Below are 72,089 nucleotides of genomic sequence, written 5' to 3' on the forward strand. Positions count from 1 at the left end.
AAAGTTAGTTATTAAGTGCACATGGAGGCCTAAGAATAAAATTGAGAACTAAAGAAATGACCAAGGCTGTTAGTTTTTATATATTTTAGAAAAAGAGATAATAAATTCATCAGGCATTGACAGAACAAAGAAAATTTAACTTTGGGAGCTTGGGGTAGTAAACTAGTAAAAACTAACGAGAATTTTTTATATAGCCTTCTCTGCTCTCAATTCCCCACCTCTGGTGATGAGGATATCTCTTTACCTTCTGCTACGTGGGAGGTACCTTTCACATGGAGATTTACTTCTGCTTTCAGCGGGATTGAGAAGGGTCTGAGCGTCCTTCTAGCACAGGCTGTCTCTTATGTAACTTTTACTTAAAAGGATGGGTATGCCAAAGTGGCACATTTTGGGGCAGCCTGCTCTTGACCCCTATGACAGCAAAACTACAGCAACAGCAACGTGAATAGCCATACCTCCAGGAACTTTAATAGAATCATCACATGCCAACCATGAGGTCTAAGATCTTACCACACTTCATTCCCTTAACTCTCACAACAAACCTCTGAGGGGGTGAGGGGTAGTATGAACCCCACTTCATGATTAAGTGGAGTTGGGAAGAATTTATCTATATTGAGGACTCAGAAGAGGCAATGGCACAGAACAGGCTGCCTCAGAATTTGCCACGAAAAAAAAAAAAGCATTTGCCCACTGAGTGCTTTGTTTTTACTTAGATTGTATATGTGAGACCAATACACGTTAAGTATTTGCAAAAGACAATAGTCTAGACCATGCAGTGTTGTTGATTTGAGGAGGCCTTGAGGAGTGCTGGTGGGGGTCAGGGTGTCTACAGCCCTGTCTACAGGCTGCCTGGGACAGGGGCTCCGGGAGGCCAACAAGACCCTGAGGCCGGGGGATCAGGTTTGAATCAAAGGGAAGAGAACCTTCCTCAGTCAAAGGTAGGATTGTAAGAAAAGTCAAGAAATTTGAAGGACACAGTTTTTATTGTGATACTATTTCCCCAGCATCTCACACCCTCCTTGTTGGCTACTCCCTCTGTGAAGCATTGGGAAACTCATCTTTGATGTTTTAAGTGATGGAGAAATATAAGTTTCCCTTGGGAAGTCTGTATCCAGCCCCCTCCCCCAGGGAAGGAGACTCTGGTAGAGAGAGCTCAAAGGGGTTCTCCAGGAGCCAACTCTTGAGGGCTCAGTAAATCAGGAAGGGACACTGGGTCCCCTAGCCCACTTAACCCTTGAGATAAACCATTCCTTCCTTTGCTTACATGCCAGGTGGCCGGACAACAAATAACAAAAGGACAGCAAATCCAGTAAGATCACAGGGACAGTCATTGAAAAGCAAAAGTTCTGTAAAAATAAGAGGCTGTCAAAACCTGCCTTATTGATACAAAATTTGGGTATTCATCCTTTCTGATGGCTGTGTAATATTCCATTACATATATGGACCATATCTTCTTTATCCATTCATCTGTTGAAGGGCATCTTGGCTCTTTCCACAGTTTGGCAACTGTGGCCATTGCTGCTATGGACACTGGGGTGCAGGTGGCCCTTCTTTTCACTACATCTGTACTTTTTGGGTAAATATCCAGAAGGAAGAGATGTAAAACACTAGACACAGTATGAATACCAAAGGTTATAGAGGGGAAAAGTCCATGTTTCTGGCTTCTTCTTTTTATCCCTCCCTTCTTCTTCCCCCTTCATGTTTCCAGATCAGGAGAAATAAGATCCTACCCATGTGCTTCCAGTGAACAGCAGAATACTGCCTACTGCATGCAGAATACTTTCAGTATCTGGCTTCTCTCTGGGTGGGAGGATCCCAGACCTGGAGGACTGCAGAGTGCCAGGTTCTATGTCCCCAGTGAACCCATACCTAGTGGACGCTGCTGGACAAGGGCACAGATGACTTATGTGGACACAGCCCAGACAGGCCTGGAGGAATGCAATCTCTGTCCTCAGGGAGCTCAAGGAGGACAGGACACAGGACCCTCGAGGCACAGCAACCATTACACATAAGCCACCAGAGCTGGCTCTGAGCCTCAGACGGGGAAGGGCAGGAACAGAAAGACAGCTGGCAGGATGGAGGACTGCCCCAGAAGGCATTCCCGGAGAAGGGATAGTGGAGCAGACTGAAAAGGGGAGAAGGGACTCGATCCACTCTTTCGTTCATTTGTCCACCTCTCCAACAAACTTCTGTAGCACCTACAAGACTCCAGACATTGCTGAGGACCTGAGGACATGGGGAAAAAGAAAACTGGAAATCCTCACAATCCAGTGGAGGGAGGTAGCACACCTATAAGTGATGGAGCCCTGAAATAAGGGCCACATTCATATTTGGACAAGTCGGTGTGTGAGCAGAGAGGGGCTTCAGGCCTTGAACCTGTGTGAGCCTTGGGGGCTGCCAGGCAGATGGCAGGGCTAAGGTACATGGGACAGAGGGGCAGCCAGAAATGGAAAGAGAAGTCAAACAAGCATCAGCCCATCTTTACACCTGGCTTAGGAGCTGGATGCTCAGGGAAGGGGAAGATGAGGAGAGAGGAAGGGGGGCCTACTTGAGGGCTGGGAATATCTAGCTCCGGGGTCTCAGACCTGCTTGGAGGATAGTGGGGTGCTAGCAGTAGAGGATCATCCTAACCTGAGAAAGGAGGGACAGGATGGGACTGACAGGGAGGGGACACCCAAGTGTTGAGTCAGGACGGAGGGTGAGGACAGGGAAAGCCCTGCAGCCAGGCAGGCACAGGGAATAGTCTCAGAGGGAGCAGGAGTTCCCTCAGTGTTTGAAATGAGGCCAAGCCTTAATGATGTTGTACAAAGCTCGCCCAGGAGACAGGGTGTTGACAATATCACTGTGCCCCACCAGCAGGTAGTTGGGAATTAAATATCCCTTGTCCACTGCGCACTGGATCAGGTTCTGGGCTGCCTCCAAGGCTGCGGCATTGGGTGGCTTTTCTGCAAAACACATTTACCCCATCAATCATTAGGATCTCAAGTTTACTTGCTTAGAACAAGGACAAGCGGGCGCCTGGGTGGCTCAGTGGATTAAGCCGCTGCCTTCGGCTCAGGTCATGATCTCAGGGTTCTGGGATCGAGTCCCGCATCGGGCTCTCTGCTCTGCAGGGAGCCTGCTTCCTCCTCTCTCTCTGCCTGCCTCTCTGCCTACTTGTGATCTCTCTGTCTGTCAAATAAATAAATAAAATCTTAAAAAAAAAAAAAAAAGAACAAGGACAAGCACCTAGATTCCAGCTCCCTCTGTTCCCACCCCTACCACCACCATCACAGTCAACAAATTCACATAAATTGTTGCAGCCCAGCCAAGCACAAAGAGAAAACAAGGTTATTGTGTTCTCTGTTTCCTCCTTGCAAAGCTCCTTCCAGAAAGTTCAAAACTGCTCTAGAAGCAAGTTGCAGTACAATGCAGCACTCTAGGTACCACGAAGCAGACATGGCATGGTAGGACTCTCCAATGCTCTCCTATAGCCATAGTGGTGCTCCCCAACTTTGTCTCCATGGTTACCAGGGAAAAGGATACTTTTGCCATCTGAGCCATAAAAGCACCAAGGATTGCAAAAGTTTGTACTCTCTTGCTCCATGCTTGCCTTGGGGAGGGCTATAAAGAGGTATAGAGTGAAGTACTGGGGCAGGTGGATTTGGAGAGAAGTTCTGCCTGGCAGGGACTCCTGATGACCTGTATCCTGTATTGAGAGTTCATTTTAAAAACCAAAATGTTCTAAACATGCTACCAGGTAACAGTGTTGCCTTTCTCCCCATGCTTCCCAGATATTGTATATGATACTTCCTTCCCCAGAACCCTCTCTGCCTTATGCTTACTCTTTACCTACAAAGTTGCCTATGAAGGCAATTTCTAGGGCAATATCGTTGTATCCATAGATGTGAGAGCCTTGGATATGCCAGCCAACTCCTTCATATACGTCACCATCCTGGCCCACCAGGAAGCTAGGACTGGGCCAAGGAAAATAGAGAAAGTCACTCAAGGAAGGTGAATTGGTTTAATTCACTTCTTGAATCATTAATTCATTCTTTCTTCCTATTTATCAGGTATAGAGTAAACATCTTTTATGTGCCAATGTGCACAGAGACAAAAAAAAAAAAAACAAAACAAAGGAGGATCATCCTAACAAGACAAAAAAAAAACAAAACAAAATCCCACATCGCTGAACCAAAGAAGTGAAGACAGACAATGAGGAGCAGTGATAACAGCAACTTTAATCCACTCCAACATAGTCGCTGTCCCCACAGCTCCACTGCGTCTGACCGTCAAGGTGACCAGTGACTGCCTTGACATTAGTACAAAAACAACTTGTTTTTGTTGTAGTTATGCTGTCCCCGTTGGCCACTTTCTTCTTGAAATGTTCTCTCCTATTTTCTTCTACTCTGCTGCTCCCCCCAGGGCCCTCTACCTCCCTTTCCTCAAACATGGTGTTCCTCAGGAGTTTGGCCTTTCCCTTGTCTCTTGTCACTGAGCATATTCTCCTGGGCCAGGAGATTGGCCCAGTCCCATGGTCATAATTACTATCTATAAAAACCAGCCTGTACAAAGGAACCCTTCTTCTGCTGGTTTCCTCAGCCAGAAAAGTTCACATCACCTGAATGCCTCCCTCTCCCAGCCCTGTCCAACTGTTAGATATGATACATGGCTGTATTTCCAACCTTGATTCTTCCACTTCTCTCTATGCTGACTACTACCACTCTGCTCTAATTCACCATCATCTGCTCTCTGGATTACTACAATAGCTCCCTGCCCAGAGTTTCACTTCCTCCTAACCCTTTCCTGCAACAGCGCCACAAGTGCTTTTGTTAAAATACAAGTCCTGGGCACCTGGGTGGCTCAGTTGGTTAAGTGACTGCCTTCAGCTCAGGTCATGATCCTGGAGTCCCGGGATTGAGTCCCGCATCAGGCTCCCAGCTCCACGGGGAGTCTGCTTCTCTCTCTGACCTATTCCCCACTCATGCTCTCTTTCACTGTCTCTCTCTCAAGTAAATAAATAAAATATTTAAAAATAAAATAAAATACAAGTCCTATCATGAGGCATGACTTCCACTTGTCTTTCAAATAGAGTCAGTCTGACAGGACCAATTCTAAGGTCCTCTGATGGACCTCTGAGGGACCCTGTCAGCTTCTCCAGCCTTACCTCTCACCAGTACCCTCACTAAAATCTCTTTCTAGGTATGAATTAAGCTCCTCTTAGTTCCTCAAAGATGCACCCTCTCTGGACCCCAGGACTTTGCAAATACTGCTCCCCTTACCTGGAGCACTCTTCATTCTTCTTTGCCTCATTAACCCCTAATCCTTAGCAACTTCAGAGCCTGGATACCACTTCCTCCAGAAGTCCTTTCTGGTACCTCTCACTCTACTAAATCTTGTTAGAGACTCATCCTCTGCATATCCTGTTCCTTATTTGTCACAGTGTCTAACACACAGGATTGTCATCACTGATCACTGTCTTCTCTCTACTACTCCACCAGGGAAGGTATCATATTTTTCCGCCAAGCACCGGGAACATAGTGGATACCCAATAAATATTAGTTAAAATGTTAGAAAACTGATCAAGAAGGTGCTTTGTCCTAACTGCAGCCCATTTAGAGTTAATGATAGCACACCATGAGGCTGGGGTAGAAGGGAGTGCCATAAAATCAAGGAATGAAGATAGAGTCCCTGAAGACTAAATGAAAAAGGAAAACATTTTCCAGTTGGAATTTCCAAACTTAAGGACAACTCTCTCTTGTCTGTACTAAATAATCATAGCAAGGCAAAGGAAAAAGTGAGGGAAAGCTTGTAAGATGTGGCAACAGTTTCTTCCTGTTTGTAAAGGTTGCTTTTAATTTTTTTATTATGTTTTTTTATTCTAATTTCAGTGTATTAACATATAGTGTTATATTAGTTCCAGGTGTACAATATAGTGATTCAACAATTTTATGCATTACTCAATGCTCATCATAAGTATACTCTTTAATCTACATCACCTATTTTTATCCATCCACCAACCTCCATTCTGGTAACCATCATTTTTTTTCTCTATAGCTAAGAGTCTATTTTTTGGTTTGTCTCTCTCTCTCTCTTTTCTTTTTCCTTTGTTTGTGTGTTTTGTTTCTTAAATTCTGCTCACAATGGATTAAAGACCTAAATGTGAGAAGTTGAAACCATCAAAATCCTAGAAGACAGTAGAGGCAATAATTTCTCTGACATCAGCCTAGGCAAGGGAAATAAAAGCAAAAATAAACTATTGGGACTACATCAAAATAAAAAGCTTCTGCACAGTGGAAGAAACAATCAACAAAACTAAAAGACAACATGCTGAATAGAAGATATCTGCAAATGACATATCAAATAAAGGGTTAGTATCCAAAATATATTAAAAATTTATCCAATTCAACACCAGAAAACCACAAATAATCCAATTAAAAATGGATAGGAGATATGAACAGACATTTTCTGAAGAAGACTTTCAGATGGCAAAGGCTGCTTTTTAAAATGGGAGTTAAAAGGAGAGAGGCAGCCAGCGCAGAACAACACATATATATGCAAAAGCAATCCACCCGAGACTGTGGTTTTGTTGTAATTAAGTCACAGATGAGTAAGTGAAATTTATTGTATGCTAAACCTAGATTCCATCTACAAAAATTCCAAGGTACCTTTCAAGTGGCTTCCATGTTTTTCTTATTATAGACCTGGCATTGAAGGAACCAAAAAAGAATATTTTGATTTCACTCTGTTTTTCCAAATAGTTAAGGTATTTTGTCCCTATTGCAGAGATGCGGCAAAAGAGGCCCAAGAAGGTGAAAAGATCATGTATCTATCAAATGGAGTAAATAATACCAGAGGTATTGCAGGATTCTAACTTCAGAGGGCGCAAGTTTGGGGTTGGGCCAGGCCAAGGTAGGGGGTGAGCAGGGCCTGTGTCCCTGAATGGTTGGAAAGGATTGCATAAAAAGTCATAATCCTTTGATAACCTTCCATAAGGATCTCATGGCCTTGCTTTACCATTATTATTGCTAATGTCTTTTCAGAGTCTTCAGCCACTCATGGAGGGTATGCCCAGGAAAGCTAACTAACCCTTGGCTATGCTCTGACTGATGGCCCAGAATCTTGCACAAATAAAATATGTTTTATGTGAAGCACCTGTCACCAAGGAAGGGCTCAGTAAATATCAATTCCTTCCCCAGCCTTCCTTCCTACAGCCCTGACAAGAAGGACCCACTTACTGATATCCAATGTCACAGAAGTGCTGCGTGTCCAAGTGGAAGGACTGTATATCGCGGATGCGAATATGGCAGTCCTTGGTTGTATCAGCCGTGTGGATAATACAGGTTGTATCAGTCGTGTGGACGATGAAGAATTTGGCTAGGAGGTTCATTTCAGGGCAATGCGACTCTCTGGCTTCCCAAACTGACCGCGAGACAATGTTGGGACAAGCTGTGGTAAGGTAAAAAAATCAAGGACATGGAAATACACCAGGGTCCGCCCATGGACAAACTCACAACTTCAGCCTGGGTTACTCCTCAGTCTCTCCAACCTCTGGCACTCATCAGCACACCGTGATATGAGTTTAGCTATAGAATTCCTGGGAAGTCCAGATAGGGACTGACTAATTCACATAACTGGAGCCAAGAGGCAGGCAAAAATCTACAGTTTCTGTTAACAATTGTGAAACTCATTATATGAACAGAAGGGAAAGGGTTATTGATTATACAGAGAAGCATAGCCATTTTATTCAAAAGATAAAGTATGCCTACCTGCTTGATTATGTATTGCAAATGTATGCAGGTGTATGTACCTATGTAATAGGACAGTATGCAGAAATCAGCTGTCTCTCTGACCTGATCATGAGTATATGGAAATAATTCAAAATATATAAAGTACTCTACAAATGCTAAAAATATCATTATTGAAGATAACATCCATTTGAAAGCCAGAAACACTTTATTTAGAGACTTTCAGTTTTTAAAAACGCTTAAAAAATATATCTTTGAGTCCAAGGAGAGGTCCACTATAGCAGAGGTCTAGGTTAATTGTGCTGGTTTTAAGTCATTGCTTGTTCACATGATTCTCATTACCCAAATTCCTGAAATATTCACTCTGATGCCAGTGTCACCTATGAACTCAAGTTTTTCTGACTGCTGTAATCATGTTGCAGGATGGCTGGGATTTGCACTTAGAAAACTCTGTGTGTGTGTGTGTATGTGTGTGTGTGTGTGTGTGTGTGTGTATGGTATATACAAATATGTATAAATGTTTACCCCTCCTTGTTCCTACATTTTCTTTCACTCCATACCCTTTATGCAATTTGACATCATTATATATTATACTTGAGTTATTTTCTGTCTTTCTTCACTGAAATGTGCAGATTTGTATATTTGTTCACAGCTATGTTCTCAGTCCCTACAATAGTGCCTCATGCACCCATGAAATCAGCCTGACAGCAGAATTATACACGTCTGGATCTCTATGGGGGCAGAAGATGCCAGTGGGCAGGTAAAGCAGAGTGGGAACCTCGGACTGATATTGGAAGATAAACAAAAGGAGGAGGGAGCCACCAGAGGCGACTGATTGGAAAGTAATACCCCAATACGAGAGTGCCCTGTGACTGGGGACCAGCATTAACTTGGAGTCTGGTTGAAAGCACTCAAAAAGAGCCAAAGATTGCTTGGGGAAATTGTGGGAATTGGGGCAGTTAGGGAAAGGGGCTTAAGTCCCAACCCAGGACAGCCTCCCCTGGTGCTGAGCCAGAGAGAGTACCAGGTCTTGGTCCCTGAGCCGCCAGCGTGCCTGAGAACATGTGGGGTCCGGCTCCTGTGAGGGGCAGGGAGCCTTGCCAGATGGCAGAACCTGAGACGCGCGCACCCCACACCTTCCCCCGGGAGAGGTGCGTGCCAGCCTGGCGCTCTTAGACCAGGTGCGCGCCACCCGATGCTCTCAGACTGGAAAGACCAGGCACTCCCAGCCTGGGCCAGTGGGAAAATCTCAGTGTGTAATCGCTGCTTGGAACCTCTCTGACGGTCTGGAGCTGCCCATACAGCTGCCTTCACCATGGTTTAGGGTACAAGAAGGAGATCCTGCATCCCCAGGGACTGAGACTCAGAACCTGCTCTGCCAGCAGCTCTGCAACACCCATGGGTAGCAATCTGAGGCTTCTCTCTGAGAGGGAGGCCAGGTGCAGTTTGCTTTCCTCTAAACCTCCAAAAACCATCAAAAACTGTCAAGGCTAGAAAGAGAAAAAAAAAAAAAAAACATTAAAACCTCCAGAGAACAAAACCCTGAAAAACCTGTTTGCTCAGAACCCACGCCCTTGAGGGGGTGGGAGGACTTAACTCAGAAAACATCATTGACTGAAAACCCACGTGGCAGGCTCCTCCCCCAGAAAACCAACCAGGAAGGAAGGAAAAAAAAAGACAACAAGAGAACAACCACCACTACTTCATAGATACAACTTTTATTTTATTTTTTTTTAATTTTTTTTATTTGTTTATTTACAGCATAACAGTGTTCATTGTTTTGGCATCACACCCAGTGCTCCATGCTACGTGCCCTCCCTATTACCCACCACCTGGTTCCTCAACCTCCCACACCCCCACCCCTTCAAAACCCTCTGGTTGTTTTTCAGAGTACATAGTCTCTCATGGTTCATCTCCCCTTCCAATTTCCCTCAACTCCCTCTCCTCTCCATCTCCCCATGTCCTCCATGTTATTTGTTATGTTCCACAAATAAGTGAGACCATATGATACTTGACTCTCTCTGCTTGACTTATTTCGCTCAGCATAATCTCTTCCAGTCCCGTCCATGTTGCTACAAAAGTTGGGTATTCATCCTTTCTGATGGAGGCATAATACTCCATCGTGTATATGGACCACATCTTCCTTATGCATTCGTCGGTTGAAGGGCATCTTGGTTCTTTCCACAGTTTGGCGACCGTGGTCATTGCTGCTGTAAACATGGGGGTAGAGATGGCCCTTCTTTTCACTACATCTGTATCTTTGGGGTAAATACCCAGCAGTGCAATTGCAGGGTCATAGGGAAGCTCTATTTTTAATTTCTTGAGGAATCTCCACACTGTTCTCCAGAGTGGCTGCAACAACTTGCATTCCCACCAACAGTGTAAGAGAGTTCCCCTTTCTCCACATCCTCTCCAACACAGGTTGTTTCCTGTCTTGCTAATTTTGGCCATTCTAACTGGTGTCAGGTGGTATCTCAATGTGGTTTTAATTTGAATCTCCCTGATGGCTAGTGATGATGAACATTTTTTCATGTGTCTGATAGCCATTTGTATGTCTTCACAACTTTTATTTTTAACTTGTTCCCACTATTCTGGTTCATTTTCTTTTATATAGATAATTTTTAACCTATTTACCATCACACTAAGATGTCCAGTACATCAAATTCCATAATAACCTTATAACCTGAACATTTTGATACATATAGTCATGTTTTTCTTTTGCTTTTCTATTTTTTAAATATTTTTAAAATTTTAGTTTAGTTTAGTTTATTCTTTTTTATATTTTTATTTTCTAATATTCATATAGAGTTAAACTTCAAGGTAACCCCTTTCCCCGATGAATGCTACCCCTATAGGTAAACCAATTTTTAATCCCTCTTTATCTTAGGAAAGTTGAGTCCTTTAACAAAGGTATCAAGATACATCCAGGAAGAATCAAAATAACCTTCCCCACCCACAGTGAGAATTTATAACCACTCTCCCAACTTTTTCTTCCACCAGTGTTTCTGTGTATTTGTGTTTGTCCTGATAGTATATAAATCTTATACTTGGGGCTCTTTTTGACAAGGTTCTTCCTTTTTTTGCTTATATATATATTTTTTTTTTTCTCTTGCCATATACTTTTATCAGTCTTTTTGTTAGTTTTTGTTTGTATACTTAATAAATCTTACCTTGGAGCCCATTTGGGCTGAGCCTTCGCTTTTATCTTCCCTTCTTTCCCTGTCGCTCTCTCTCTCTTTTTCTTTTTCTTTTCTTTTTTCTCTCATTTGGGTGGAGAATGCTGATTGCTCAGAACCATTCCAGGGTGCACCTTGACTGCACCACAGTCAATACATCCAGCTGCATCCGTTCAGTCATCTCTCACCAAAATGACTAGGAAGAGGAATGCCCAACAGAAGAAAAATACAGAGGATGGGCCTTCTGCAACAGAGCTAATGGCTATTGACATAGATAACATGTCAGAAAAGGAATTCAGGTTAACAATTATCCAGGCAATAGTTAGGTTGGAGAAAGCCATGGATGACCAAATGGAATTGATTAGGGCAGAACTGAAAGCCACCAGGGATGATGTTCACAAAGTTCTCAATGAGTTCCAATCTAATCTAAATTCTCTAAAAGCTAGGGTAACTGAGACAGTGAGACAGAAGATAGAATTAGTGATCTAGAGGACAAACAGATAGAGAGGAAGGGTGAGGAGGAATCCTGGAACAAACAGCTTAGAAGCCACAAAAACAAGTCAGGGAAATAAATGATGCCATGAAATGTTCTAACATCAGAATTATTGGAATCCCTGAAGGGGAGGAAAAAGAAAGAAGTCTAGAAGATATAGTGGACAAGTTCTAGATGAAAATTTTATCAATCTCGCGAATGGAACCAGTGTTCATGTACTAGAGGCAGAACAGTCTCCCGCCAAGATTATAGATTCTAAAAAAACATCAAGGCACCTGATAGTAAAATTGAAAAATCATAATTGTAGATACAATCTCTTGGAACCCACTAGGACAAAGAGGCTCCTTACCTACAGAGGAAAGCCCACCAGAATAATGTCAGACCTGTCCACAGAGACTGGCAAGCCAGAAAGGGTTGGCAAGATATATTCAGGGTACTAAATGAGAAGAACATGCAGCCAAGAAAACTTTATCCAGCAAGACTGACATTCAAAATGGATGGAGAGATAAAGAGTATCCAAGACCAGCAAGGCTTAAAAGACTATGCAACCACCAAGCCAACATTGCAAGAAATTTTAAGGGTGGTTCTATAAAAGAGAAAAAACCCCTAAAAATATCATTGAACAGAAATATAGAGACAATCTACAGAAAGAAAGACTTCAAAAGTTTCACGATGTCAATAAAAATTTAACTATCAATAATCATTCTCCATGTGAATGGCCTAAATGCGCCCATAAAATGACACAGGGTTGCAGGTTGGATAAAACGACAGGACCCATCCATATGTTGTCTACAAGAGACGCATTTTGAACCTAAGGATACATCCAGACTGAAAGTGAAGGGATGGAGAAGCATTTTTCATGCCAATGAGCCTCAAAAGAAGGCCGGATAGCAATTCTCACATCAGATAAATGAGATTTTAAACTAAAGATCATAGTCAGAGATACAGAAGGACACTTCATAATTCTTAAAGGTACTATCCACCAAGATGATCTAACAATTGTAAATATCTATGCCCCCAATATGGGAGCAGCCAATTACATAAGAAAATGAATAATCAAGATAAAGAGTCATATTGATATGAATACATTAATAGTAGGAGATCTTAATACGCTTCTCTCAGAAATAGACAGATCATCCAAGCAGAAAATCAATGAAGAAACAAGAGCATTGAATGAAACACTGGACCAGATGGACCTCATAGGTATATACAGAACATTCCACCCTAAACCAACAGAATACTCATTCTTCTCAAGTGCACATGGAACCTTCTCCAGAATAGACCACATACTGGGTCACAAATCAAGACTCAACTGACACCAAAAGACTGACATTATTCCCTGCATATTCTCATATCACAATGCTTTGAAACTGGAGCTCAATCACAAGGAAAAGTTCAGAAGGAACTCAAACACCTGGAGGCTAAAGACCACCTTGCTTAAGAATGCTTGGATCAGGGGCGCCTGGGTGGCTCAGTGGGTTAAGCTGCTGCCTTCGCTCAGGTCATGATCTCAGGGTCCTGGGATCGAGTCCCACATCGGGCTCTCTGCTCAGCGGCGAGCCTGCTTCTCTCTCTCTCTGCCTGCCTCTCTGTCTACTTGTGATCTCTCTCTGTCAAATAAATTAAAAAAAAAAAAAAGAATGCTTGGATCAACCAAAAGATCAAAGAAGAACTTAAACAATTCATGGAAACCAATGAAAATGAAGACACTTCAGTCCAAAACCTATGGGAAACAGCAAAGGCAGTACTATGGGGGAAATACATAGCCACCCAAGCCTCCCTCAAAAAAATTGAAAAATCCAGAATACACCAGCTGGTCTCTAAACCTTAAAGAGCTGGAGGACCAACAATAAATCAAACCAAATCCACACACAAGAAGGGAAATAATCAAGATTTGAGCAGAGATCAATGAGGTAGAAACCAGAGATACAGTAGAACATATCAATGAAACTAGAAGCTGGTTTTTTGAAAGAATCAATCAGATCGATAAACCATTGGCCACACTAATCCAAAAGAAAAGAGAGAAAGCCCAAATTAATAAAATTATGATTGAAAAGGGAGAGATCACAACGAACACCAAGGAAATAGAAACAATCATCAGAAGTTATTATCAACAGCTATATGCCAAAAAGCTAAACAACCTAGATGAAATGGATGCATTCCCGGAAAACTATAAACTCCCAAAATTGAACCAGGAAGAAATTGACAACCTGAATAGTCTGATATCTAGTAACGAGATTGAAGCAGAAATCAAAAACCTCCCAAAAAACAAGAGCCCAGGAGTTGACGGATTCCCGGAGGAATTCAAACTTTCCAGAAGAAATAACACCTATTCCCCTGAAGCTGTTTCAAAAAATTGAAGCAGAAGGAAAATTTCCAGACTCTTTTTATGAAGCCAGTATTACCCTGATCCCCAAACCAGGCAAAGACCCTACCAAAAAAGAGAATTTCAGACCAATATCACTGATGAATATGGATGCAAAGATTCTCAACAAGATCCTAGCAAACAGGATCCAACAGTACATTAAAAAGATTATCCAGCATGACCAGGTAGGATTTATCCCTGGGTTACAAGGATAGTTCAACATTTGCAAATCAATCAATGTGATAGAACAAATCAATAAGACAAGAGAGAAAAACCTCATGGTCCTCTCAATTGATGCAGAAAAAGCATTTGACAAAATCCAGCATCCGTTCCTGATTAAAATGCTTCAAAGTATAGGGATAGAGGGAACATTCCTGAACTTCATAAAATCTATCTATGAAAGACCCACAGCAAATATCATCCTCAATGGGAAAACGCTTGCAGCCTTCCCGTTGAGATCAGGAACACGACAAGGATGCCCACTCTCACCACTCTTGTTCAACATAGTATTAGAAGTCCTAGCAATGGCAATCAGACAACAAAGAGAAATGAAATGTATCCAAATTGGCAAGGAAGAAGTCAAACTCTCTCTCTTCGCAGATGACATGATTCTTTATATGGAAAACCCCAAAGACTCCACCCCCAAACTACTAGAACTCATACAGCAATTCAGTAACGTGGCAGGATACAAAGTCAATGTACAGAAATCAGTGGCTTCCTTATACACTAACAATGAAAATACAGAAAGGCAAATTAGAGAATTGATTCCATTTACTATAGCAGCAAGAACCATAATATACCTGGGAATAAACGTAACCAAAGAGGTAAAGGACCTGTACTCGAGGAACTACAGAACACTCATGAAAGAAATTGAAGAAGACACAAAAAGATGGAAGACCGTTCCATGCTCTTGGATTGGAAGAATAAACGTTGTTAAAATGTCTATACTGCCTAGAGCAATCTATACTTTTAATGCCATTCCGATCAAAATTCCACTGGTATTTTTCAAAGAGCTGGAGCAAATAATCCTAAAATTTGTATGGAATCAGAAGAGACCCCAAGTTGCTAAGGAAATGTTGAAAAACAAAAACAAAACTGGTGGCATCACGTTACCCAATTTCAAGCTTTACTACCAAGCTGTGATCACCAAGACAGAATGGTACTGGCATAAAAACAGACACATAGACCAGTGGAACAGAGTGGAGAGCCCAGATATGGACCCTCAACTCTATGGTCAAGTAATCTTCGACAGAACTCGAAGAAATATACAGTGGAAAAAAGGCAGTCTCTTCAATAAATGGTCCTGGGAAAACTGGACAGCTATATGTAGAAGAATGAAACTCAACCATTCTCTTACACCATACACAAAGATAAACTCGAAATGGATAAAAGACCTCAACATGAGCTAGGAATCCATCAGAATCCTAAGGAGAACATAGGCAGTAATCTCTTTGATATCAGCCACAGCAACTTCTTTCAAGATATGTCTCCAAAGGTGACATTTTCACAAAAGTGAAAATAAACTTTTGGGATTTCATCAAGATCAAAAGCTTCTGCACAGCAAAGGAAACAGTCATCAAAACAAAAAGGCAACCCACGGAATGGGAGAAGATATTTGCAAATGACAGTACAGACAAAAGGTTGATATCCAGGATCTATAAAGAGCTCCTCAAACTCAATATACACAAAACAGATAATCATATCAAAAAAAAATGGGCAGAGGATATGAACAGACACTTCTCCAATAAGACATACAAATGGCTATCAGACACATGAAAAAATGTTCATCATCATTAGCCATCAGGGAGATTCAAATTAAAACCACATTGAAATATCACCTTACACCAGAGAGAATGGCCAAAATTAGCAAGACAGGAAACAACCTGTGTTGGAGAGGATGTGGAGAAAGGGGAACCCTCTTCCACTGTTGGTGGGAATGCAAGTTAGTGCAGCCACTTTGGAGAACAGTGTGGGGATTCCTCAAGTAATTAAAAATAGAGCTTCCCTATGACCCTGCAATTGCACTGCTGGGTATTTACCCAAAAGATACAGATGTAGTGAAAAGAAGAGCTATCTGTACCCCAATGTTTGTTGCAGCAATGGCCACGGTCACCAAGCTGTAGAAAGAACCAAGATGCCCTTCCATGGACGAATGGATAAGGAAGATGTGTTCCATATACATGATGGAGTATTATGCCTCCATCAGAAAGGATGAATGCCCAACTTTTGTAGCAACATGGACAGGACTGGAGGAGATTATGCTGAGTGAAATAAGTCAAGTAGAGAGAGTCAAATATCATATGGTTTCACTTATTTGTGGAATATAACCAAGAACATGGAGAACACGGGGAGATGGAGAGGAGAAAGGAGTTTAGGGAAAGTGGAAGGGGAGATGAACCATGAGAGACTATGGACTCTGAAAAACAACCTGAGGGTTTTGAAGGGGCAGAGGGTGGGAGGTTGGGGGAACCAGGTGGTGGGTAATAGGGAGGGCACGTATTGCATGCGCACTGGGTGTGGTGCAAAAACAATGAATACTGTTACGCTGAAAATAAATAAATAAATAAATAAATAAATAAATAAATAAATAAATAAATATTTTTAAAAAATAGAAAGTCCCTGGGATTTTCTGAGATACTGGGAATGTTTCACTTGTTGACAAGCGTGATTTGTTGTATTTGTAATATAGTATCTAGAAATATAAGGATAACTTTTTCTTCTAGAGAAAATTTAGGGGTATTGATATAATAGAAAGCCACTGGGATTTTCTGGGATACTGGGAATGTTTTATTTATTGACATGGATGATTTGTTGTGTTTGTAATACAGTACCTTCATATTTTATTCTCTCTTACATCCTATATCTCACAATAAATATATTAAACTAATAGAAAAAATGGGCAGAAGATATGAACAGACACTTCTCCAATGAAGACATAAAAATGGCTATCAGACACATGAAAAAATGTTCATCATCACTAGCCATCAGGGAGATTCAAATTAAAACCACATCGAGATACCACCTGACACCAGTTAGAATGGCCAAAATTAGCAAGACAGGAAACAACCTGTGTTGGAGAGGATGTGGAGAAAGGGGAACCCTCTTCCACTGTTGGTGGGAATGCAAGTTGGTGCATTCGCTTTGGAGAACAGTGTGGATTTTCCTGAAGAAATTAAGAATAGAGCTTCCCTATGACCCCTGCTATTGAACTACTGGGTATTTACTCCAAAGATACAGATGTAGTGAAAAGAAGGGCCATCTGTACCCCAATATTTATAGCAGCAATGGCCACTGTCATCAAACTGTGGAAAGAACCAAGATGCCCTTCAACGGATGAATGGATAAGGAAGATGTGGTCCATACACACTATGGAGTATTGTGCCTCTATCAGAAAAGATGAATACCCAACTTTTGTATCAACATGGATGGGACTGGAAGAGATTATGCTGAGTGAAATAAGTCAAACAGAGAGAATCAATTATCATATGGTTTCACTTCTTTGTGGAGCATAACAAATAACATGGAGGACATGGGTAAGTGGAGAGGAGAAGGGAGTTGAGGGAAATTGGAAGAGGAGGTGAACCATGAGAGACTATGGACTCTGGAAAACAACCTGAGAGTCTAGAAGGGGCGGGGGGTGGGAGGTTGGGGAATAAGGTGGTGGGTATTAGTGAGGGCCCGTGTTGCATGGAGCACTGGGTGTGGTGCAAAAACAGTGAACACTGTTATGGTGAAAAGAAATTAAAAAAAAAAAAAAGAAAAGAAAAAATAGTGCCTCATATTTAACAAGTCTTTATTGCATGAGGGAAAATGTGTGCACATATATATTTATGGTCCTGTGGCTATATCATTCTAATGGGAAGAAAAGGAGGCCAGGAAGGTGTCCTGTAGAATTTTTCAGATCTCAGCATCAAGTGTTCTTGATCCAAGAAGCCAATGAACACAAATTTCCCCAATGTGGTTGAGTGGCAGCTGGGAGGAAGATGAGGTAAGATTGAAGGTCTTACATTTTCTGGACATCACTGGTTGCTGAGGAGCCAGGCAACCATCTTCTTTCAGGAAGAGTGGCTGAATATATCTGGGTGATAAATGACCCTTTTGGATGGCATAGGAGATCAGGTCCTTTGCAGCTGATAAGGCAGCAGGGCTGGGACTGCTCCCTGAAAGAGGATTACATGGAACATAGAACTGTCAGCAAGATACACCAATCTGGCCCACACATGAAGGGAGGATAAGATGCCCACTTGACCCATAACCAATAAATGGGAAGAGAGGAAATTAGTCTGGTAGCTGAACTGGGGGCCTAAGAGACAAGGCACTACTTGGACAAAGATCTTGGAATCCAAATTGAGGACCTCTCCTCACTAGGACTTTACTCATTCCATCTCTAGGCGAAAGAGCTAGGCAGCAGTGAAAGTTGCATGCCAAGGAGGTGCCCACCTAATCAAGTCAGGTATGCCCTAGCATTTGGGAAAAGGTGCCAAAATTTACTTTATCCCACAATCGGGCATGTGGGTAGTGCTTTTTACACCCTTTAACTCATCATATTCACTGACAACCTCCCAGACAAATGTATTCCTAGCCCCAGTTGTCAGGAATCCTTATCTGCCAAGTAAGGATCCCAGCAGGTGCCATTTATTTATCTCCTATCTCTTAATTCCATTCCTTTATGAGCTCTCCTCTGTTTTTCAGGGTGCTAGAAATCTGCAAACTACATTTCCTAGGCTTCTGTTTCCAGCTCTAGTTGGGTTCTACCAGTGGGAGATGCCACAGCAAGAGAGAAGCCATGCTTTTCTACTTCTGCCATCCACAGCCTCAGCGTCACACAACTTCAGACTCCAGAAGTGATGGTAAGAACTGGAAGTATCTCACAGGAGTGCACACCAGAGAGGAGCAAGAGGACAAAACAAAAGCTATGTTATAAAATCCAAGGAACAAAAGAACTCAAGAGTATAGTGAAGACCAGTATGGTATAAGCTGGAAAGGCAAGGGTACTGAGCCAGGGGAGCAGAGAAAGAGGAAAGTGGAAAACTTTCTGGCAGAGGGTATGACGGGACAAACATTACCTATCTTATTGCCAAAGAAGGCAATTCCCAGGGAGATGTTGTTGTAGCCCTGGGTGTGCACACCTTGGATATTCCAGCCAACACCTTCATATGCTCTGCCGTCATCCCCAATCAGGAAGCTGCCAGGCAAGGAAACATGACAATGACCAATTGCTGTACCAGGAGACTTCTCAACAATCCTCAGAAAGAGAATGCTTCCAGAGGCCCATCAATAAGTACTATGCTTTTTTTTTTTTTTTTAAGATTGATTGATTATTTCTAACAGAGAGAACAGGAACAGGGGAGTGTCAGAGAGAGAGGGAGAGGACAAACAGATTCCCTACTGAGCAGGAAGCCTAACATGGGCTCAATCCCAGGACCCTGAGATGATGACCTGAGTGGAGGTCAGACACTTAACCAACTGAACCACCCATGTGCCCCAAGTACTATGCTTTAATGACCTAACAATGGGACACAGATAATTCGGTTAGATTTCCAAGAGATGTGGAAATACACTTTATTTTTTTATTTTTTTAATTAATTTATTTTTTCAGCATAACAGTACTCATTGTTTTTGCACAACACCCAGTGCTCCATGCAACACGTGCCCTCTCTATTACCCACCACCTGGTTCCCCCAACCTCCCACCCCCACCCCTTCAAAACCGCCAGGTTGTTTCTCAGAGTCCATAGTCTCTCATGGTTCTCCTCCCCTTCCAATTTCCCCCAACTTCCTTCTCCTCTCCATCTCCCAATGTCCTCCATGTCATTTGTTATGCTCCACAAATAAGTGAAACCATATGATACTTGACTCTCTCTGCTTGACTTATTTCACTCAGCACAATCACCTCCAGTCCTGTCCATGTTGCTACAAAAGTTGGGTATTCATCCTTTTTTGTTTTTTAATAAATATATAATGTATTTTTATCCCCAGGGGTACAGGTCTGTGAATCGCCAGGTTTACACACTTCACAGCACTCATGATAGCACATACCCTCCTCAATGTCCATAACCCCCTCCCCCTCTCCCAACCTCCCCCTCTCCCCACCTCCCCCCAGCAACCCCCAGTTTGTTTTGTGAGATTAAGAGTCCTTTATGGTTTGTCTCCCTCCCAATCCCATCTTGTTTCATTTATTCTTCTCCTACCCCCTTAACCTCCCATGTTGCATCTCCACGTCCTCATATCAGGGAGATCATATGACAGTTGTCTTTCTCCGATTGACTTATTTCACTAAGCATGATACCCTCTAGTTCCATCCACGTCGTTGCAAATAGCAAGATTTCATTTCTTTTGATGACTGCATAGTATTCCATTGTGTATATATACCACTCCTTCTTTATCCATTCATCTGTTGATGGACATCTAGGTTCTTTCCATAGTTTGGCTATTGTAGACATTGCTGCTATAAACATTCGGGTACACGTGCCCCTTCGGATCACTATGTTTGTATCTTTAGGGTAAATACCCAGTAGTGCAATTGCTGGGTCATAGGGCAGTTCTATTTTCAACATTTTGAGGAACCTCCATGCTGTTTTCCAGAATGGTTGCACCAGCTTGCATTCCCACCAACAGTGGAGGAGGGTTCCCCTTTCTCTGCATCCTCCCCAGCGTCTGTCATTTCCTGACCTGTTAATTTTAGCCATTCTGACTGGTGTGAGGTGATATCTCATTGTGGTTTTGATTTGTATTTCCCTGATGCCGAGTGACGTGGAGCATTTTTTCATGTGTCTGTTGGCCATCTGGATGTCTTCTTTGCAGAAATGTCTGTTCATGTCCTCTGCCCATTTCTTGATTGGATTGTTTGTTCTTTGGGTGTTGAGTTTGCTAAGTTCCTTATAGATTTTGGATACTAGCCCTTTATCTGATATGTCGTTTGCAAATATCTTCTCCCATTCTGTCAGTTGTCTTTTGGTTTTGTTAACTGTTTCCTTTGCTGTGCAAAAGCTTTTGATCTTGATGAAATCCCAATAGTTCATGTTTGCCCTTGCTTCCCTTGCCTTTGCCGTTGTTCCTAGGAAGATGTTGCTGCGGCTGAGGTCAAAGAGGTTGCTGCCTGTGTTCTCCTCAAGGATTTTGATGGATTCCTTTCTCACATTGAGGTCCTTCATCCATTTTGAGTCCATTTTCATGTGTGGTGTAAGGAAGTGGTCCAATTTCATTTTTCTGCATGTGGCTGTCCAATTTCCCCAGCACCATTTATTGAAGAGGCTGTCTTTTTTCCATTGGACATTCTTTCCTGCTTTGTCAAAGATTAGTTGACCATAGAGTTGAGGGTCTATTTCTGGGCTCTCTATTCTGTTCCATTGATCTATGTGTCTGTTTTTATGCCAGTATCATGCTTCTTGATGACGACAGCTTTGTAATAGAGCTTGAAGTCCAGAATTGTGATGCCACCAATGTTGGCTTTCTTTTTCAATATTCCTTTGGCTATTCGAGGTCTTTTCTGGTTCCATATAAATTTTAGGATTATTTGGGGCACCTGGGTGGCTCAGTGGTTTAAGCCCCTGCCTTCGGCTCAGGTCATGATCCCAGGGTCCTGGGATCAAGTCCCGCATCGGGCTCTCTGCTTGGCGGGGAGCCTGCTTCCTCCTCTCTCTCTCTCTCTCTGCTTGCCTCTCTGCCTACTTGTGATCTCTCTCTGTCAAATAAATAAATAAAATCTTTAAAAAAAATTTAGGATTATTTGTTCCATTTCTTTGAAAAAAAAATGGATGGTATTTTGATAGAGATTGCATTAAATGTATAGATTGCTTTAGGTAGAATAGACATGTTCACAATATTTATTCTTCCAATCCAGGAGCATGGAACATTTTTCCATTTCTTTGTGTCTTCCTCAATTTCTTTCATGAGTACTTTATAGTTTTCTGCATATAGATTCTTAGCCTCTTTGGTTAGGTTTATTCCTAAGGTGCAATTGTAAATGGGATTGACTCCTTAATTTCTCTTTCTTCTGTCTTGTTGTTGGTGTACAGAAATGCAACTGATTTCTGTGCATTGATTTTATATCCTGACACTTGACTGAATTCCTGTACAAATTCTAGCAGTTTTGGAGTGGAGTCTTTTGGGTTTTCCACATATAGTATCATATCATCTGTGAAGAGTGATAGTTTGACTTCTTCTTTGCTGATTTGGATACCTTTAATTTCTTTTTGTTGTCTGATTGCTGAGGCTAGGACTTCTAGTACTATGTTGAATAGCAGTGGTGATAATGGACATCCCTGCCATGTTCCTGACCTTAGCGGAAAAGCTTTCAGTTTTTCTCCATTGAGAATGATATTTGCGGTGGGTTTTTCATAGATGGCTTTGATAATATTCAGGTATGTGCCCTCTATCCCTACACTTTGAAGAGTTTTGATCAGGAAAGGATGCTGTACTTTGTCAAATGCTTTTTCGGCATCTATTGAGAGTATCATATGGTTCTTGTTCTTTCTTTTATTAATGTGTTCTATCACATTGATTGATTTGCGGATGTTGAACCAACCCTGCAGCCCTAGAATAAATCCCACTTGGTCGTGGTGAATAATCCTTTTAATGTACTGTTGAATCCTATTGGCTAGTATTTTGGTGAGAATTTTTGCATCTGTGTTCATCAAGGATATTGGTCTGTAGTTCTCTTTTTTGGTGGGATCCTTGTCTGGTTTGGGGATCAAGGTGATGCTGGTCTCATAAAATGAGTTTGGAAGTTTTCCTTCCATTTCTATTTTTTGGAAGAGTTTCAGGAGAATAGGAATTAGTTCTTCTTTAAATGTTTGGTAGAATTCCCCTGGGAAGCCTTCTGGCCCTGGGCTTTTGTTTGTCTGGAGATTTTTGATGACTGTTTCAATCTCCTTACTGGTTATGGGCCTGTTCAGGTTTTCTATTTCTTCCTGGTTGAACCAACCCTGCAGCCCTGGAATAAATCCCACTTGGTCTTGGTGAATAATCCTTTTAATGTACTGTTGAATCCTATTGGCTAGTATTTTGGTGAGAATTTTTGCATCTGTGTTCATCAAGGATATTGGTCTGTAGTTCTCTTTTTTGGTGGGATCCTTGTCTGGTTTTGGGATCAAGGTGATTCTGGCCTCATAAAATGAGTTTGGAAGTTTTCCTTCCATTTTTATTTTTTTTGGAAGAGTTTCAGGAGAATAGGAATTAGTTCTTCTTTAAATGTTTGGTAGAATTCCCCTGGGAAGCCATCTGGCCCTGGACTTTTGTTTGTTTGGAGATTTTTGATGACTGTTTCAATCTCCTTACTGGTTATGATCCTGTTCAGGTTTTCTATTTCTTCCTGGTTCAGTTGTGGTAGTTTATAAGTCTCTAGGAATGCATCCATTTCTTCCAGATTGTCCAATTTGTTGGCGTAGAGTTGCTCATAGTATGTTCTTATAATTGTCTGTATTTCTTTGGTGTTAGTTGTGATCTCTCCTCTTTCATTCATGATTTTATTGATTTGGGTCCTTTTTCTTTTCTTTTTGATGAGTCTGGCCAGGGGTTTATCAATCTTATTGATTCTTTCAAAGAACCAGCTCCTAGTTTCATTGATTTGTTCTATTGTTTTTTTTTGTTTGTTTCTATTTCATTGATTTCTGCTCTGATCTTTATGATTTCTCTTCTCCTGCTGGGTTTAGGGTTTCTTTCTTGCCCTTTCTCCACCTCCTTTAAGTGTAGGGTTAGGTTGTGTACTTGAGACCTTTCTTGTTTCTTGAGAAAGGCTTGTACCGCTATATATTTTCCTCTCAGGACTGCCTTTGCTGTGTCCCACAGATTTTGGAAATACACTTTAAATTATGATGTGACTTAACTTACATGTGTTTCCCAGAACCTCACTCTAAAAATACTCAGTCGCTTCGAAGTGGAATTCAAATGTATGACTCTCAAGCACCTGAGGACGTTAGTTCAACATTTATTTTTGGGGGGCAATGAGAATTCACCCATCCCATTTGAAAATTTTAAGAACAAACACATGAATATTTAAAATAAACAAATGGAATTCAGGAATCCCTTTGTATTGGCATTTCTCCTTACGAGTTCCTGTAAGCTCTTCTTTACCGCAGAAATCTGTTAGAATATTTCTTTTTTTCAATTTCTTTGAAAAACAATATATCTATTCTTTTGTCCTACCTCCACCTGCCTTTCTGTCTCTCTACAATTTTCTTGTCCTCCACTTTCCCTCCACACTCTTCAGAAATGATCTTTTCACAAATCTTACCACATTCTGCTTTTAATAAACTGTGTGCTTCTACAGCAAACACGGCACAGAAAGAACAATTTCCTGAGGTTGCTTGAAGACCTTGAATGGAGGCAGGTCTACCTTCCACATTGCACTGATGTGGCCTGGGGGTCAGGTGGAACCTCAGTATACCCACCATGTACTTGGCTTTGCTGCCTGGACTTTCAGCACGTGTGTGTGTGTGTGTGTGTGTGTGTGTGTGTGTGTGTGTGTGTGTGTTTATCCTCATTCTTAAGGGAGAAAGAAGGGGTTCCTCAGAGTGAACACTCCACAAATATCCTAAGGGTCTTCATGCCTCACACTTGTTTTAACACAGGCTTCTTCCCACTCATCTCCAGCACCATTTTTCCTGTGAAATCAAGCCTTAGTGTGGGGTGGCCCTTCAGGGAACCCACTGGTAGAATACCCCTCACTGTCTGTGTGTGGATATGGAATGGGTTCTGGAGCAGCAGGTAATCTGGGAACAGCTCTGGATCCTCACTCCCTAACCATGTGACTGAGCAAATTCTCTGCCTTCCTCAGACCATGGCATCCTGACCTGTGACACAGAGGTTGGTACTATTTCTCCTAGTCATTCCTCAGAGTGGGTGGGGGCTACCTGGCTAATACTCATAAAGATCTTTGTAACCTATAATGTTCTGCAGGCTTTAGGGGTAATTGTAGTTATTATATGACTTGCTTGTTCCATTTCCCCAGTGTCCACAACCGTCTCTGAATAAATGGCTCAGAGCTGTTCCTCCTAAACACCTCTGAGAATTCTGTATTTTGTATATTTGTTTGAACATTTTTTATTCATTATAAAGGCAACATAAGTGACAAGAGGGGAAAATTAAACAAGGGTAAGTGTATGGCCCCCTCAGAGACAGACTTGAATGAAGCTCCAAGATATACCCTCCCATTCTCTTACTTGTAGGCCACATTGCACCAGCCTTTGGTATAGACAGAATGGGACTGAAGGCCCTGAAGTTTCTGGCTGCAAACATCCTTCTCCTGGCACTCCATCCCTATGAGCTGGTCCATGATAACATAGGCCACAGGGGGGTTCAGCTGGGCCCTGCAGGCCAGTGACCTCACCCCCCACTCCATGTGGGAGATAATGGTGAGATCTTCTGCAAGGGGAACAACAGGATGGCACAAAACAGGCCCTATTATTTCTTCAGCAGGCCTGGAGAGGCCCCTGGAGGTCTTCACCAGCCATCGTCTCTCCTTCCCATATTCATAGTCCATTCTGGCTAAAAATGGTCTCTATGCAGACTATATCAGCCTCAGAAGTGAAGCTGTCTTGTTTTTCAAACACTCCTTCCTTGTATATCTTAGAGGACAAACCTCTCCCAGCCCCTCTCTGGCCTGTTTCCAGAATACAGTCCCTGTGATGCTCTATGCCAGACATGGGACTCTGAGCTGCCTTCACTTGAAACACCCCAGAGTGGATGACTTGGAATGCACTGTCCTCACTGGGATTTGCTCCAGGTCTCTGACTTTTTATCTGGGCCACCCCTCAAGAATGAACTCTCTGAGGAAAGCTCTGCCCCCTCCTTGCACTAGAGCCCACAGGAAGTTCCCTGATCATTGGATATGTGTCTGTCTTCCATGTGAAAATACACTGTGGGCAGGGCTGAGAGCCCTACACAGGATCCCAGGGCCTCACTCCCTTATTATCTTTATCTTGGGAATTCCAAAGAGCTCTCTGAAGGACAGGGTCTCTCCACCCTCTTACTGATAGCTGGGTACTAGGGGCCTTGTTCTTGCTCCCTGGGTTTTCCCTCCTTCCTGGAACCCACTTTTGCCCGAGGACTCAGGATAATTCATGGGAATCAATGGCAGGTAACATTTATGGGATTCTACCCACCCCCACCAACCCAGCCCAGCCATAATGAAGTCCTAAGAAACACTCTGGCCATCTGAGGAGCCCCAGTCAAACTACCTCACCATTATGACCCTTGTGAATGAGCTAAGATATACCAACAAACAGGTCCAGAAACCCCTCTGATAATCTTCTGGCTTGGGTTTCATTCCAGGAGAACAGTGGTGAACCCCCAGCAAAGGAGCATTGTACTTGGTTTTGGTCCATGGAGAACACCTAAACCAGTGAAAATAACCCCACCCTTAAGTCCACAACCTCTCAGCACCCCAAGTCCCTTGACATCTTCTAGAAAACAACACAAAGGAGTGTTGTTTCTGGCCTTATCCTACCTCTGTATCTCACACCTGCCCCCAAAAAGCTTTCATGCTCCTCCAAAGCCCCTCCATTCCAGGGACACTGTCATCTCCCCTGCCCCCTTATCTGAGCAGCTTTAACTTTCCTGGCTCACCTGCATACCTATGTCCAGATCAGAGAGTCACATACCAAGATGGTCACCATTATTTTGGGCTAACATGTATACATGTATCAAGCATGTATTGATCCAGATGAGGTTCTTGAAATACAGAGATTTGCAAATTGTTGTTGACTGCCCTTACAAACTATTCAGTACCAGAGGACATGGGAGCAAAACTCAAGAACTAACATCATCACCAACATCACTTCCCATAGGCCAGCTCTGTAGTTTGCAAAGCACTTTCAAGAGCATTCAAGAAACTGAGGCTCAGAGAGGTTAAGTTACTTGTCTAAGATAATATGGGTTTAAGCCATGGATTTGGATTCCAACCTAGGTTGTCTGACCCAAGATATGTTCAGTGCCACTGCACTCTGGCCTCCCCAAAGCTGTCGGATGACAGCCACAATGGGGCCCAGCCTGTATCTTTGTCTAAAGTCAAGGTCATTAAGGTTCTCCACCATGTTTCTAAGATGCTGTCCTTCTGTTAAATCATCAGGAGCAAATTCATAACCATGATGCTGAGGCCAAGTTATGTTGTGCAGGCAGAGAACACTGCTGAGGACTGGAGCTATTCTCAGCAGGGGAAGGGACAGCTGAGCTGGGCCTTGATGGGGAATAAGGATTGGCCAGAAGGAGCAATCTATGATCAAGGAAGAGGATGTCTTACATATAACACCAGAAGCACTTCTGACCCAATGAAAGAAAACTCACCCCAGACCCTGAGACCCAGAGAGCAGAAGACAAGAAGCCACAGCAGCACCCTCATGTCAATTCAGGACACCAACAGGGATAGCGTGGATCTTGCTCCTGCAAGAGAGGCTGACAGTTAAGCCAACTGTGATCATTCGTCAAATGGGCCCCCCTCCCCCACTGCACTGTACGCCTGCCTGCCTCCCTCCAAACTGACAGCCAACACCTGGTTAGGTCTCTCTGGGTCCCCAACACAAGGCCTGACCTTTTAGCAGGTGCTCAATAAAGTTGAGGGTGCTAACAGCTCTTGCCCAGAGTTACCCAGGCAATAGGGGGCAGACCATGATTCATACCCAAGTCTGTCTGACTCTACAGCCTCTCCCTGGAACTTCCCAGTTTATTTGCCTGAGTTTCTGATGCTGGAGAAACTTAATGTTGGCCCAAAAGGTTAAACCCCAAGATCTCTGCCATCCTTTCTGACTGCAGGAATCTTGTTGATTCTCTCATACAGAAATAAATTGCTTGCTTGTGCTCAATCAAAATGAAATACCCGCTCCCCAAGATGTCAACCAAAAATGTCAACTTTCTCCCAGTTATCCTACTGAGAAGTGATAGAGGGAGGTTTCAGATAAAATGAACTATATCATTGTTCTCCAGAGTTTTTATACTATAATTGGTAGTCCCCAGATGGAAAATGTTTAAAGACTTTATTTATTTGAGAAAGAGAATGAAAAAGAGAGAAAGTGCAATGAGCAGGGCATAGGGGTGGGGGGACAAAAGAAGAGGAAGAAACAGACCTCGCGCTGAGTAGGGAGCCTGATATGGGGCTTAATCCCAGGACCCTGAGATCATGACTTGAGCCTAACATAGATACTTAACTGGCTAAGCTACCAAGGCACCCCCAGATGAAAAATGTTTAGAACCATGGTTTAAGACCTGAGCATATAGAAACTTCCTGGATGGGACTGGAGGAGATTATGCTGAGTGAAATAAGTCAAGCAGAGAGAGTCAATTATCGTATGGTTTTACTTGTAGAGCATAAGGAATAACAGGGAGGACATTAGGAGAAGGAAAGGATAAGTGAGTTGGGGGAAATCAGAGGGGCAGACAAAGCAGGAGAGACTATGGACTCTGAGAAACAAACAGTGTTTTGGAGGGGAGGGGGTGGGGAATTAGGTGAGCCTGGTGGTGGTTTTTAAGGAAGGCATGTATTGCATGGAGCACTGGATGTGGTGCATAAACAATGAATCCTGGAACACTGAAAAAATAGAATAAAATAAAATAAAACAAAGTAAAATATTAAAAAAAAAAAGAAAAGAAACTTCCTGGATCAGAACAAAAAAAATCTCTTAGTGTATTACATCCAGTTCCACTCCTTTGGGAAAACTGTTGCTGAAAACAAAATGAGCCCATTAAAGATGAGATCAGGCACCTGATAAACATGTGGGAAAGTCCTCAGCCTTCCTCACTGGCCATATGAGAAGCAAGGATTAACTTGCCCAACATAGAAACCCTGTAGGCTGCCCTCTCAGAAATTGAGGGATTTTGCAAAGCTACTTAGAAAGCAAGAATCAATTCTGGCAAACAGGAGGTTTGGATCCTGGTCACTTGCTCCTGGTGATACTGTCCCAAGCTTGTTGTATCATACAGCTGAAATCACAAGGCTTGAGCCTAGCCCTCACCATACCAGGGCAGGGACTGGTGGCACCCCCCAACCCCCACCTCCAATCACAAACACTGTTGGTGGGATTGCTTGGTACCAATGTTCATCTGCCTTGGCTTACATTGCTATGCATTCTATATCCTTAAAATAAAGATGAAATACAAGAACAGGGGACAAGTAAGACCTAATCAATAGGTATTCAGAGCTAGACAGAAAAGAAACAAATTGTGTGGTGGTAACCTCAAGACCCACGCCTTGACAAGAATGATCCAGGCATGGTAGAACCAAACTCATTTAGTAGAATTTAGAATAGAGAAGGTTTTCTTATTTGAAGAAAGAGTTCAAGAGGGGAGATCATGGAAACTTTCTCCATCATGTGAACATTTTAACCAGAGAGAGTCCAGTCCCTTCCAAGGGAAAGGGCTTCTCAACAAGAAACACAATCACACCCACACTCAGAAATATCTGTGGGCCCCTTGCTGTCCCAGCCCCACAGGTCAGGGTGCAGGTGGCTCTCCCATCATTGGCTGGGCATTTCTCCCTTCAGACTCCACTTCAGCCTCTGGCCCTGCCCTCCTTCTCCAGCTGCCACCTCTCAAGCCTTCAGTCTTCCTCTCACCAAGGGAGAACTTGGGCTCTGGCTTTCCAGACAGAAGGGGATCCCTACTAGAAAGTGGAGAGGGGGCAGAGTTCTGAGGCTTCCACAGGCTCCATCCAGAGCACCCAGAGGAACTGAAGGAGACCAGACTCAAGGTGAGAGCAAGGCCTCGCCCTGTGAATAAGGCTAGCCACCCCCTCCCTGGGAAATGGCATGATTGCCCAAGTCTCCCTGAGCTGCTTTGTCATTGCCAGTCTTTGAGAAGCTTGGCCAACCCAACATCTGGGAACTTCCTGGCCTTGGAGGCAAATATGCTCCAGGAATGTCAAGGCTGTGGATGGACATCTCTCATCAATACTCCACCACCTCATTCCACCTGTAACACCTGGGTCACCAGTGATGTTGGAAAGAACATTACAGTTCAAAGCTGACAGCCAAGAAAGAATTCTTGGGATATCTTTGGTGCAAAAAGTGGTTTTATTAAAGCACAGGAACAGGACCTGTGGGCAGAAAGAGTTGCCCTGAGGTCATGAGGAGTGGCCTATTATATACTTTCAAGTTGGAAGAGGGTTTGGGATAGCATAAATCTCTAAGGAATTTTGGAAACAAAGTTTCCAGGACCTTGATGGGGCCAGCTATTGTTGGGAAAAAGTCATTTATTACCATCTAATAAAACCTTAGTTATGAGACCCTTCAGATATATTGTTGGGCCATATGCTTGGGGGATGATTACCAAGACATATCTTGGGATGTTTAGAGATAAAGGAAATTTCTAAAGGAACTTTATATGTTAAAGTAGATTTATAGGATCCTGGAGGGCAGGGGGTGGTTCCAGCTAGGATTACCTTTTGCCCTTAGCAATGTGTGACCATCAAGTCAGTTGAGTCTAGAGGAATGTCACTCTGCCTGTTTCAAGGACTTGTCAATGGGCCATAGGTAGTATGGAAATTTAATAACTTTTCTTTCACCTTTGTTTCCCACATCAACTAGCAAGGGTAGGATGGGGAAAAGTAAAAGGAAAGGAAAATAGAAAGGAAAAGTACATTCCTTTCTGAGGTGGCACACAATATGCCATCATCATTAGACCTAATTTGACCCTGTGACCAGCTAGCCCATGCATCTACCACTCTACTTCAGCATCAAACTGTCTGAAACAAACACCATAAGAAGTCTTTTACATACCAAAGTTCTCCACTCTCTTCACTCACCTTGGACAGTGACCTCAGTCTTCAGCTCTGGACTCACAATCCCTGTACCTTCTCTGAGGAGGTCTTTATGTAAGGTTTTCCAGACATGCTCTGTCAAGTGTACCTGGGTTGCAGTCCCTGAAATGGGAGAACTCAGACCAGAGATCATGAAAAGACCACTGCACTCTTGAGATACCACTTGAATACCCACTGTGTTCTATAGACTGATGCTCCCCATTAAAAAAACAAAATTCAACTGAGTAAATATGAAGGTCTAACTGGCTTTGCTAAATGTTTCATGAAGCAGGCAACATCCCATCTAGCAAGAAGAAGGGAACTCTAAGGATTTATGCAAAATGAAAGGTAGTTGTTACATTTTGTAGCAATATAAAAAAATATTAGAAACATCAAAAGAGATTCCAGCTTCTTCATGATTGCCAGGATTTAAGTTTTTTTTTTTAATATTTATTTTTATTTGTTTATTTACAGCATAACAGTGTTCATTGTTTTGGCATCACACCCAGTGCTCCATGCAGTACGTGCCCTCCCTATTACCCACCACCTGGTTCCTCAACCTCCCACCCCCCCACCCCCCTGCCGCCCCTTCATAACCCTCTGGTTGTTTTTCAGAGTCCATAGTCTCTCATGGTTCATCTCCCCTTCCAGTTTCCCTCAACTCCCTCTCCTCTCCATCTCCCCATGTCCTCCATGTAGGATTTAAGTTTTAATTAAATTAAGGTTTAATTAAATTAAAGGTTTAATTAATTAAAGAGAAAATCACCACAGAATTCTCTAGGAAAAAATGTGTCTTTTGAGGAGAACTTTTAAGTGTTCTATACATATTTGCAACATTATTATATTCTGGCTATATTATACCTTCAAATCAAAACCATCTTATTGGGGCACCTGGCTGGCTGAGTCAATAGAGGATGTTACTCTTGATCTTGGAGTTGTGAGCTTGAGCCTTATATTGGGGTTAGAGTTTATTTAAAAAAAAAAAAGAAGAAAGAAAGAGAAAGAAAAGAAAAGTAAAGGAGAAGATGGTGGCATAGTAGGCAGACCTCGAGCTTGCCTCGACCCTTGAACACAACTAGATCAAAATCAAATTGTTTTGAACAACTAGAAAATAGATCTGAGGATTAAGAAAAAAATCTGCACAGTTGGAGGGAGAGAACATGGTAGATGTGAGGTTCCTAGATGTGAACTGGGGGAGAGAAAAGCCACAGTGCTGCAAAGAGGAGGGAGCCCTTTTTACAGAGAGAAGTCAGAGAGAGAGGGAGAGTTGAAAGGAGAACAGCACACAGATGCTTGGCATAAGATGCCAAGGTGTGGGGATCCCCTGGGTCACATTGGGAAAGAACATTCCCCTTTCTGGAGTATATTTGGAAGAGGGTATATTGCCTTTCCAAAGAGAAAGGACCCTCTTCATTCAATAACAAGGGGTGTTCAGAGGGCAGATAACCTGGTTAGATTTTTGCTGTGTCTTACCTTATACACCAGGTCCCTGGGAAGCGATGTGACTGCTTTTCTGAGACAGAACATTGCCAGGTACAGTACTGTGAGGTTCTCCTCTGGTGGAGGGGAGTAGGTCTATGCCTTGCTGGGTCCTTTAGGATTTGGAGTCATGAATCCCAGCCACCAGGCAGATATAAAACAAACACAGAACTGTGACACCAGGCCTGCTAATGGCCTGGGCACAGACAGGTTGAGGGTGGAGATCTTATGGAGGCTTGGGACATCATAAGGAAGATTGTTTGCTTTTCTGTGATGGTCTCCTCAACAGAAGTGACCATAAATTCCCCCTCCCTGGGGTTGAGAAGGTGGGGTAATGTCATTTTCCACCTCCCCCACCTCCTCGACCCTCTGACCCACACAGCTCCCAACTCCAACCCCCCCGCCCAATAGTATAGCCAGACTTCAGAAAGAAACATAGCACTTCCAGTGAAGGGTGGAATCACTTACACCAAACCCCGCCCCACTATGTCCCACAGGGGTGTCTTTTCTAAGGCAGGTCTGGCTCTGAGCCAGTGCCCCAGGCCTCCTCCTCAGAAGACCAAGCAGGAACCCTCATGTACCAAGTCTACTGATGATAAAATACTCCAAAGCAACAGTTTCAGTTCTGGTGGAAATAGGACCATTTTTTTATTACTATATTTTTTCTTTTTTCTTTGGAATCTGGCTTACAGTTTTTTTGTTCATTTGTTGATTATTTTCTTTTCTCATTTTTTGGCTCAAGCTTCTTCTCTCTTTTTTTCTTTTCTCCTTCTTTATTTTTGTTTGGAATGAGGCTTATAGTTATTCCTTCTCTGTTTTTTTGTTCCCTTTCCTATTCTCTTTTTTTGGATCAAGGTTTTTTCCTCTTTCTTTCTTTCTTTCTTTCTTTCTTTCTTTCTTTCTTTTTTCCTATCATGCTTATCTTAATAAACAAACCAAACCACACAAATTGCACCTAGTTAAAGGTCCAAACACTTCTCACGACAAGCAAGGGGGAATTCTACAGAGGTCTGACCTCTGGGAAAGCCCAGCCAAAATACAACAGCATACACCAGAAGCACTTCCCGAAGTGCCAGGCCCTGGACAGTGTATGACCCCTTCTCAATAAAGTATTACTCTCAAAAACTCTCAGAAAAAAAAAGTATTACTCTCCAAAAAACAAACAAACAAACAAACAAAAAAAACAAGCTTTCATAATATGCAAAAGACAGAAACCTAACATAATGACAGGGTAGAGATATTCTCACCAAAAAATGATCAAGAAGAATTCATAGGGATTTACATTATATCTGAATAAAAAATTAGAACCACAGGGATGACTGGGTGGCTCAGTCAGTTAAGCATCTGCCTTCAGCTCAGGTCATGATTCCAGGGTCCTGCATTGAACTCCTTACTTAGCAGGGAGTCTGCCTCTCTCTCTGACAAATAAATAAATAAAATCTTGAAAAAAAAAGAAGAAGAAATTAGAGCAACAGTCATAAGAATAGGGACTGGGCCTGAAAGAAGCATAGAAGACACCAGAGAAATCCTGGCTACAGAGATAAAATTAGTCAAACTAAAAACTAGTCAAGTCAAAATTTTAAAAAAAAGTTATAACTGAGATGCAAAACAGACTGAATGTAATTGCTATGAGAATGGAAGAAGCAGAGGATTGAATAGATTATATAGAAGATAAAATTATGTAAAATAATGAAGCTGGAAAAAAGAGGGGAAGAAAACTATTAGATAATGAATACGGGCTTAGGGAACTCAGAGATTCCACAAAGCACAATTATGCCTGTATCACAGGAGTCCCAGAAGAAGAAGAGTGAGAAAGAAGAGCAGAAGGTTTATTTGAACAAATTATAGCTGAAGAAATTCCCTAATGTGTGGAAGGAAAGAGGCATTCAAGTCCAAGGGACACAGAGACTGTCCCTCAAAGTCAACAAAAACAGGTGAACACCTCCAGATATTATACTGAAACTTACAAAATACAAAGATAAATGAGAGAATTCTGAAAGCAGCTAGGGACAAACATTCTTAACCTACAAGAGTAGACATATAAGGTTAGTAGCAGACCTGTCCAAAGAAACTAGTCAGGTCACAAATGACTGGCATCATATATTCAAAGTGCTGAATGGGAAAATTTTGAAGCCAAAATACTTTAACCAACAAGTCTGGCATTCAGAAGAGAAGGAGAGATAAGGAGTTTCTAAGACAAGCAAAAGCTAGAGGAATTTGTGAATGGTAAACCACCTCTGTAAGAAATATTAAAGGGGACCTTTGAGCAAGAAAAAGAGACCAAAATCAAGACTAGAAAGGAACAGAGACAGTCTATAGGAACAGTGACTTTACAGGTAATGCAATGGCACTAAATTCTAAATCTCTCAACAATAACTCTGAATGTAAATAGACTAAATACTCCAATGAAAAGACAGAGTATCAGAATAGCAGATTGAAAAAATACAATTAAAAGAGTCAGACATAGAATAAAAAATGACATTGCTTATTTATATTAAACTAAGTTGAAAAATTCTAACAAATCAATAAGAAAAAGACAGACAACGCAACAATGGAATGAGCAAAAGTGAAGAAGAAACAAATCACAAAAGAACATATCTAGATATCTAATAAATATATAAAAATACCCTTTACTTATCATCAGAAAAATGTAAATTAAAATTACAATGAGAAGGAAGAGTTAAGATGGCAGAGGAGCAGGGAACCCTAATTTTTTTCTGGTCCCTGGAATACAGCTAGATAGTTATCAAATCATTCTGGACACCAGCAAACTCAATGGGAGATCTGAGGAAAGAATTGCTGAAATCCTACAAATAGAAAAGTGACCACTTTTTGGAAGTAGGAGATGTGGAGACATGAATCCAGGATGATATGTCAGAAGATAAATGCAGAGGGCAGGGAGTTGCTTAAGGAGACTACAGCAAAGTATTATAAATAGTGGAGTGAAAAATCAGAACACTTAGAAGTCTTCTACAGTGGGGGACTTCTCTGGATTACAGGTGTTCAGGTGGCAAATGGAGTACAATCCCGGTGGAATAGCTCACCTTCAGGATCCCCAGGGTTGAAAGAAGAATGGGGGTGCCTGAGTATGGCAGGGTTTCCAGGCATCCGAGCAGTGAAGCTGGCTGAAAACAGCAAGTCTAGGCACTGGCTTTCTGCTTGTTATTGCCATAAACCTTGAACCACAAAACAGCCACGCAACCAGTCTCTGGGGAGGAGCCTAGCAAAAGGCAGAAGCAAAGCGAGACACCCTGTCCTTTCCCCAAAAGGAACGGTGTGAGTCCATGCCACAGAAGTCTGTACAGTTTGGAGACACAAAAGTGTGTCACATGCCTGACATAAAAACTCTTGGTCACAGGCTGGGGGAAGACAGAGTTCAGTCAGAAACCGGGGAGACAAGATTGATTGACAGCTTTTCTGTGAGAAGTCACTGAAGATTGGGGTGTGTGTTCATGTGTATGTGTGAACTTTCAGCTCCAGAGCTAGAGATAGGGGAGCCGCTATTTTCAACCCCCCCCACATTGGTGCTGAAAGTCTTCAGAGAGCAAAACAACACCACATAGTGCACTCTGGAGACATGTACACTGAACCTGAGCCCCTGGCAAAGGAGGTGCAATTCCACCAAGGCAAGGACACCTGAGAATCAGTGTAATAGGCCCCTCCCCCAGACGACCAGCAGGAATAATTCACTAGCACCAAGTTTACCAATCTTTTTTTTTAATACCTTAGTGTCTTAGTTATATTCTTGTCAGTTAATTTCTTGCATTTTAAAATTCTTTTTTAGTTGTTAGGTTTATATATACATTATATAATAATATATATTTTTTATTTTTGGTTTCCATTCATTGTATTTTATTTCATTTTGTGTGTGTGTGTGTATATATATATATATATATATATATATATATATATATATACATACATATACACACACACATACATACACATATATATATGTTTTCTTTCTTTCCTATTTTGGGATCTAGTTTCTTTTAACAAACAAACCCAAATACACTCAGGATCTAGTTTGTTGCTTTGTTCTGTCTTACCTCTTCTTTGGTTTGTTATTATTTTATTTTGTTTCTGTTTTCTTCTGGTTTGTTTTGCTTGCATTTTCCTGGTGTTGTTGTTGTTATTTTTGTCTCTTCTCTCTTTCTTCTATTCTTTTCTGGACATAACGATGAGATGGAGAAACTCACCCCAAAAGAAAGAACAGGAGGAAGTACTCACTGCCAGGGATTTAATCAATATTGATATAAGTAAGGAGTCAGAACTAGAATTTAAAACAATGATTATAAAGATACTAGCTAGGCTTGAAAAAAAACCATAGAAGACACTAGAGGATCCTTTAGAAGCAAAAGAGCTAAAATCTAATCAGGCTGAAGTTAAAAACTCTATTACTGAGATGATGTAAAAAATGGAGTCTCTAACTGCTGGGATAAATGAGGCAGAAGACAAAGTCAGGGATATAGAAAACAAAATGATGGAGAAAAAGGAATCTGAGAAAAAGAGAGAAACAACTACCGGAAGATTAAGGGAGAATTTGAGAAATCAGTGATACCATAAAGCAAAATAATATTCAACTAATAGATGAGGGGGTCCCAGATGATGAAAGGGGAGGGCAGAAGGTTTATTTGAACAAACTATAGCTGAGAACTTCCCTACTCTGTAAAGGAAACAGACATTCAAGTCCAGGAGGTACAAAGAACCCCTGCCCAACAACCATAAAAATAGACCAACACCTCAACATATTAGAGTGAAGTTTGCAAGTTTCAGAGATAAAGAGAAAATCCTGAAAGTGGCTCAGGATAAGGGGTCTTTAACCTATAGGGGTAGACACAAAAGGTTGGCAGCAGACCTATCTACAGAGACCAAAGACTGGCATAATATATTTAATGTGTTAAATGGGAAAATATTCAGCCAAGAGTACTTTATCCAGCAGGCTGTCATTCAGAATAGAAGGAAAGAGGAAGAGCTTCCAGGACAAACAAAAATTAAAGGAATTTGTGAACACTAAACCAGCCCCTGCAAGAAATATTAAAGGGGCTCTTTTGAGTGAAGAGAGAGCCCCAAAGTAACAAAGACCAGAAAAGAACAGAGGCAATTTACAGAAACAACAACTTTACAGGTAAAACAATGGCATTATATTTAAATGTAAATGGACTAATTGTTCTAATCAAAAGACACAGGGTATCAGACTGGATTCAAACAAACAAACAAACAAACAAGATCCACTGATGCATTGTCTACTAGAGATTCATTTAGACTGAAAGACACTGAAAGACACTTCCAGCTTGAAAGCGAGGGGGTGGAGAACCATTTATCATGATAATGGGCATCAAAAGAAAGCTGGAGTAGTAATCCTTATATTAGACCAAGTACATTTTTAAACTAAAGACTAATAAGAGATGAAGAAGGACATTATATCATAATAAAAGGGCTTATCCAACAAGAATATCTAACTACTCTAAATATTTATGCCCCTAACTTGGGAGCAGCAAACTATTTAAACCAATAATAACAAAATTAAAGGAACACATTGATAATAGTAAATGATTATAGTGGACTTTAACAGCCCACTCATAGTAATGGACAGATCATTTAAGCAGAAGATCAACAAGGAAACAAGAGCTTTGAATGACACACTGGTCCAGATAGACTTCATAGATAAACTCAGAACATTTCATCCTAAAGCAAGAGAATACACATTCTTCTTGAGTATACATGGAACATTCTCCGGAAAAGTTTACATACTGGGTCAAAATCAGGTTTCAAATGGTTCAAAAAGATTGACATTATACCATGCATATTTCAGACCACAACGCTTTAAAACTTGAATGTAATCACAAGAGACAACTTAGAAGGAGCACAAATAGATAGAGGTTAAAGAGCATCCTACTAAAAAATGGATGGGCCAACCAGGAAAATAAAAAAAAAAAAAGAATTAAACAAACACATGAGAACAAATGATAATGAAAACATGAAAATTCAGAACCTTTGTGATGCAGGAAAGTTGGTCCTAAAAGGGAAGTATATAGCAATCTAGGCCTTTCTCAAGAAATAAGAAAAATCTCAAATACACAACCTAACCTTACACCTAAAGGAGCTGGAAATAAAGTCTCAATCTAGCAGGAGAAGAGAAAAAATAAAGATTAGAGCACAAATGAGGATGCCAGGGTAGCTCAGTTGGTTAAGTATCAGGTCATGATCTGGGGGTTCTTGGATGGAGCACCACATCAGGCTCCCTGCTCAGGGAGGGAGTCTGCTTCTCTCTCTCTCTCCCTCTGACCCTCCTCCCACTCATGTTCTCTCACTTTCTCCCTCCCTCTCTCAAATGAATAAATTAAAAAAAAATTTAAAAAGAGCAGAAATTAATGATATAGAAGTAAAAAAAAACAGTACAATAGATCAATGAAACAAAGAGTTGGATCTTTGAAAAAAATGAATAGGGTTGATAAACCTTTAGACAGACTTATCAAAAAGACAAGATAAAATACTCAAATTAAAAAAATCATGAATGAAAACAGAGAAATCACAACCAACACTGAAGAAATACGAACTATTATAACAGAATATTATGAGCAATTATATAGCAAAAAATTAAGCAATCTGGAAAATAGATATGTGTTCCTAGAAACACATAAACTACCAAAACTGAAACAGGAAGAAATAGAAAACCTGAACAGACCCACAACCAGCAAGGAAAATGAACTGTAATCCAAAATCTCCCATCAAACAAGAGTCCAGGGCCAAATGGCCTTCCAGCAGAATTCTACCAAACATTTAAAGAAGAACTAATACTTATTCTACTGAAGCTGTTCCAAAAACTAGAAAAGGAAGGAAAACTTTGAAACTCATTCTATGAAGCCAGTGTTAGCCAAGGGAATGTTGAGAAAGAAAACCAAAGTGGGAGGCATCACTATTCCAGACTTCAAGCTATATTACAAAGCTGCAATCATCAGACAGTATGGTACTGGCACAAAAACAGACACAGAGATCAATGGAATAGAAGAGAGAGCCCAGAAAGGGACCCTCAACTGCATAGTCAACTAATCTTTGACAAAGTGGGAAAGATTATCCAATAGAAAAAGACAGCCTCATCAACGCATGGTGTTGGGAAAATTGGACAGCCACATGTAGAAGAATGAAACTGGGCCACTTTCTTACACCATACACAGAAATAAACTCAAAATGGTTGAAAGACCTAACTGTGAGGCAGGAATCCACCAAAATCCTAGAGGAGAACACAGGCAGCAACCTCTTTGTCCTTGGCCACAGCAACTTCTTGCTAGACACATCTACAAAGGCAAGGGAAACAAAAGCAAAAGTGAACTATTGGGACTTCATCAAGATAAAACCTTCTGCACAGCAGAAGGAACAGTTGATAAAACTGAAAGGCAACCTTTGTAATAGGAGAAGATGTTTGCAAATGTCTTATCAAATAAAGGGCTAGTATCCAAAATCTATAAAGAACTTACCAAACTCAACACCCAAAAACCTGAAAAATCCAGTCAAGAAATGGGCAGAAGACACGAACAGACATTTCTCCAAAGAAGACATACAAATGGCCAACAGACACATGAAGAAAAGCTCAACATCACTTGGCATCAGGGAAATACAAATCAAAGTCACACGGAGATGTCACCTCAAACGAGCCAGAATGGCTAAGATGAACAATTCAGGAAATGACAGATGTTGGTGAGGACGTGCAGAGAGGGGAATCCTCTTAGCTTGTTGGTGGGAATGCAAACTGGTGCAGCCACTCTGGAAAACAGCATGGAGCTTCCTCAGGAAGTTAAAAATAGAGCTCCTTTACACCCAGGAATTGCACTACTAGGTATTTTTCAAAAGGATACAAATGTAGTGATTAAAATGGCACACCTATGAATGGATAAGAAATGTGGTATATACAATGGGATGTTACTCAGCCATCAAAAACCATGAAATCTTGCCATTTGCAGTGACGTGGATGGAACTGGAGGGTATTATGCTAAGTGAGATAAGTCAGTCAGAGAAAGAAAAATGCCATATGATTTCACTCATATGCCGAATTTATGAAACAAAGTAGATGAACATAGGTGAAGGGAACGGAAAATAACACAAGATGGAAGCAGAGAGGGAAACAAACCATGAAAGACTCTTAACTCCTGAAACAAACTGAGGGTTGATTGAGGGGAGGTGGGTGAGCAGGATGGGACAAATAGTGATAGGCATCAAGGAGGGCATGTAATGGAATGAGAACTGATCATTATATGCAATAGGTGAATCTCTAAATTCTACCTCTGAAACTAATAATGCACTATATCTTAATTAAATTGAATTTAAACAAAAAATTAAAAATTATAATGACATATTGTACACAAGTTGCACTTATTAGTTTGAATTGTAGAGAACATCTACTTTCATGGTAATAGAGAATTACTATAAAAACTTATGTGAAATGAAATAAGTCAAATATTTAGCAAGAGGCAGAACATTACTTGCCCTTCTCTAAAGTTATGGGATATGCGGTGTCTGGGTGGCTCAGTAGGTTAAGTATCTGTCTTCGGCTCAGGTCATGATCCCAGGGTCCTGTCTGCAAGGAGCCTGCTTTTCCCTCTGCCTCTCTCCCTCTCATTCTCTCTCTGTCTCTTATGAATAAATAAATAAAATCTTTAAAAAAAAATAAGAAAGTTATAGAATAGGGGCACCTTTGTGGCTCAGTTGGTTGAGCAACTGCCTTCGGCTCAGATCATGATCTCGGGATTTCGGAATCGAGTCCCGCATTAGCCTCCCAGCTCCATGGGGAGTCTGTTTCTCCCTCTGACCTTCCCCCTTCTCATGCTCTGTCTCACTGTCCCTCTCTCAAATTAATAAGTAAAAATTAAAAAAAAATAATAAGGGATACATTTCCTCTCATTTTGAGAAAAATTGTTTAGATAATCTAAGAATTGACAAATGGCCTGGTTCTTACAAGTTGAATAAACATAACACTAATGTCCTTTGTTTCCAAAATATAATTTTTTAAGATTTTATTTATTTGAGAGAGATAGTGAGAAAGAGAGAGAGAGAGAGCACAAGTAAGGGAGAGAGAAGCAGACTCCCCACTTAGCTGGGAGCCCAATGGGGGGCTTGATTCCAGGATCCCAAGATCACAACCTGAGCCAAAGGCAGACTCTTAACTTACTGAGACATCCATGTGCACCCCAAAACATGTTTTATATTAAAAACACAGTTTTCCATGGAAAATAGTCTAAGAAAAATGTAAATATTCCAAACAGAATTAAGAACAGTAGAACACTTGAATGGTTAAGTAACTATGACAAATTTTGAATCTTCTCAACAAACAAAATATCCAGCTGTCAATTCTACAGTTATTCCAGATAATAGATTTTTCTACTTGTATAGGAGCTATTACAAAGTAAAAAATGAAGAGCTCATACACTGATGCATTTTGAAAAGCCAGGTTTTCCTTGACACTAAGGCCATAGATGAACAGTAAAACTCTCCTATGTATATGGATTAAAAATTCTAAACACAGTTATTAGTAACCTTAATCCAGAAATGCATAAACACAGTATGCAATAACTCAACATTTACCCCGGAAATACGACTGACTTCTGTACATTGATTTTATATCCTGCCACTTTGCTGAGTCCCTGTATGATTTCTAGCAATTGTGGGATGGAGTCTTTTGGGTTTTCCACATAAAGTATCATGTCATCTGTGAAGAGTGAGAGTTTGACTTGGTAACATTGTAAAACTTGAAAGCAATTTAATATCATCAGCAATACAATGCATAAGTATACAGTACTGTAGTCACATGTAGAATACTACACATCAGTGGAAATTAATGAAAAATAGTTTTATGCTTCAAAATTGGTGAATCTCATGAATTTAATGTTAAGTGAAATAAACATCATAGAAGATACCTCAAAGCATGAATCCATTTATATAAACATAAAAATGTGCTTAAAATTAAATATTACATAATTTAATCTTAGATACCTATATCATAAAAGTTAAGGCAATAATTTTCACAAATTCAGGATGAGGTGGAATTGGAGGTTGTGACTAGGAGGAAGCACCCAATCCATTTCTAAACTACTGGTAATTATCTACTTCTTTAAGATACATGTTGGATACATGTTAAGTGTTGAGGCATTCGTTTTATTAATTTTAGACTATAACTATGTAATATGTACTCTGACTATATGAGATATTTCACAATCTTTAAAAAGATAACAAAATGGGTATGTATATTCAATATACATATAAATATAATGCAAGATAAAGACCGCCACAGGATTAAGGTGATTTGCTAGTAATGTAATTACCTGTCAGAACAAAAAACAATAATTTAACAGTTTTCTAGAGGAAGAAAGTAGAACCAAAAGACTTGACATTACTAAGTTACCAAAAAAAAAAAAAAAAAAAAAGGGAAAAGAAAAGCAACACATCAAGAGATGACCAAATGGTAGAGTTAGCAGACTTTCAAACAGTTACCAAGATGGTAATGAATTGATAGGAAAAATTGTCAGAATAAGTATCAGATGTGGAATCTCAGTAGTAAAATGGACACCGTACATTAGAAACTAATGGACAACATATAAATAAAAAGTACAATATTTGAAATGAAAATTTTACTGGATCAGCTTCACAGAATCCTGAGTTCAGCAGAAGAATCAGGGAACTTGAATAAAAGTAAATAGAAATTATTCAAACTGAAGTAGGAGAGTAAAACAGAATGAACAAAAAAGAACTGTATTTAAGACATGTGGAGAAATATCAAATTAGTTAACAAATATGTAGAGTTCCAGAAATGAAAAGAAGAGGAAAGGAAAGAAAAGGAAGAAAAGAAAAGAAGCAAAGGAAAGGAAAGAAAAGAGAAGAGGCACAAAAGAAAGGAAGAATAAATCTTCGAAGAGATAATATTAAACAATATTTTTAAAATCAAACCACAAATAAAAGAAACTCAGAGAATGCCAATCGGGGGAGATAAAAAAAAAGAGACCCTACCTTGGCTTATTTTAATTAAACTAGTGAAAACCAAAAATGAGGAGAAAAAATTTGAGAAATGAGTCAAAAAGTAAAGAAACACATTACCTCAGGGGAAAAATCATAGACAAAGAATCTCAGACTGTATTAAAAAATCATGACCCTAATATGTTATTTACAAAAGATCCATTTTATTATTCATTCATTCATTCATTCATTCATTCATTTATTTTAAGAAAGAGAACACAAGGGAGAGAGACAGTGATGGAGAAAGAGAATCTTAAGCATGCTCCACACCCAATGCAGAACTAGACATGGGTCTTGATCTTGTGACACTGAGATCAGGCTCTGAGCCTGAAATCAAAAGTTGGATGCTTAACCAACTGAGCCACCTCAGTTCCCCAAAGATACAATTTAAATATGAAGATGAAGAGAAGTTAAAATTAATAATATGACAAAAGATCTTCCATGCAAAGATATTCCATTACAAAACTAGAGTGACTGAATTGCTATCATATAAGAGATTATGATAGGTAAAAGGAAACACTTCATAGTGCTTCATCTGGAAGATATAAAAATTCTAAATGCATTTGTACCTAATAATAATCACAACTGATGGCATTAACACCCATCTCTCAGTAACTGAGAGAACTAGTAGACAAAAATCAGTCAAAATTTAAGAACATTGAACAAATACTATTAACTAATAATGAAATTGACTTAAATATCCAAGAACTACAAATTATTTTTTTAAAAATGCTTTAGGGATGCCTGGGTGGCTCGGTCTGTTAAGAGTTTGCCTTCAACTCAGGTCATGATCCCAGGATCCTGGGATCGAGCCCTGCATCAGGCTCCCTGCTCAGCAGAGAATCTGCTTCTCTCCTCTCCCTCTGCTTGTGCTCTCTTTCTCTCTCTCCCTGTTACTCACATAAATAAATAAATACTCCAAAAAATAAAAATAAAATAAAATTCAAAAATGTTTTAAATGCACATGAAACTTTCTTCAAGATAGATTTTATATTGGAGATATAGGATAGTTCTATACAGTTCAAATAATTGAAATCAAACAGAATATGTTTTCTGACCATAATGAAATTTAATTAGAAATTAGTAACATTAAGGAGCACCTGGTGGTTCAGTTGTTAAGCATCTGCCTTTGGCTCAGCTCATTATCCCACGGTCCTGGGATCGAGCCCCATGTTGGACTCCCTGCTCAGTGGGAAGTCTGTTTCTTCCCTGCTTGTGTTCCCTCTCTTACTGTGTCTCTCTCTCTGTCAAATAAATAAATAAAATCTTAAAAAGTAAATTAGTAACATTAAGATATCTAGAAAGGAAACAAACTGAGGGTTTCTGGGGAGTGGGGAGGAGGGATAGGGTAACTGGGTTATGGACATTGGGGAGAGTATGTGCTATGGTGAGTGCTATGAATTGTGTAATATTGATGATTCACAGACCTGTACCCCTGAAGCAAATAATACACTATATGTTAATTTAAAAAAAGAAAAGATATATCTAGAAAGTCCCCAAGATTTAGAAATTAGGTAATGTGCTCTTAATAACTCGTGGGGTAAGGAAAAGACATCAAAAAAGGTATTAAAATATTTTGTAATGAGTGATAATGAAAAAACAGCTTATTAAGATTTGGTTTGTGGAAAACTAGTTATAGATCACTGACTCTGAGCATTTTAAGGCTATAACAAAAGGAAACAAAACTATTTTTACTAACAGTAGAAAATACAAACTATGATATATTTATACACTGGATAAACCAAAAGACAATGAAAAATAAAAGCTACTGCTCAAAATAATGTAGGAAATGTTGGAGCCAACAGCCAAGAAAGAATTGAGACATCTTTGATGCAAAAAAGGTGGTTATATTAAAGCACAGGGACAGGACCTGTAGGTAGAAAGAGCTGCACTGGGGTTGTGATGGGTAACTGATTATATAGTTTAAAGTTGGGCAGGCGATTAGGGATAACATAAGTCTCTAAGGAATTTCCAGCACTTTGAGGGGGCTAGCTATTGTTAGGAAAAGGTCATTCACTACTATCTAATAAAACCCTAGTCATGAGACCCTTCAGATGTATATCAGTGAGCCATATGCTTGGAGGATGACTGTTAACATGTATTTTAGGGGGTAGAGATAAAGGAAGTTCCTAAAGTGATTTTATATGTTAAAGAAGACTTACAGGATCATGTAGGGGTTGGGATAATGTTAAGCGAAGATTTCCTTTTCCCTTAGCAAAATACTAAGTTAGAGGCAGCTGAGTTCTGAGAGGAAGGTAATTTTGCCTGTTTCAAGGACTTGTCAGTGGGCTGTAGGTAGTAAAGAAATTTAATTTTTCTTTTGTCTTTGTTTCCCACATCAAAAACAAGCACATGAATGAATATCCCAAACATAATACTGAGCAAAAAAAGATACATACCACAGGATTATATTTACATAACCTTCAAAATTAAGCAAAATTCATCTACAGTAATAGAAGTCAGAATAATAATACATTTAATGTAGTTAATGACTGGAAGGGGGATAAGGAAGGCTTCTGAGGTATAGTTATTGGAGTGAGTTCACTTGGCAAAAGATAATCGTCATTTATATTTTGTGTATTTGTATGAAGATGTTCCTCAACTTATAGCTGGGTTGAAACAGTCCCTGTGCACCTGGAAAACTCCCTGCTGCCTGCTGACCCTACCTTTTTCTTCCAGATCAAAGCACCAGCTAAGGAGCAAGTTGTGACTGTTCCAACCCAGTCTACATCAAGTCAGACCCCAGTGCAGAACTTTCCCTGGCATTCCCTTCATTATAACACTGAAAGTCATGTCCAGGTGTGGAGATGTAATATGTTAACTTGATGATGACTCATGAAGAAGCACAACCTTTAGGTGCACCGGTGCTAATAAATCCTCTCTTCTGCATGTTTAGATGGCACACTTTTCCCACCTAAGTTTCTTTAATAAACTCTCCCTGACCTATTCCCAGTGAGTCAGCCTGAGGATTCTTTCCTTTGTGCTTCTCTCTTGTGCTTTAGCATCAGCCCCAATAAAGCCTTGCCTGTGCTTTTAAATTTGGAATACAGCCTCCTTTCTACCATTACTGGAACCAAGGACTCAAGTCCAGTAACAAGATTATGTCCTAATAAATGCATTGTAAATTGAAAATATCTTAAATGGAAATACGTTTACTACACCGTAACCTACCAAACACCATGGCTTAGCCTGACCTACCTTAAATATGCTTAGAACACTTACATTTGTCTACAATTGGGCAAAATAATCTAACACAAAGCCCATTTTATAATAAAGGTTTGCATATCTCATGCAATTTATTGAATACTGGACTGAAAGTGAGAAACTGAATGGTTGTTTGGGTACAGAATGGTTCTAAGTGTGTTCCAGTCAGTCATGGCTGACTGGAAGCTGCCCAGCATCATAAAAAAGTATTGTTCCACATATTGCTAGTCCAGGAAAAGATCAAAATTCAAAATTTGAAGTAAAGTTTCTACTAAATGAGTGTTGCTTTCTCACCATTATAAAATATTTTTGTTTTTTTTAATTGATTTTTTTAATTTAAATTCAATTTAGTTAACATATAGTGTATTATTAATTTCAGGGGTATAATTTAGTGATTCATCATCAGTCACATATAACACTCAGTGCTCATTACATCAAGTGTCCTCCTTAATGTCCATCACCCAATTACCCCATCTCCCCTTCCCTGAAGCAGAGTTGAGTCTTTTATGACTTGTCTCCCTCTCTGTTTTTATTTTATTTTTCCTTCACTTCCTCTATGTTCATCTATTTTGTTTCTTAAATTCCACATATGAGTGAAGTCATATGGTATTTGCCTTTCTCTGACTGATTTATACCACTTAGCATAATACCCTCTAGTTCCATGATCTGTGGAAGGATGTCTGGGATCTTTCCACATAAAATAAAAAATTTAAATCAGAAATTGGGGATTATCTGAATATATGCTATACTACAATTTGCAAATATTTTTTACTATATCTCTTTGTATATATATATCTTTTTTAATTTTAGTGGCTGCTGTGGATATTACATTATTTTTATTACATAACTCATTACAGTCTATTGGTATTGACATTTTACCTCTTTAATTGAAATGTAGACCTTACCTCCATTTGGTCCTTTACTCCCCAGTTATAATACAATTGTCTTAAATATTTCTTCTACATACATTGAGAACTATATCAGTGCTTTGGTTGCTGGTTCAATTGTCAATATAATCTAAACAAACTTGAGAGAGGAAAGATAATGTCCTATGTTTACTTGCAATTTTACACTTTGCATTGTTCTTTTTTCCTGATATTCTAAGTTGCCTTCTTTGATTATTTCCTTTTTGTTTGATGAACTATTAGCTATTCTTTAAGAGTAGGTCCGCTGGAAACATTTTTTTCTTTCATCTGAGACTACAGCTCACCTTCATTCCTGAAGAATGTTTTCACTATATAGAATTCTGGGTTGGCAGTTTTTTCTTTTAGCACTTGAAAAATGTGCCACTTCTTTTTGGCTTTAATGGTCTGTCTTTCTTTCTTTTTTCTCTTTCTTTCGCCTTCATGGTTTCTGATGAATAATCTGTTGCCATTCAAACCATAGTCTCTACCTGCTTTCACGATTTTTTTCTTTGTCATTTTTTCCTTTTTCTTTTTGTAAGTTTGATTATGATGTTTTCTGGTGTGAGTTTCTATTCTTTCTTTCTTTCCCTCTCTCTCTCTTTGCTTTAATATGTACAACTCTTATAAACATTTTCCTTGTATGTTTTTTTGTAGCTTTATTGAGATATAATTAACACATAATGTGTAAGATAAAGGTGGTATACAACATGTAGATTTGATACACTTAAAAGTTGCAAAATGATTGCCATCATAATATTAGCTGCCATTTCCATCTTGTCACATAGTTACCTATTCTTTTTTTGTGATGAAAAGATTTAACATCTATTCTCTTAGCCACATTCAAGTATATTATACAGTATTGTTAGCTACAATCACCTGCTTTACATTATACTGCCAAACTTGTTAATCTTATAACTGGAAGTTGTGCCCTTTGACCAGTATCTCCTCATTTTTTCCACTTCCCAGCTCCTGGTAACCACTAGGCTACTCTGTCTCTCAGAGTTTGTCTTTTTTACATCCCAAATATAAATAATATTATACAGGATTTGTTTTTCTCTGTCTGACTTCTTTCACTTATCATAATGCCCTTATGGTCCATCCAAGTTGTCTCAAATAGCAGGAATTCCTTCCTTGTCATAGCTGAATAGCATTCATATGGTCTTCTTTATCCATTCATCTACTGATGGAATTTAGGAATTATGAATAATACTGCAATGAACATGAAGGTACAGATATCTCTGCAAGATCCTGATTTCAATTCCTTTAGATATATACCCAGAAGTGAGATTGTTGTATCATATGGTAGTCCTATTTTTGTTTTTTTGAGGAAACTCCATGTTGTTTCCCATAATAGCTGTACCAATTTGTATTCCCACCAAGAGTGCTATGGATTGTTTTTTTTCCCCCTCCTCTACATTTTTGCCAATATCATTATCTCTTATCTTCTTGATTACAGCCATCCTGACTGGTGTGAGGTGATACTTCATTGTGGTGTTGGTTTGCTTTTCTGTGATAATTAGTGATGTTGAGTAACTTTTCATGTAGCTTTTGGCCATCTGTGTGTCTGGACAACTGTATATTCCAGCTTTTCTTCCATTTTACTTATTTTTTCAGCGTAACAGTATTCATTGTTTTTCTTTCAAAGTTTAAATTAAATTATGTTTTTGCTGTTGAGTTGTAAGGTATTTTTTTTCTAAATTTTAGATATAGGTGCTAACTGAGCATTAAAATAAAAACACAGACTAAAAAAAAAAAGGTTTAGATATTAACCCCTTATCAGTTATATGATTTGCAAATATTTTTTCCCATACTGTAGGCTACCTTTTCATTTTGCTAATTGTTTCTTTTTCTGTGAGAAGCTCTTTAGTTTGATGTAGTCACATTTATTTATTTTTGCTTTGGGTGCTTGTGCTTTGTTGTCAGATCCAGAAAATTGCTGCTGAGACCAATGTTCAGGAACTTTACCCTATGGTTTCCTAGAGTTTTACAGTTTCAGGTTTTAAATTTTTAATTTTAAATTCATTTTAAATTTATTCTTGTGGAGTAATGTATTGTTGTGGTTTTCTTTGGGTTTATCCTGTTTGAGGTTGATTTATCTTCTTAAATCTGTACATTTATGCCTTTCGCCAAATTTAGGTAATTTGATCTATTATTTCTTCTAATATTTTTTAATCCCACACTCTCTTCTCCTTTTGCAATTCTAATTACAAGAATGATAGCTCTTTGGTAGTCCCACAGGTCCATGATGCTCTCTTTCTTTTCTTTTTTTTCTTCTTTTTCAGTCTATTTTCTCTATCACTGATATTAGATAATTTCTATTGATCTATTTTTGAGTTCACTGATTCTTTAGTCTATCATTTCCATTCTGCTATTGAGCCTATGCAGTTAATTTTATATTTTTCAATTCTAAAATTTAATTCTATAACTGTTTATTAAATTCTTAGTTCAAAAATTCCACTTGATTCTTCTTTATATCTTTTATTTCTTTGCCAAAATTTTCTATTTTTTCAAGTGTGTTTGTAATTTCTTGTTGAAGCATTTTTATGATGTCTTTAAAGTCCCTGTCAGGGGTGCCTGAGTGGCTGTTGTTAAAAGTCTGCCTTTGGTTCAGATCATGTCCCAGGTTCCTGGGATTGAGCCCCACATCAGGCTCCCTGCTCAGTGGGAAGCCTGCTTCTCCCTTTCCCACTCTTCCAGGTTGTGTTTCCTCTCTTGCTGTGTCTCTCTCTGTCAAATAAATAAATAAAATCTTAAATAAATAAAGTCTCCATCAGAAAATCCCAAAATCTGTATCATTTCAGTGTTAGTATTGTCTTTTTTTCATTTAAACTGAGATTTTGCTGGTTCTTGGTATGATGAGTAATTTTTGATTGTGTGTTAAACATTTAGAGCATTGTGTTAGGAGACTCAGGATCTTACTCAAATCTTGTACTATAGCAGGTCTCTGCTAATGCTGCACCAGTAAAGTAAGTGTGTATGTAGGGGATGTTATCTCCTCACTAGGTCCAGGTAGAAGTTCAATTTGCCAATTTTCTTCTTCCAAGATGGTTAGCTAAAACAGGATGGATATTGTCAAAAAATATTTCTGCCTTACTAGGTCACCTTTTTATCTCTTTCTTGATCCTTTGGATAAAGAAAGCAGATTTGGGGGGAGCTAATTTTTTTTTTTTTTTTTGGCCTGCACCTGTTGTCATTTCTAGGTTGCAGACTTTCCAGTGTCCAGTCTGAAATAAATAAGAGGCAAAAAGAAAACCTAAGAAACTTACCACAGTGTCGGTTCTTAAGTTCTGAGGACTGTAGCAACTCTGCCTTCTCTCCACCTTTTAGACTTTAAAAAAAAATTAAAAAAAAAAAAAAAACATTTATTATGCCCAAGTACCTTAGTTATAGTTAGCAGCAGCAATGAGGGGAAATGAATCTACTCCATCTGACACAGAACTAAAAATCCTACTTTTATTAAAAAAACAAAACAAAACACAGAAATAATGCAGTGGTCCGACTGCAATGGTCTTTAAAGCTGCTTGCTGTTTTGATTCTGTAAATGGAAGAGTCAGGGAGGGATAATTTGTCTTTCTATGTTCAGCAATGACTGGGTAGGGAGAGTACTTTGTTTTTTTGATGTAGCAGGTGTTTTGCTCTGAGTAAATCAATGTAAACATTTACCTAGAGCCAGTAGAATTTGCATATGAAACAGGGCCTGGAGAGTTCCTGACCAGGTAAATGTTCTACATTTCTTTTGAAAGCTATGCAATTAACAAAGAAACTGTAGTTTCTTCCTTGTTAATTGGTATACTTCCTGTATTTCCCCATGACCTCTCTGGTACTGGCCTTTATTGCATACACTTATGCTGTATATTCCTAAATTGGGTGAAGCTCCTTTAAGAGAGCAGAAAACAGCTCCTCTACATCCTCTCTTCCTTACAGGTGCCTCCTGAACATTGTTACACACTATAGAGGGTCACAAATATCTGATGCAATTATTCTTCCTCCTGTGAGTCTGGGTAGCATAAGCTAGTCCTTCTTATGTACAACCACCCTGCTTTCAGACCTTGAAGACTGTGCCATGGACTATGAGAGACAGCGTCTCCCCAGGGCAGACTTGTCTTTAAAAAACACTGAGCGTGGGGCGCCTGGGTGGCTCAGTGGATTAAGCCGCTGCCTTCGGCTCAGGTCATGATCTCAGGGTCCTGGGATCGAGCCCCGCATCAGGCTCTCTGCTCCGCAGGGAGCCTGCTTCCTCCTCTCTCTCTGCCTGCCTCTCTGCCTACTTGTGATCTCTCTCTCTGTGTCAAATAAATGAATAAAATCTTAAAAAAAAAAAAGAAAAAAAAAAAACAAAAAAAACACTGAGCTCAAGAAGAAGACCCACAGGGACTACCCAACCCACCAGGAGCTGTTTATGGAAATCTCTTCCCAGGATCTTTGTGTCTGGGTCTCACCTCACCATCTTAAGGCATAAACCAGAGAGTTCACATCTTTGTTTATTGGTTGCCAGCCATTCCTCCGTGATTTTCGTCTCTCCACCCACCTTTCCCCCGATAAATACATTTGTTGAATGACTGTAAATATGAATGAGTGAATGGAGGAAAGATGAATGAAATAGAATGAATGAACTTGGAAGCTACAAAGGTGCCTGAAAACGCAGAAATTCTCATGAATTTCAAATTTATTGACTGAGGATGTACCGGGTCTGGGAGGTCGTTGTACAGAAACCAAAGAGGTAAAACTGCAGAACAAGATGCAGCCCCAGAGCTCAGTGGCTCGGGTGTTGACACCTGAAGGATTTGGGAACCTCAGGGCAGTATCATGAGACCGCTAAGCCCATTGGCGCTCACGGAGAACACTTCCATCTCTTTCTTCTCCGCGGCGTCTAACGGACCTTATTTGCTTGGCCAGGTAGGCGCCTGCTTCTGCTGGGTCTGGTGGCAGATTGGGACGCCCTTGCCACCCCCGGAGGAACCGCCACCCCCGGAGGAGCCACCGCCGCAGCCGGAGCCGCCGCCGCCCCCACCACTGGAGAAGCAGCCACCGCCGCCCCCGGAGGAGCCCCCGCCGCAGCCGGAGCCGGAGCCGCCGCCGCCGCCGCCGCCGCCGCTGGAGAAGCAGCCACCGCCGCCCCCAGAGGAGCCGCCGCCGCAGCTGCCTCCGGAGGATCCACCTCCGTAGCTCTGCTGAGGCATGCACGAGGCCTGGGTGGTCTGCTGAGAGAAGTAGCCGGAGCCGCCGCCGGAGGAGCCGCCGCCGCAGCCCGAGCTGTAGCCGCCCCCGGAGGAGCCGCCGCCACAGCCGGAACTGCCGCCGCCCCCGCAGCCGCCGCTGGAGATGCTTCCGTAGCTCTGGCACTGCACTTCTTGGCCCGAGCCGCCGCCGCTGCCGCCGCCGCCGCCGCCGGAGTAGCAGCCACTGCTGCCGCCGGAGGAGCCGCCGCCGCCGCCGCAGCTGGAGAAGCAGCCACCGCCGCCCCCGGAGGAGCCACCCCCGCAGCCCGAGCCGCCACCTCCGGAGCTGGAGAAGCAGCCACTGCCACCCCCAGAGGAGCCACCACCCCCCGAGTACTTGACACTCCCACCGGAACTTCCTCCGCAGCCTCCGGAGCCGCCGCTGCCACCCGAGTAGCCTCCGCAGCCGGAGCCGCCGCCGCCACCAGAGTAGCCTCCGCAGCCAGAGCTGCTCGCGCCGCCGGAGTATTTGACGCTCTCGCCGGAGCTGCCGCCACCGCAACCGCCGGAGCCGCCGCCGCCGCAGCCGCCAAAGCCACCACCGCCGCCGCAGCCCGAGCCACCGCCGCTAGGGAAGCCACAGCCGCCGCCACCTCCGCCGCCTCCGCCGCCTGAGGTCTTCCCGCAGCCGACTGGGGGTAGAGGGGTGGGCTGCTTTTTCTGGTGAGACATCTTGTCTAAGGAGAAATGGAACCCTGGAAGGAGAGCAGAGAGCATCACTGGACCAGCCATAAGAGGATGCTGCGGAGGAGGCAGCTGCATACATTCATGCAGCCCTGGAAACGCCCATCAACCTCAGAGCAACACTGTCCGGCCTGCCTTGAAGCCCTCTGTTGAGATCTGGGAGAGCTCTCAGATGGGACTCTTAGGATTAGTGCTTTCGGAAGAGTTGTACTCCCCCTCAGAAAGTCTTTATGAAGCTTTAAATAGGCCATTAGTGTTGCCCATTTCTCTCTCCCAGCTTGGCCTCTGGCATCTGCTGTGTGATTTGGCAGCAAATGACCCACACTCCTTCATCTGTCCTCGACTACTATAAAACGAGAGGGTTAGAGCACTTCATCTTTCAGGTCTCCATTCCCAACTTGGATTCTCTGAATGCAAATTGAAATTAGCACAAACTTCCACCTAAGGTGGGGGATTTTATGCATCCCTGGCACAACAGGGGGGGGATTTGTCTGAATGTCAGAGGTTTTTGCTCCCCACCCCACATGCTCTGCAAAAGTTCTTACTTCAGGGATGCCATGGTGGGTGGGCTCATTCAACTAAGTGTCAGACTCTTGATTTCGGTTCAAGTGATGATCTCAGGGTTGTTAGATTTAGCCCAGAGGCAGGGTCCTCCTTCAGCAGTGAGTCTGCTTAAGATTCTCTCTCTCTCTGTCTCTCTCTGCCCCTCCCCCCCAAAATAAATAAATCTTTAAGGGGGAAAAAAAGTACTCTTATTTCATAGTCTTGATCTGAGCCTAGCCATGATACCAGGGCTAGTTATCAGAAAAGGCTACCCCCTCCTACCTCTGGTCCTGTCTGGACATAGGGGAAAAGACCAGTGGTCCTTTGCACCAGCATCTCTTACCGGAAGATGTAGGCTTTGCTTACATCCAAGCTTGGTTGAGGGGACCATTACTAGTAGGAAGTTGTGTCCCAGCATCTCATACCATTTCTCTTTCAGAACATCTCTGAAAAACTGGTACTGGGTTCCTGTGGCTCCCCAAATCTTCCCCATCTGCAGCATTCTCTGAATTACTCTCCCAGTTCTCCCTGACTCTTTGGAAGTAAGACTCAGCCTCTCCATTCTGACAGGTGCAAGAGGTCCATCCTGCCCATTCACAGGGGTAGTCTGCAGAATGTCCATGTGTGTCCATCACTGCCTGGCCCTACTGGGATGGCAGAGAGACAGGATGTAGTCTCGCCTTTGTAGAGTTCCCATTCTGGCCAGAAAACCAGATATGATATATCATCCGTAGAGCAGCAGCTCAGGCCCCAACTTCCAACCTGAATTACCTCTAAACATGAATGCAGTTGGAAAGGCAGAGATCCTGTAGTTTCCAAAGAGAAGAGAGGCCTTACAGGTCTGTCCCCTGGTCCACCTACCCTGAGAAGGGCTGGGGAAAACTAGCTGGGAAGATGAGAGCCAAGAGAACTCACACTTACCTGAAGCACCAGGGACTGAGTGAGGAGAGAAGATGCTGGCTTATGTGAGGAGCTCTGGAGCTTCCAAGGTTTTATACAACACTTGAGCCCTGACTCATCTATTAATCTGGGTCCACCTCTCATGTTTGGACTCAGTTATGTGACCCATGGCTGCCGCCCCACCTGTCTGTTGATTATAGGCACGGGGTGGCCCATTCATGAAGATTTTAGCATACTCGAGATGGGCAGCCTAGTGTGCATCTCTGAAGCAACTATGTAGCAGCAGGGATGGCCAGCCAAAGTGGATGGCAGACATTGTTTCCAAAACCTCTGGCAAAGGGCACATGCCATGAGACCTAGGTCTCTGACTCTTGAGGTGGCCCGAGAGAGTCATATTGGAGATCTCAGTCCTTAGTCCAAGGAGTGGGAACTACTCTTTGGCTTTTGATCCCATTGCGTGGAACCCTTGGAACTTTAGAGAGAACCTGTCCTCTTTTGCCTAAAGTTTCTACCCCCATGGTTTCATGTATGCTTCACTGAAGTGTTCTTGTCTTGAAACTAGCTTGAGAGAATGCCTGAGTCCCCCATACCCAGTTCTGGGTTTTACAACATGGACAGGGCTGTATGGGACATGAATATCTACTTTGATTTATTCCTGGAGATTTATTCATCTGAAAAAAGTGATTGTTGATACTCACTTTGCATGCAGAGGAACAAGCTAAAGAGCTCTATCATGTTGTCCTTCCTACCATGGCCCTTTGGCCCTGGCATCCTGTGGTCTTGTGTGGCAACAGTGACCTCAGCCTAAGACGCAGCTGTGAAATAGAAGGGACTTGAATTTAGGTGTCTGGGTTAGAGTGCTCCCTATGCTACTTACCAGCTGTGTCACCTTGGACAAAGTCATAGCACCTTACCTGGTGCCTAACATAGGAAGCACTCAGTAAGTATTTGTTGATTATTGAATGAGTAGGCTTCTGATGACCAGTTACCTTGTCTATCAAATAGGAGTAGTAGGGCTCCTGGGTGGCTCAGTGGGTTAAGCCTCTGTCTTCGGCTCAGGTCATGGTCTCAGGGTCCTGGGATCAAGTCCTGCGTCGGGCTCTCTGTTCAGTGGGGAGCTTGCTTCCTCCTCTCTCTCTGCCTGCCTTTCTGCCTACTTGTGGTCTCTGTCTGTCAAATAAATAAAATCTTTAAAAAACACAAATAGGAATAGTAATTTTTGTTTCATAGGCTCAGGAAGAGGGAATAGTTACAATAAACTGTAGAAGGTGATTATTTTCTTTTTATTTTCTCCTATTACAGCATAGTCTTACCTCCAACTTGGTTTTCCTTTGGACAGAAAGACCAGAAAGTCTTAAGTCTATGGATAACCAGAGGCAAGTTCTTCGGTAAGAAAATACTCAAAAATTTTCCATTGACCCTGGACGAGTAGTATCACTTCTGTGTATGAACAGCATGCCCCCCCTTCTTTCATCATCAGAACCCAATTGCTATTGTTTAAGAAATGTCAATTGAACTTTGTTCCACCCACTTATGTTTTGAAATGACAGTGCCAATAATAAATTGACTATTAATTATGGTGGCTTAATGATCAAGTGATCCTGTTTAGACTGTGGTCTTCAGAAACTTGTGGTTCTTGTTCTAGTTTGGATGGCATGAACCCAGGTAAACCCACATGCTCCCTTCCTAAGAGAATAGCCAGAAGGGAAAAACCAGGATCTGTTGAAGAAAGCAGGTTTCTCAGCTTGAAGGTGAGGTGTCAGGGAGATTTTGAAGGGAAACAGGCTCCAACTAGATTTTGAAGGGAAACAGGCTCCAAGTAAGTATAACAAAGAATGGTTTTATTTAGTTGGGTAGCACTAGAGAAGAGGAGAAAGTGTAGACCATGTGGGGTTCCAGCACTGATCTGTGGACCCATGTTGATGCATTGCTGTGTGTTCTCTAGTCTGGAGGAAAATGTAAGTAAAAGGATGTCAGCAGTGCATCCTTGAGAAAGAAAGTTCTTTTATTTTGAAATCATGGCCTTCCTACTTTTGGGTGTGTTAAAAATATCATTTCGTTTAAAAGTGATGGATGCTCCGGGAGGTTGTAGTTGTTTCTTTTAAGTCCTCACTTGACCAAAAATAAATAAATAAATAAAAATAGAACAGTTACCATATTGTTTTGTGGGAGGTGTAACTACTCTGTGAAATTCTGAAGTTTGGGAACCTCAAGTGCAGGTGACCCATTACCCATGTCAGTTTGGAGGGTTCATGTTCTTAGAAGAAATATACGATATTTTCTTGCTTTCTATGATTTGAGATGCTAGGACTTTATTCATTAATCCAGCCAACAACAGTGTACTAGGTACTACAGTGAACATTAATAAAGAGTCAGAAGCCTTGTCAAAAATTGTGCACAGATCACCTTGGTGGATTTGGAAGAGGGATACTCCATGACTGCCCCTGCCACCCTAGATGGCATTTAATAAGGAAACCCTTTTAACTAGCTTATCTACTTTGTTAGTGTGTAGAAAAGGTCAATGCACATTGGTATTGGCAACAATGCTAGATCTTGTGGCTCTAAGTTAACCTTGTCTGAGGTGTGAACACATGAACCTCATTCTCCATTTTCTCTCTCTAGACCAGTTGTAGTAAGATGCTGTGTGGACACCAACTGATGATCACATTTCAGCAAATCCATGAAGAAATGATGGGAATTTGTAGAATTATTATACTTGAGTATTTGGTTTTATAAAATCTTACATGTCATATTTTTAAGATTTATAGCCTTAAGCACTTAGCGCTGAATATATGCTTACTAGCACACTTGAGTTCTGCAGCCTCACATTAGATCTTGGTTCCTGCCTATACCTGTATTCTTAGAGGAAATGGATTATAAAGCAAACACAGCAGTGCCTAGTGTGGTACTAGGTGTTAATAGCTGCTCCGTAAATCCTAGTGGAAATGAAAGGAATTCTTAATGCCTATTAACTAATAGCCCACTGCAAGGAGGAACATGGTCCCTGTCCCAAGCAATCCTCAGTCTGAGGGGAGATCACAGCTCTTGAGTTTGGAGAGCCCCAATCTGACAGAAGCCTGCTCATCGCAGTCTTTAAGTATTTAAAGTTACACACATGCATTTTCTTGACTGAGTGCTAACAAACTACCTAACTGAGGGTTAAAGGGCAACAGGTGGTTTGTAAAGAATAAAATGGACACAGGACTAGGGCTCAGGAGCACTGGCAGGGCAGGCATAAAGCTTGGAAGCCCTTAACATTGTCCACATTCAATATGAAAGTTTCCTCTTTGAGTCCTGGCCAGGAAGTGCCTCAAAGCCTCAGGCACCACCACCCATACCAGGCTACATTTTTGTCCTCTCTCCAGCCCTCCAGGGTTAACAGTTGGAAGAGGTTATTGTCTTTGTTAGAAGTCTGGGAGGACACCTCTGTAGTGGTTCATATCTGCTAGAATTACTTCGTCAGGAAGCTTCCCCAGCTTTATCCACCCATGTGTTCCATCTTCTTTGACACTTTCCCTTTCCAAGTTCTTAAAGAGCAATTGTACAAGTTACAGCCTGCTAAGGACACAACGAGGAGCCTTGTTTCCTTTTCCCAATTATAACTGTTTCTGACAGCCAGGCTCCCATTAGTTCTTTATTCTACACCCTAAGATTTAAAGAGAGTTCATAGCATCTTGGGGCTTTATCTGGACATGGTGACTCTTGAATGACTCTTTTGGGTGCTCCTGGAGTTCATCCTTACAGGAGAAGGAGGCTCACAACTGAGTTCTAGCACTCCTGAATAACTTACAGATACATGCAAGATGAATAGTGTGCCCAGGGAGCTCACTGGCTTGGGTCAGACACTTTCTGTGTGGACAGACTCTGGTGTTTATGGACTGCTGCAGCATATGTGTTTTGTCCATTTTGTGCATTCCTGACAAGGCTCTTGAGTGGGACACCTGGGTGGCTCAGTTGGTTAAGGTCATGATCCTGAGGTCCTGGGTTCAAGCCCCACATCAGGCTCCCTGCAGGTTCCCTTTCTTCCCCACTATGCTATCTTTCACTATCTCTCTCTCTGTCTTTCAAATAAATAAATAAATAAATAAATAAATAAATAATAAAATCTTTAAACAACAACAACAACAAAAACAAGGGTCCTATGTGCTCAATGATATCTTCATTTCCCAGATAAGGAAGCAACCCGTGGAGGCTAATGGAATTGCTCAAATTTTCACAACCTTTAAGCGGCAAAACCAGGATTCAGTCCTTTCGATTCCAAATCTTGCATTCTTTCCAAGTACTACATTCCTCTTCTTTTTGAATCAATATAGGCACAATGAGGGGATGACATTTCAGTCAGGCTCAGGTTCACACCCTCTTGGTGCCAGAGAACAGAGTTTGCTCTCGTGGACGTTCCCAGCTGCTCAAGGACAGTTCTTTTTACTGGGGGACTGCAGGAGCCAAGAGGACATGTAGAGGTCATCTGGCTTTTACCATTTGTGAGGGTAGATGAAGAACCCAAGGCCCAGAGAGGCTAAACCACTTCCTAAAGCGACATAACAAGGCTGATACTAGACCCTGAGTCTCTGTCCTCCGCACTCAGGGCTTCGCCTACTGTAAACCCAGGCTGAAGCTTTGTGCTTTCTCCTGACAACATCTCCACGTGCTGGCAGTGAGACCAGGAGTAGTTAAAATGACAGTAAAAGTATCTCATAGTTGAATAGACATGTTCAAAGAAGCTCCTGAGCCTGGGTGCTATAGGCTCCGAGCCTGGAAGTATATTGCTGGTATGGAGGCCTTCCACAGCTAGGCAGCTGCTCTGCAGCCTGAGCTCACACAGAAACTTTATAGGCAGGGAAGAGCAGTGAAAAGCTTTTGTGGGCCTCTAGTCCTGCTTGGGAGATAGGCAGTGTCAGGGGAAGCCTTTCAAGACTTTTGTGGGTGGTGGTAATTGGTGTTTCCAGAATGTTGGCCCAGCCCATCCATTGATAATCCCCTAATAATCTACTGGTTTTCCACTGATATCTGCAAGTGGATAATCCATGTTGCTTTTAACTGACTCTCAACTCAAATGGAATCTGGAAATCAATAGGATATGAAGGAAAAAGTACAAACATTTCAGACCCATGGTCCTCTAGGCTCTTTGTTCTAAAGTTTCGACCCAAATTTTTTTGGGGGGGCATGCTGCTTTAGATGATCATCTCCAATATACTTCTCTTTTATTGGGGTCATTGAAAACCAAAACAAGGTAAGCGCCCTTTCCACTTTGGTCTCAAATTCAATTTCAGTACTTAACAAGCTTCTCTCAGGAACTCCCTGGGGCTACAGCAGGCTTTGGGTGTGGCCTTTCTGACTTATAGGCTGTTAATGGGGTTTGCTACTGAAGACCAGAATTTAGGTCCAGTCTCTGTCTTGAACAGTAAAGCTTGTTTGTCAGACTTGTTGATCATCCTTAATTTTTGCTCATTCTTCAAACTATCCTACTCATTTCAATGCTGAACTTGTTGAAATGGGGTGGATTTGTGGCAAACCTTCTTACTGCTTAGGAAAGTGGGAATGGTCGTGATTTGGTAAGTGGCTCTCTACTGAATTCTTTACCGTTCCCTTGATGCGCTTGGAGCATTCCAAGACTACAGAATCATCATTCACATCTGGTGTGGATTCCTAGGGCCTTCCCTTCCAGGATAGGACCATCATCCAGACAAAAATCAGATCCTCCTAAATTTTCGTATCTCCATCTAACTCGGAGTATTTGATAAATACTTGTTCATCAGCCAAGGAGATGATGAGAATTTAGTCTCATATCCCAGGGTAAATGCAATCTGATTTAGTTTTCCATAGAAAGTAGCTTAAATAAACTGGACATGGCAAACAGCTTTCCCCTGCCATCCCTCATCTTTCATCCAAGGTGCCTGATTCCCCCCATCATCTCCTGATTCTTATTTTTCAGAATATCCCTTGGGTCATACATTCTTAGAGCTTTCTGGAGGGGGTTGAAGCAGGACTAGGGACACTTCTGAGGTTTGCCAGTCTGGTCTGCTTTGAGGGGTAGGGATTAGAATCTGTCCTCTTCTGAGGTTTTGGGGTCTTGGGTGTTCTGTGATCTAAACCTGTGAGCTTAGGTAAGGCATTATCCTCCCCCAACCTCAATTTCTCTATCTGTAAAGCCAATCTGACTTATGACTGGTTTCCTTTTGGCCCCTCCTTCCCAGGGCGCCTCTTTCCCAGGGCCCCCTCTGGACAGAGAGGAGGGAGAAATGATGGTTGGAGGCACTGACAGGAAAGAAACTTAGGTGGGATGACAAGCATCAATAGTCCCTGGGAAAAAAGCCTAGAAGCTCTCTGACCTCCCTGCGTGCTAGCTTTGGGTTCCAGTGAGAGGCATTTGGAGAACTTTTCTTCAACAAGAGCATTTCCCCCAACCTGAGCTTACTGTGGAGGAGGAGGGAGGGATTTAGCAGGAGAGCTGGGTGAGGAGAGTTGACCTATGCTATGAGTAACCTTTGCAGAGTTACCCAGGGTGGATGTAATTGCAGGGGATTAAGAAAGGCATGTGGGCTGGCCAGAGTTGCCTTAGATCCTTCTGTGATTAACATGTATCACTTTGGGTCTCAGAGCAAGGATTACTTTGGCTCCTGAATGTTCACCCAATTAATCCCCTGGTGGTGGAAACTGGTCCCTTACCCTCTAATAAGTCATTTTGCTATAAAATGCAATGAAAAACAAAACAAGCAAAACCCAATTAACCTTGCCATGAATAACTCGAAAAGCAAAGCAGAGGGGCACCAGGGTGGCTCAGTCAGTTAAGCATCCAGCTTTGCTCACATCATGATCTCAGGGTGCTGGGAGCAAGCCCCCACATCAGGCTCCCTGGTCAGTGTAGAGCCTGGTTCTCCCTCTCCCCGACTCCAGCTCATGCTCTCTCGCTACTCCTCAAATAAATAGGTAAAATCTTTTTTATTTTTATTTTTTTAAAGATTTTATTTATTTATTTGACAGAGAGATCACAAGTAGGCAGAGAGGCAGGCGGGGGTTGGGGGGTGTTTAGCAGTCTCCCCGCTGAACAGAGAGCCTGATATGGGGCTCGATACCATGACCTGAGCTGAAGGCAGAGGCTCAACCCACTGAGCCACCCAGGCGCCCCAGGTAGGTAAAATCTTTTTTTAAAAAAGAGAAGAAAAGCAGAGAAAAAAAATATGGATAATTCCAGTATTTTAAGTACAACTAGTTGTTTAAGTTTTGTTGAGTATTTTTAGCTCGATCTTTTTTCCCCTTTCTTTATACTTTCTTTTCCTGTAAAGTTTCTATTTTGGGTGCCAATTTTCCATGTGACATTTTTATCATGCACATATTCCCATGTCCCTCCATAGTCTCTTTAACCGTTACTTTTAGTGACTGTGCTCCTTTGCCTACTCCTAATCTTCCAGCTGCCCTGTACCCTCTGTACCCTTGAGAACTCATTGTTGAATTTTGTTAGGTCTTGATTGTCACCCTGATAGATAGTTGGCAGGGACTTTATTTCCTTTATATTCACAGAGTGGCTATATAGTAGGTGAGGAGAAATGTTAGTTGCATGAGGACCACCCCCCAACTATTTAAACTTCTCATCTCCCCTCTCTTTGTGTAGAACCTAGTGCCTCAATTCCTTTTTTTTCCCATTTTTTAAATTTATTTTCAGCGTAACAGTATTCATAGTTTTTGCACCACACCCAGTGTGTGCATACATCTGTGTACGTGCCCTCCCTATTACCCACCACCTGGTTCCTCAACCTCCCACCCCCCCAACCCCCCCGCCCCACCCCTTCAAAACCCTCTGGTTGTTTTTCAGAGTCCATAGTCTCTCATGGTTCATCTCCCCTTCCAGTTTCCCTCAACTCCCTTCTCCTCTCCATCTCCCCATGTCCTCCATGTTCTTTGTTATGCTGCACAAATAAGTGAGACCATATGATACTTGACTCTCTCTGCTTGACTTATTTCGCTCAGCATAATCTCTTCCAGTCCCGTCCATGTTGCTACAAAAGTTGGGTATTCATCCTTTCTGATGGAGGCATAATACTCCATTGTGTATATGGACCACATCTTCCTTATCCATTCGTCCGTTGAAGGGCATCTTGGTTAACTCCCACTTCATAGAATCATTTTTTTCCCGCAAATGTTGTTGTCATTTTGTCTCCAACTTCTCCTCTCAGGGCCAGGATAGTCTTGGAAATATGAAAAACAATTTAATTCCAGTTAGTTAACATACAGTGTAATATTAGTTTCAAGTACATATGGTGATTCAACACTGCCATACAACATCCAGTGCTCACCAAAAAGCACTTCTTTCTTTTTTTTTTAATTGTTCACTTATTTATTCATTTATTTATTAACATATAATGTATTGTTTGTTTCAGGGGTACAGGTCTATGAATCATCAGTGTTACACAATTCACAGCACTCACCATAGTACATACCCTCCCCAGTGTCCATCACCCAGACACCTCTGATACACCTCTGATACACCCCTCCCACCCCACTCCATTCCAGCACATCTTAATCCCTATCACCTATTTCACCCATCCCCCACCCAACTCTCCTCTGATAACCATCAGTTTGTTCTCTATCCTTAAGATTCTGTTTCTTGGCTTATCTCTCTCCCCCCACCTTTTTTTTTTCTTTGCTCATTTGTTTTGTTTCTTAAATTCCACCCATGAGTGAAATCATGTGGTATTTGTCTTTCTCTGACTGACTTATTTCACTTAGCATCTGTGTGTTGCAAACCTTTTAGTGTGTTGGGGGGGCAGTAGAGGGACAGGGCAGAGGAGTCAGCAGTTTAGTGGGGTGTTTGGAAAACAAATCATTTAGGATGCTTGAATTCAATGATAGCCAAGCACCTGAGGGACAAGGGGATGTAGAGAAAAGAAGCCAGTGGATAAGCCTTCTTGAAAGTGGGATTTTGAGTTAGGATTGGAAAATAGTGAAAACTGTAGATAGGTTTCTCCAGCTTTGGGCTTTGGCTCTCATATTACCTTCATGTGTATGTGGATGGGTGTGCATGTGTGATGTATGTACACCAGAGTGATGTGTATGTGTCCATGTGTGATGCATGTACACATATCTGCACGTATATGTTATATGCTTATACATGTTTCCCTATGTATGATGTGTGTAGATATGTGTGATATGTGCACATGTCAATGTGTCCATGTGGTGTGTGTACAAATGCCCACATGTACATGTCATGTGTGCATACATCTGTGTGTGTGTGTGTGATGTGGGTATATATGTCTGTGTATATGTGTGTCTGTCTCCTTTCTGCAAACTTTGGTATTGCTCCTCACATCAGACTCCTCTTCACAGAAACTGTTCTCTCTCTCGTGGGAATCCTGGCCCTGGAATTGCTGTCAGACAGCCTCAGATTCCTCAGACACTGACCCACATCATTTTCCATGATTTGTGTCTCTAGCCATGGCAGTAGATTTGACCCACATCAGGACAAAGCCCAGATTTTTTAGTCCAAAGGGCCTTTTGTGGTTCAGTACTCCCCGCATCTGGCTGTTTTCCTATAGAAGCATTTTGCTCCAGACAAACTCAATGATCCTTTCTCCCACTGAGTTGGTTGTGTTTAATGGCTTTGTATATTCTCCTTTTTTTTTTTTTTTCTGAATCTGTTCATGCCCTATTTCCTTAGTTTGTCTAAGTCTGATTTTCCTTTTAATATTCTATCAGACATCATCCCTCCAGGAAACCTTATTCAACATCCCTTATCTGCAGCATGGTAATCCTGCCCCCTCAGTCAGACTGGGAGCTCCTTGCAGGAGCTGGGTCTTGTTCACTGTCCCACATCTCAAGTGTCAGCACATGCCTGGCATAGCCTGTTGTAGATGCTGGTAGAATGGAGGAATGAATGATGTACTCTCCATCTGCCCACATCCAGAATTGTCAGTGGCCTGAATATTGTGTTTTAGCCTGGGTAGGGAACATATTTAGTCTCTGTCCTATTTTCACTTCCCTGACAAGATTGTTTGCTCCTGGAGGACAAAGATGGCATTTGCAACTCTTAGTAAACCTGGACCCTATGGACAAACAGGCACTGAGTGTTTATTGAAAGGAAAGAAAAAAGGAAAGAATGAAATGGAGAACAGAGGGAGAAAGAAAGAAAGAAAAGGCGGGTAGGAAGGGCAGGAGAATTGTTGCAGGTTTTGTAACACTACTAGTTTGAGTCTAGCCAAAATACTTTCTTTCCCTTCCCAAATTTGGGTTATCTGATCTCATTCTAGCAACTGCATGAAGTTATAACTGATTTGGTCCCCAAAGAAGGAAATAGTCGGACATTACATCATTTTAAAAGTTTTATGAAGGTTTTTAGAAGGTTTCTGAATTATTGCTGTGATTTCATTTCAATATGATCAATATTAATATCTAATTAAATCATCCATTGGTGTTTAATTGCTCTCCATGATTAATTAAGACATTTTACTCCTCATAATCCCTGCTGGATCCTATATGAGTTACAGAGAAGTTACATAAAATGAGGTGTGCTTTCCACTAATGAATCACAAGCATTCCTTATTGTAATAGTGTACTACATTCCTCCCCACACTTACAAAGCTATTGATGTTGGTGCTAGGCCATGTATTTGATGCCTGAGTTAGTGCCTTAAATAGTCTTGGAATCTGGGACAAGTCACATGACTTTACCTTAAAGTGTTACCTTAAAGTAAGGTTCAGAGTAATATCAACCTTACAATTATTGGGTAATATATGAGAGAACCAAATTTCAACACTGGACCATGGTTTGAATATTTTTAATTGAAGAGAGGAGATTAGGAAATAGAATCTGGGAATATAATCACTTATTTGAGCATTTGAGAATGAAGAGAAAAAGAGATTCCTCTACATCTCTCCCTTTAAAAAAAAATGAAAATAGCTTGTTTATGTTTGAGATTGTGGATGGGGGTAGAAAATATTTATTAGACATATATAACTATGTAACTGGATGATAAAACTTTGCAAAAAGAATGGATAAAATATTAAAATATTACTTTTGGGACATCCGGCTGGCTCAGTGGGTGGAGCATGGACTCTTGATCTCAGGGTTGTGAGTTTGAGCCCCATGATGGGAGTACAGATTATTTTAAAAAGAAAAAAGAAACAAGCATCTGGCAGCCCCTGGCTGGCTCAGTGGGTAAAATATGTGACTTTTGATCTTGGAATTGCAAGTTTGAACCACACATCAGGAGTAGAGTGTACTTAAAAAAAAAATGTTACTTTTGACCTTCAAAAGATCCTAATTGTTTTAATATTTTCCTGTATTTGTTAATTTGGATAAATTGTCAAAGTAAATCTTTCCTTTAACCATCTCTTCCTGCCATGAATAGAATACAAAGGCTATATTTTTATAATTTTTGAAATATTTTTTAGAAATATTTACCTATATTTTTCAACTATGTTTAATATATATTAGAACAAGCACTTTAGATTTATGATTTTTATGGATATTATTGCTTAGGATACGGTAAAAGAAGGTAATATTGTGGTAATATACCTTTTGAAATAAAATTGGCAAAGTAAAAATAGTGGATTTAGAGAAAAGTATTAATAATGCAGGGATTAATATAGTATTAATAATACAGGATATGGGAAAAACTGTGAAGGAGGAACATGAATTACTGAGGTTTTGGAAGCCCTAGATTACAACATAGGCCCTGCTATTTTCCTTTGAAGGGTTCCAAACATCTTCCTGGGAAATACGGACTCTGGTATAGGAGTTGGGTCTCAGGTTCAGCTGAGGGTAGGAAATGGCTCCATTGTGAAAGTAGTCCCAATTCTGTCCTGCTGAAACAATATGGACCTGGGGAGCACCAAGACTCAGGAGCTAAGTCTTCCTTCATGGGCAGGTCAGAGTCATCCTGAACAGACAGTATGTCCTCTGAGCCCTATTCCTTCCTTTGGAGCCCCAGCCTCTTCCATTCTGTACCCAGGTCATTATCTGAAATGGTCTCGGCGTTGTGGCAAGACTTTGGTGACCGAACAGTGTGAGGAGACATGGGGCAGAATCTTGGTTCCACCACTTGCTAGCTATGGGACCATAAGTACATTACTTAACCTTTCTGAACCTGTATCTCCATGTGTAAAATGGCTTTGGTCTACTTATGTTTTGAGGGTGTTGTGAGGATTAAGCAAGGTCTATTATTTGGAAAAGCTATTGGAAAATAGTAGGTGTTTGATTAAGTGTCAAACTCAAGGAAAGACTGTGCAATCCATTTAAACTAGAGTGTAGACATCTGATAGTAGTTCAATGTAAGTCTCCATGTAGGGGGCAAATAGTTTGAAGGGTCAGAATTATAGCTGAAAAGATGAAGCTCTTATGGTAAAATGTCAGGTGTCACTCGGGAGTTGAGGGTGGAGATGTGATCAGGAGAAATCTTTCCAGGGCATATTTTATCCAGTGAGGTTGCATTCCCTGTGGTTAATGTTGGGTTGGATGTTTGACTGGCCTTATCCTTTTTGTCCAATTTTCTTCCGTAGTCTTCTCTGAGTCACTCATTCACTAATATTACAATTACCAATGTTGAAACTACCATTTGTTGAGCACTTACTATGTGACAAACACTATGTTAAATATTCTAGTGTTTCTTTCTTTAAACCTTATCACATTCATATATATAATGGAATATTACTCAGCCATCAGAAATGAAGAATACTAACCATTTACAACAGCTGGAATTAAAGCTAACTTATTAAGTTACCATGATGGAACAGAGGGCATCATTGTGGCTCTCTTCAGCAGAGGATGTCCAGGTTTTGGGACCCCAAGTCAACCTTGCTTTGGGCTGGTTGGAAAGGAGGTTCTCAGCCAAGCAATAGTATGCAATCCGAGAGGTCTCTTCCAACACTAGTTTATGTGCCCCCTTTCTGAGCCTCTAAAATTATCTGTGCTTATATTTTTTTAAGAATTTATTTATTTATTTGACAAAGAGAGATGACAGGTAGGCAGAGAGGCAGGCACAGAGAGAGAGAAAGAGGAGGAAGTAGGCTCACCACTGAGCAGAGAGCCCGATGCAGGACTCCATCCCAGAACCCTGAGATCATGACCTGAGCTGAAGGCAGAGGCTTAACGCACTGAGCCATCCAGGAGTCCCTGAGCTTATATTTTTAAAAACCAGTTGCCATATTTTATTTACATTATGTGGTAATGTCTGTCTCCTTTGCAGTGCTAAGAACTTGAGGGTAGAACTGAAACTTACCGACCATCCAACATGTAGTACTTAGCCCAATGTCTGTCATGCAGTGATATCCTATAGATATAGGAAAATATAAACAAAGCGATTGTACCTAGTAGGGAACAGGTAAGCAGATATTTGAGAGAAGAGGAAGCAGGAGAATAGAGTAAGGATTTTCAGAGATGCTTGGCATTTGTGGTTCTAGAATGATGCTATTTCATTGGAAGATAAACGTGTCATGGTGAGTAGGTCACTCAGTCCTGGTTGGGAGTCCTTAGTGATGCCACTACCATCATCATCCATTATCATCACCCCTTAAGACTTGACAATGAACAGGATGTATGCCACACTTAACCCTGAGCCTTGCTCAGTGTCTGATCTTGGAAAGCCAGTATTTGCAGAGGAAGACACCAAAAAAAGGTGAGAGCAGGGTGAAGGTAATTGTGGTCTATTGTGCCTAATCCCCAGGAAATCAAATGTGAGACAGTGAAGATGCTTCAGCCAAACTCTTAGCTGATGGAAATGGAATTTGATTTGAGTCCAACTTACTTGTTGCCTTTGCTGGAATGAATCTCAGAAGTGCCACTGAATTTCAGAGATGCCATGGTATGATCATTACTCTGTTTACACAGGATGTTATAAGCACAGCAATTTGTTTTTCTTAAAAATAAATTGTGTTCTGATTCCTGAACTTAATTGTTTATCTTGCTATCTGTGGCAGAACAGACCAAGTGTCCCTCAGTAGGGCCCTGTGTCTGTGGGGGTGTCGAGCCAGGTGTGGCTGGTGGGGCCTTGCCACCACCCCTGGAATGTGGCCTCACACTCCTACCTGTTGACCTCTCACCATAGGAAATGACAACAAGTAGGGCCAGGCTCTGGCAGGTCTGGCCAAGTTTAGCCCACAGTGGGCTTAGAGAGAACTGAAGAACCTGCATTGGTGGGCTTACCCTACTTTCTACTCTCTTCCCATTTTTCTTTCTCTCAAATGCATACAGAAATTGCCATCCTGGACAAGCCCAAAATGAAGTGGACATGGAAGGCTGAGATACAGAACAAACTACTGTGGTTGGAAAGGAGAAAGTGCTATCCTGCAGACCACCCAGCTTGGAAAGTATCATTCCCTTTGCTGTTCTCACTGCTTTTCCCTCTGCTTGTCCTGCCAAATGGCCAGTGAAGTGGGGAGAGACTGTGGTCTTAGTAACCAGGTGATCTGTCCGCCATTTGGAGGTGTTTTTTGCTTTGTCTTTTGTTTGTTTGTTTGTTTGTTTGGGGGGGAGTTTTTTGTTTTTTTTGTTTTTGTTTTTGTTTTTGTTTTTGTTTTTTTGTTTTTTTGTTTTTTTTTTTTGCCTAGTCTGAACTCAACATCTCTATTTTATCATCTTCAATGCCATTTATATTGTGCCTATATTGTCAAATCTTTCAATACAACAGCAAGGACCAAACACCTTATATTATCATCTACTTCAACAACATTGTCATTACCACTATCCCCATTAGTACACCTGTCAGCCCTGCTCATTCTCACTGTCACTACTATTGCTACTAGCTGGTGCTCCACCACCTCTACCACTATTACCACCATGATAACAAGTACTACCACTGCCACCTCTGCTCACTCTCACCACCCTCAGCTCCACCACCTCTATGACCTCTGTCATCCCTTCTGTTGCCGCTTCTGCCATCCCCATTGTCACCACCACCTACAACAACATTGCCACCACCGTCATCACCATCAGTTACCATCTCCATCATATCCACCACCACCACTGTTACCACTACTACTACTACCATGACTCGTGCTCACCCTTACCTCTGTTACCACCACCATCACCATCACTACTCATTTTTACCACCAACATTACAACTAGCATGGGGAAGAGAACACTTGGGGGTTGATGAATAGTCATCTTTTTTTAAAGGATTTATTTATTTGACAGAGATCACAAGTAGGCAGAAGCAGATGGGGGGGTGGGGGTGGGAAGCAGGCTCCCTGCTGAGCAAAGAGCCCAATGCAAGGCTCAATCCCAGGACCCTGAGATCATGACCTGAGCTGAAGGCAGATGCTTACCACACTGAGCCACTCAGGGTCCCGATGAATAGTCATCTTTGACTAAAAGGCTGTGGAAGAAGAGTTAAAGTTACTTAGGATGGGTAAAGACATAGAGTTAGAAAAATGGACAGAAATTAAAAGTAATTAGAATTATATTTGGGTGAATATAAGCAATGTGTTTCATGGAGCTAAGGCAGACAAGAAGCATGAGAAGTTTGATGATAAAAGATGAATAACTTGCAGCATGTTGAGTTTATTTATCTAAGATGAGAACCAGCTGGAGTGGACCAATAGGTGGCTTTGTAGCCCAGTCACTCGTTGATGCTTGGAACCCTTCCAACGAACTCCTTAAGAGTGGCAATCTAAGCTATAGATTATCAATCCTTTTAAGACTAGGGAACTCATTTAATTTGAAGTAGCTGATTCCTTCTAGCTATTTTTATTTTATAAGTTTCTAATTATTCTACAATACTGAAATACCTTGTCTTTGCAAAACTTAAGCCATTTTGGATCAGGGTAAATTTTTTTACTGGTCACCATTCCCAGTACTTGTGCCTAAGTTTTGTTCCCTTGCACAGGCAACCAGTGTTATATAATTCAGTATGATTTTTTTTTGGTAGGTCATTTCATTGCATTTATGTACATATTTAGGAACAATGTAGTATTATATTGTGTGTACATTTGTGTGTACACATAATTTTCGTGTCAGTCTGCCCTTTGCTTTTTTTCATTCAACAGTAGATTAGTAGAATAGCAAAGAGGATAGATTCTGGAGCCAGACTGCATGGATTCAAATCACAGCTTTGTCACTTGTTATTTGCATGATCTAAATTATTGACCTTCCCTTAGCTTCAGTCTCCTCCTTTATTAACTGGGATTATAGTATACCTGTATACTTTAGGTTCATGTGTGGATTAAATGAGTTAATTTAGATCAGCACCCTGCACATACTGTAGAAGGGTAGAAAGTCAGTCACATGGTTGCTTGTCACTATTTCTCAGTAATGTACTGGTTCTCCCACAGTCTCCTAGCCATTTCTAAATTCATGGCTGTAGATTGCTTTGATTTTCACTCTTCCAAATATGATTTACTTGCATATTTTTATATATGCTTCCATATATACATGAACAGTAATTTCTCAAAGGTAGAGAAGATATAAAATTGCTGCATTTATCATTTTATTTAAAGATTTTTTAGGGGAAAATATAATGAGTAGATATCTGCCTTCTGTTTCTTCCACCTGTTGCTTTTAGCTCTTACTACTTGGGAAGCCTGAGCCATGTAGCCCCTGTGAAGTAGTAGACCTAGTGGTTAAGACTAATAACCTTAGGTTCAGATTAACTTGGGGGGGCACATTTGAGGGAAGCTTACTAAGCATTTATATACAATAATTAATTTAATTATAATGACGTAGGTGTCATGACTATCCCTACTTTACTATGAGGAAATGGAGGCAAAATTACTCAAGGTCACACAACTGTAAGTGGTGGATCCTTTGTATAGGTGTGAACATTGAATCAGTCTATATTAGGGTTCTTAATATTCTTTTCAACATACATAAAACATTCAACTGATGTAAGCATTATTCTAGGGTTAATAAGTGATTAATTATTATTATTACCATTACCCTTACTACCCTCAGATTGTGATAAAGCTTGTCTCTGGAAGTTCATTTCATTTGTCTTAACAAAATGATATGAAACTGTGGTTTCAAGCCTTGGTTGGCCAATCTCTTTTACTCTTTTCCATAGCCACAAGCCCCATTCTTAAACTTTGAGAAAGTTGCCATAACTAGCGCCTTGGTTTTTGATCACAGGTAATATATATACACATATAGTTAAATGCAAATGTAAATACACATACGTTTTCATTTGTGATGGGGGCCAGTAGGTAGGGAGTTGAGTTGTTTGTATGCCTCTGAGAGAGTAATGGGGGCCTATACCTGGCCCTTTAGGAGGACAGGTGGGCTGGCTTGAGATGCTGGAGAGTTGGAAGCAGACTATAAAAAGAATTCCCTTCTGGAGAGAATGGCAGCCAGGGACACACTGAGTGCTACTGTGGGGAGAAGTTGGGGATACCAAGATGAAGAAGACCTAGCCCCTGCCCTCCAAGGTTTACATGGTAGTCTGGAGGACAGACATGTTGATGAATGTTTGCACCATGAGGTGACACACAGGGACACACTCTAGAGGCACTTAAAAGTTTGGTGGGGTCTTAATGGCCCCAGGACCCTTCAGAATATATCATAAGGAGAAAAGGGTGGGCAGGAATTTGAGGCAGAGGGAGAGGGATGGGTGAAGGCCTCGGTGTAACAGCTGGGAGTGTGCAGGCCACTGTAGGGGCTGAGAGGGATGGGTCTGTGGTGTGGTGTACATGAGGATGAGTCATCATGAAGGGGTCTGAAAGCCATGTTAAGGAATTTACTTTTA

General features: G+C 41.3%; 2 protein-coding genes across 2 annotated transcripts; both read right to left on the reverse strand.

The window, feature by feature from the left end:
- Window positions 1–2,766: 2,766 nt before the first annotated feature.
- On the reverse strand, window positions 2,767–27,099 carry LOC123948989 (peptidoglycan recognition protein 3-like). The gene is given in 8 exon segments (XM_046016292.1): window positions 2,767–2,945; window positions 3,832–3,950; window positions 7,218–7,428; window positions 17,769–17,921; window positions 18,828–18,946; window positions 24,923–25,124; window positions 25,945–26,048; window positions 27,041–27,099. Coding segments are annotated over 8 exon segments (1,146 nt in total).
- A 24,659-nt stretch (window positions 27,100–51,758) lies between these two features.
- Window positions 51,759–53,750, reverse strand: LORICRIN (loricrin cornified envelope precursor protein). Its single transcript, XM_046022157.1, has one exon. It carries the CDS (start codon window positions 53,057–53,059, stop codon window positions 51,959–51,961), a length of 1,101 nt encoding a protein of 366 aa, XP_045878113.1. The 5' UTR covers window positions 53,060–53,750; the 3' UTR covers window positions 51,759–51,958.
- Between the last annotated feature and the right edge of the window lie 18,339 nt (window positions 53,751–72,089).

The sequence above is a fragment of the Meles meles genome, chromosome 1 (genome assembly GCF_922984935.1).
Source record: "Meles meles chromosome 1, mMelMel3.1 paternal haplotype, whole genome shotgun sequence".
NCBI classification, from domain to species: domain Eukaryota; kingdom Metazoa; phylum Chordata; class Mammalia; order Carnivora; family Mustelidae; genus Meles; species Meles meles.

Bases quoted from the DNA above. Each gene is read 5' to 3' on its own strand.
- LORICRIN (XM_046022157.1), bottom strand. From the start codon at position 53,059: ATGCAGCTGCCTCCTCCGCAGCATCCTCTTATGGCTGGTCCAGTGATG.